Source organism: Henckelia pumila, chromosome 2, assembly GCF_033568475.1.
Source record: "Henckelia pumila isolate YLH828 chromosome 2, ASM3356847v2, whole genome shotgun sequence".
NCBI classification, from domain to species: domain Eukaryota; kingdom Viridiplantae; phylum Streptophyta; class Magnoliopsida; order Lamiales; family Gesneriaceae; genus Henckelia; species Henckelia pumila.
Window position 1 is genome coordinate 90,162,553 of NC_133121.1, and position 72,089 is coordinate 90,234,641.

General features: G+C 37.2%; 4 protein-coding genes and 1 pseudogene across 6 annotated transcripts; all 5 read left to right on the forward strand.

Moving 5' to 3' along the window:
* The first annotated feature begins 10,623 nt into the window (after positions 1 to 10,623).
* LOC140880947 (uncharacterized) lies at positions 10,624 to 15,140 on the forward strand. Of its 3 annotated transcripts, none has more exons than XM_073285850.1 (5): positions 10,624 to 10,875; positions 11,790 to 12,233; positions 12,328 to 13,588; positions 13,704 to 13,850; positions 14,252 to 15,140. In XM_073285850.1, the coding sequence occupies exons 2-5, from the start codon at positions 12,183 to 12,185 to the stop codon at positions 14,872 to 14,874; spliced, it is 2,082 nt and encodes a 693-aa protein (XP_073141951.1). In that variant the 5' UTR covers positions 10,624 to 10,875; positions 11,790 to 12,182; the 3' UTR covers positions 14,875 to 15,140. The 3 variants fall into 3 exon arrangements, with proteins under 3 accessions (XP_073141951.1, XP_073141953.1, XP_073141952.1); XM_073285852.1 differs by having other exon boundaries at positions 10,625 to 10,875; positions 12,331 to 13,588; XM_073285851.1 differs by lacking the exon at positions 10,624 to 10,875 and adding an exon at positions 10,967 to 11,231.
* A 1,766-nt stretch (positions 15,141 to 16,906) lies between these two features.
* Positions 16,907 to 19,604, forward strand: LOC140884302 (uncharacterized). Its single transcript, XM_073291019.1, has 4 exons — positions 16,907 to 17,308; positions 17,539 to 17,747; positions 17,966 to 18,073; positions 18,731 to 19,604. Exons 1-4 carry the CDS (start codon positions 17,017 to 17,019, stop codon positions 19,451 to 19,453), a joined length of 1,332 nt encoding a protein of 443 aa, XP_073147120.1. The 5' UTR covers positions 16,907 to 17,016; the 3' UTR covers positions 19,454 to 19,604.
* An 8,195-nt stretch (positions 19,605 to 27,799) lies between these two features.
* Positions 27,800 to 30,650, forward strand: LOC140881663 (G-type lectin S-receptor-like serine/threonine-protein kinase At2g19130). Its single transcript, XM_073287142.1, has one exon. The coding sequence runs from the start codon at positions 27,885 to 27,887 to the stop codon at positions 30,390 to 30,392; it is 2,508 nt and encodes an 835-aa protein (XP_073143243.1). The 5' UTR covers positions 27,800 to 27,884; the 3' UTR covers positions 30,393 to 30,650.
* An 11,127-nt stretch (positions 30,651 to 41,777) lies between these two features.
* LOC140877891 (uncharacterized) lies at positions 41,778 to 42,440 on the forward strand. The gene has a single exon (XM_073281491.1). It carries the CDS (start codon positions 41,778 to 41,780, stop codon positions 42,438 to 42,440), a length of 663 nt encoding a protein of 220 aa, XP_073137592.1.
* An 8,283-nt stretch (positions 42,441 to 50,723) lies between these two features.
* On the forward strand, positions 50,724 to 53,205 carry LOC140884145 (BTB/POZ and TAZ domain-containing protein 1-like; annotated as a pseudogene).
* Positions 53,206 to 72,089: the final 18,884 nt, after the last annotated feature.

Here is a 72,089-nt window from a genome sequence, read left to right on the forward strand (position 1 = left end):
GGTAATGATGGATGAGTTTGATACAAAACATTTACATAAATCTAATTGTTTTCAAATGTTTTATTTTATTTTTAAAAGATAAGCGGTTTTAAAATTTGAAAAAATGTTTTTTTATTCAAAATTACAGTTAGAAAAAAAGGTTTTTTTCAAGTGTTTTTACGAAACAAATATAAACGATTTTGAATTTAGATAAATGTTGAAAAATACTTTTGTTTTTTTAAAAATAAAAATAGAATCAGAAATCAAAAGCAGTAGATGCTAGAAAAAATGCTTTTTAAGTGTCTTCTTGTAACAATTTTTGTAACTATTGTCTGTACATGCCATGACTCAATTGGATTAATGTTCGAAAAAGTGCTTTTTACATAAATTTATAAAAGAGTTTATAATGAAAAAAAATATATAAAATATTTTAAAAATTGTTTTAAAAGCAAATATGCGTTTAAAAAATTATTGTATAATAAAGTTTTTATAACTAAAAATAATTAAGAAAGTATTTTTGATAACTATTTTTTAAAAATATTTTAATATAATTTTTCTCATTTTATATTTTTTATTTATTACAAGTTTGACATGCGTTATTTTATTTTTAAAACATTGAAAAATACACCTCAGTTATAATTTTAAAAATTTTATTGGGGACCTTTTTAAATAAAAAAACCTTTTTATAAACCTTGAACAATCATATATTTAAGTTTTTTCACACATGTCGAAAATATGTTAGGACCGAGAGAAGTGTTTAGAAGGGTAATTGAATCTACACTCAAATTCAACTGGATTAGCAACTGGAATTCAGTCTCGTTCAGTTGGCTCACAATTAATTGTGCGGAATGAAGTATGACTGACAGATAGAACAAATAAGTAGGCTAACTTAATAAGGAAAAAGGAGGCTTACCAAAATATAAAGAACACAAAAATTTATTTTTAAATGTTCAAAGACTTGAAAACTCCTACGTACACTTTGGAAAGATTTCAACTAGAAGCCTTTGAAAGTTACAAATACTTTGCAAAATTTCACTTCAGTCAAGGGCTTAACCCTGCCAAAATAAAACTCATAGTACACTCTTTACAAATGAACAATATGAAAACTGTTACAAAACTAATGAATTTACAAGCTAAACTCTTAGCACAAATGATCCTCAATTATCAGATTAAATTTATATAAAAAGTGTACTTAACTGATTTCAGTTTAGCTCGTGAGTGCTTTGAATGCTTTAACTTTTTGCTTCGAAATTTCAGAGATGCGAGAGAGCTTCTAAACTGATCTTCTTTCTATTTACAGAGTACACATGTAGTGCGTTTGGATTTCTGCTCGTCAGTTAGGTACAGGAACTTTATCCAAAACCAGCTGTCATTCTGAGGTAAAATGATGTCCTTTTAGAGAATGTCGGTTGAACTCGGACTAATGACTTGGTAAATACATGGTTTAAGATTTTGGTCGAGTTCACTATTCAGTTTAGTTGACTTGTCCAGTTAGGTCATCCGGTTTAGCTTATGGAACCGGCTTATGGAGTTAGTCATTCAATTCGGTTGACTTGGTTCAAGTCAAGTGTAACGACCCATCTCGGATAGCATACTAATCATAAACTTAAGCATTCAATTAACTTAAAGTAAAGCACAATCAGAGTAAATTGTAGAAACTTAAACCAATACTAACCCATCAGAATAAAACTGAAAACAATGATGACTGGTAAAGGGTCATCTGAAAAGTCATGCTCAGTACCGGTGCCACATGAATGCTGCCACCGCACGGATCAACCTCTGGGTGCAACCACACTCGTCTAATACACCAGAGTAGTCAGACATACATGTCTCCGCCGTCGCGGTACTCTCAGTGACAGACTATCGAGTATAGAGCTGAGCGACTCTATAATCAGGTATAACAAGGTATAGGCTCAACGTGTATATGCACATGACATATGAGTATAGAAAGCGGTAAATCATATATCATGCCATATAATAATACCAAATAAATGCAACATATAAACATTTATATTCGCTGGCAATCTCAGTCAATGTGTATGTACCTCTAGGCTAGTTCAAGTATAGTAGATCCTAGGTTCCAAGCCTATATTCAAAAGTTCACCGTATTACTACACAAGTTCTATAAGCCTTAACTAAGCTAATAAGTACTCCCAAAACTTAAATAGATTCCCGGACCATACCTTCGTCTGTAGATAGACCTTTGGAGTCGCTAGTCCCGGATGACTATAACCGCACCTTGGTTATTCCAGAACCTCTATTATAACCGATAGGACCCTCAAGTGTATAACTCACTCTATATAACTGATCGAAGAAGGAAACTCGGAATTCGTATTTGAAAATGAACTCCGGAGACCCCTATTTATAGCCAAAATTTCCGGACACGAACGTTGCGTCCGTTCAGGTTCGTTGCGTCCGTTCCTGCATGTTTGACACTTGTCAAAACTCGTAGCTTAATCATCAAGCCACCTCATGCCTGCCTGTATCTCAAGGAACGTTGCGTTCGTTGAGAAACGTTGCGTCCGTTCTGCCCCTCTATCGTTGCGTCAGGTGGCCAACAGAAGCTCCGTTCGTCAAATCATATTTAAGCGCCGAAATTAGTTAATTACTAACCCTTAATCATATTTAACATATTATTACCTTAAAATGGGTTCTGGGTTACTACATTCTCCCCACCTTTAGATATTTCATCCGCGAAATAAAATCTAAAGACAAATCAAGATAACAATATAAAACATCAGACCATGTTTTATTACAACAACTGTAATTACATCTTTACATGGTAATCAAAAGTATAAGGCAAACAACTCAGGATATTCTGCTCGCATATGGCTCTCGGTTTCCCAAGTTGCTTCCTCAACGCCTCGGCGCTGCCACTGTACCATCACAAGTGGTATAGTCTTGTTCCGAAGAACTTTCTCCTTCCTGTCTAGGATACGGAGTGGTTGTTCAACATACGATAGATCTGGCTTTACCTGAACATCAGTAGACTGAATCACATGTGATTCATCAGCTATGTACTGTCGAAGTAACGACACATGAAAAACATTATGTATACTGGAAAGAGATGGCGGTAACGCCAAATGATAAGCAACATCTTCAATATTCTCCAGTATCTGGAAAGGCCCAATGAAACGAGGTGATAACTTGCCTTTCACACCGAATCTCATCACCTTCCTGAAAGGTGATACTCGCAAGAACACATATTCACCAGGCTCAAACTGCAATGGACTGCGATGAATATTAGCATAACTGGCTTGTCTATCTTGAGCAGTTTTGATCCTCCGCTTTATCAAATCTACCTTGTCTACAATCTGCTGCACCAACTCAGGACCCTCAACTTGTCGTTCCCCGACTTCATCCCAAAATAACGGAGTACGACACCGTCGACCGTACAATGCCTCAAAAGGTGTCATATCAATACTACGATGATAACTGTTATTGTAGGCAAATTCGATCAAAGGTAACTGATTCTGCCAAGATAACCCAAAGTTCATGACAGAAGAACGTAGCATATCTTCCAATGTATGAATCGTCCGCTCTGACTGCCCGTCAGTCTCTGGATGATATGCAGTGCTCAAACTCAAAGTGGTACCCAACGCCTGCTGAAAACTACCCCAAAAACGTGAGGTAAATCGCGGGTCTCTATCACTAACTATGCTCACTGGAATCCCATGCAATCGCACTATCTCCTGGATGTATAAGTGTGTCATGCGATCATAAGAATACTCCCGGTTGTAAGGAATGAAATGTACTGATTTTGTCAAACGGTCAACAATTACCCAGATAGCATCACACTGACGTGAAGTCATAGGCAAGTGGGTGACAAAATCCATAGTCACGTGATCCCACTTCCATTCGGGAATCTCAAGATTCTGTAGTAATCCACCTGGTCGTCGGTGTTTAGCCTTGACCTGTTGACAAACCAAACATCTCGAAACAAATTGATAAACACTCCGCTTCATCCCTTTCCACCAGAATCTGGTTCGCAAGTCCTTATACATTTTCATACTTCCAGGATGAACAGACAATCGACTCCTGTGAGCTTGAGAAAGAATATCATTCCTGAGCTCCGCAACATCAGGTACAACCACCCGATTCGATAAGCACAATAAACCATCTGTCTGATAATGGAATCCAGATGTATTAACTCAATTGGCTAGACGTGCCAAACGTTGAGTCTTAACATCAGATATCTGAGCATCTCTGATTCGAGAATACAATGCTGGCTCAGATAGAATAGTATACAATCAAATCCCATTTCTTCCTTTCCTGTGCTTGAGCGTAAAACTCAATGAACATCACTCTTGAATCATATGAGATACTTCACTAGTCTGAAGTGCAGAAAGTCTCACCTGCCCACTCAAGGCATCAGCAGTAAGATTAACAGAACCTGGATGATATTTGATTTCACAATCAAAATCCTTCAAGAGATCCATCCAGCGTCTCTGTCGCATATTCAACTCCGCCTGAGTGAATAAATATTTCAGACTCTTGTGGTCCGTGAATATCTCAAATTTCTCTCCATAAAGATAATGCATCCACATCTTGAGCGCAAATACAATGGCGGCTAACTCGAGATCATGTACTGGATAATTATTCTCATGCGTCTTCAACTGTCGAGAAGCATAGACAATAACATGTCCATGCTGTGTAAGAACACATCCTAACCCCTGACCAGAGGCATCAGTATAGACAACATAACCTCCTGATCCAGAAGGTAGAGCTAGCACAGGTGCAGTAGTAAGACGTCTACGCAGCTCGTGAAATGACTCCTCGCAATCCGAGGACCATATGAAGGAAACATCTTTCCGAGTAAGCTGTGTCAAAGGCCTGGTCAACTGTGAAAAATTCTCTATGAACCGACGGTAATAACCAGCTAGACCCAAGAAACTACGAATCTCAGCAACCGTCGTCGGACGAGACCAGTTCAACACTGCCTCTATCTTACTAGGATCAACAGATATCCCTTCACTAGAAATCACATGACCGAGAAACACTACCCGATCAAGCCAGAATTCACACTTGCTCAATTTCGCATACAACTGCTTATCTCATAACGTCTGTAAAACAATCCTTAGATGCTGTGCATGCTCATTCTTGTCATGAGAATAGACAAGAATATCATCAATGAAGACGATGAAAAATCTATCCAGATATTCTCGAAATACCTGATTCATCAGATTCATAAAAACTGCAGGTGCATTCGTCAAACCGAATGGCATCACCAGAAATTCATAATGCCTGTATCTGGTCCTAAAAGCAGTCGTAGAAATATCTGAGTCTCGTACCCGCATCTGATGGTATCCAGATCTCAAATCTATCTTAGAGTAGACAGAAGTACCCTGTAATTGATCGAACAAATCATCAATTCACGGCAAAGGATACTTATTCTTGATGGTGACATGATTCAGCTGCCTGTAATCAATACATAATCGCATCGATCCATCCTTCTTCTTGACGAACAAAACAGGTGCTCCCCACGGAGAAACACTCGGAAGAATATATCCCTTATCAAGTAGATCCTGCAACTGCTGTTTCAATTTTCTCATCTCTGACGATGCCAGACGATAAGGTGCTCGGGATATAAGTGTAGTTCCTGGTACTAGATCAATACCAAATTCAACCTCTCGAACCGGAGGAAAACCAGGAATCTCATCAGGGAATACATCAGGAAACTCGCTGACAACCGATAGCTGATCAATACCCGGACTACTCGTGGACATATCAACTGCATAAATGAGGTAGCCCTCCCCTCCTGACTCCAAGACATCACATGCCTTCTGAGCCGAAACAAGTGGCATCGGAGGTCGTGCACCCTCACCATAAAAGTACCAGCTATCACTCTCATCCGGATGAAACTGTACCAGACGCTGATAACAATCCACAGTATAGTGATACAAAGTCAGCATATCTATTCCCAAAATACAATCAAAATCTGTCATCGCTAATATCATCAAATTAGCCGATAACACATGACCCTCAAACTCTAGAAGGCAACCCATCACTAGACGCTTAGTTACTACCTCCTGCTCCAGCGGAGTAGATACAACTAAATCCATATCTAATGATACATAAGGTAATCTATGTCTCTTAACAAAACGACTAGAAATAAAGGAATGCGATGCTCCAATATCAATTAAAACAAGTGAAGGAATACCACATAAAAAAAGGTACCTGCCAACATGCGATCGCTTCCTTCAGTAGCCTGATCCTGAGACAGAGCAAACACCTGCCCTTGTGACTGTGGTCGGTAACCAGAAGAACTCTGTGGTGCTGGCTGCTGACGTGGAAAAATAGAAGCCTGAGATCCAACCTGTGATCCCGATCCACTAGCAGAACCCATACGCTGAGGACAATCTCTCCGCAGATGTACCTGCTCACCACAAATATAACAAGCACCAGTAGCCTTCCGACATGAAGCTGCAGGATGCTTCCCACCACAGTGACTGCAAAACTCCTCCTTCTTCTTCTTTTTTCCAAAACGGAATGTACCTCGTGAACCACGAGAACCAGATGAAGTAATAGTGGTAGAAGAAGACATAGGTCCAGATTGCACAACAGATTGAGCCCTAGGCTCAAAAGATCCACTAGGTTGTCCTGGCATCATCAACAGTGCCTGCTTATTGCTGTTCTCCACTTGACGGAAACGGTTCACCAAAATCTCATAAGATGTCGGATCATCACAAACGACAACTTGTGAGTAGATATCTTGATTCAAGCCTTGCAGAAAGATATCATACTTAGACGCATCACTGTCATTAATATGAGGACTGAAAGGTAGCAGATCAATAAATCGTTGCTGATATTGATCAATAGTCATTGATCCTTGCCTCAGAGTCAGCAACTCCATAGATCGTGCTTGACGAACAGCTGGAGGAAAATACAGTTTCTGAAACTGCTGACAGAAATCCCCCCAAGTCACTTGTCCTCTCTCAGTACGTGCCTGAATAGCTTTGGCATCTCACCATAAGCGTGCTCGATCCTCGAGAACGAATTCTAGAACTTCCAAATTTTGCTTTTTAGTATACTCGAAAGCTCGAAACGCACTCTCGAGTTTAGACATCCAGCCTCTTGCCTGTTCCAGATTCTCGCCTCCTACCAAGGGTTTCGGTCCTACTTGCATGAATTTATTTATAGTGTAGCGACGTCTACCCTCATAAAGACGATACTGATCATCACAATGGCGATGATGACGATGATGACCACCTCCCTGGCCAACACTACTGTGACTCTCGTCAGCCATATCCTGAAAATAATTGCACATTAAAATCCCAAATGCGCAATAATTACTCAAAACTAATTCTAAATCCCAAGTACTAATTCCAAAAATCTATGCATTCTCTGATACCAAAAATGTAGTGACCCTGCATGGAATCACCTAATAACTGGCAACTAATAGCATGCATTAAACTTAATACATCAAAATACTTAACAGAGTAAAACGTGCGGAAACATAATCCATAAATTACATATCTGCTTAGTAAAATATATCCAGGCTTAATACTGTAGTGATACAACCATATCGAAAAATTTAAAAGTAAACATTATACAGCTATATCGAATCCTGTTGTATAATTAACTCCTCAAGGATCCTGCTCCCTAATCCTGCCTTGAACTACCAGCTTCATCCATCCTGCGACCTGCCCCGTAAAATAGGGTGTCCAAGATAACAACTAGGACGTGAGCGCTAACGCCCAGTACATAAACATGAGTAAACATATGTATATAGTGCATGCAACATGATGACTAGTAAAGGGTCATCTGAAAAGTCATGCTCAGTACCGGCGCCACATGAATGCTGCCACCGCACGGATCAACCTTTGGGTGCAACCACACTCGTCTAGTACACCAGAGTAGTCAGACATACATGTCTCCGCCGTCGCGGTACTCTCAGTGACAGACTATCGAGTATAGAGCTGAGCGACTCTATAATCAGGTATAACAAGGTATAGGCTCAACGTGTATATGCACATGACATATGAGTATAGAAAGCGGTAAATCATATATCATGCCATATAATAATACCAAATAAATGCAACATATAAATATTTATACTCGCTGATAATCTCAGTCAATGTGTATGTACCTCTAGGCTAGTTCAAGTATAGTAGATCCTAGGTTCCAAGCCTATATTCAAAATTTCACCGTATTACTACACAAGTTCTATAAGCCTTAACTAAGCTAATAAGTACTCCCAAAACTTAAATAGATTCCCGGACCATACCTTCGTCTGTAGATAGACCTTTGGAGTCGCTAGTCCCGAATGACTATAACCGCACCTTGGTTATTCCAGAATCTCTATTATAACCGATAGGACCCTCAAGTGTATAACTCACTCTATATAACTGATCGAAGAAGGAAACTCGGAATTTGTATTTGAAAATGAACTCCGGAGACCCCTATTTATAGCCAAAATTTCCGGACACGAACGTTGCGTCCGTTCGGGTTCGTTGCGTCCGTTCCTGCATGTTTGACACTTGTCAAAACTCGTAGCTTAGTCATCAAGCCACCTCATGCCTGCCTGTATCTCAAGGAACGTTGCGTCCGTTGAGGAACGTTGCGTCCGTTCTGCCCCTCCATCGCTGCGTCCGATGGCCAACGGAAGCTCCGTTCGTCAAATCATCTTTAAGCGCCGAAATTGGTTAATTACTAACTCTTAATCATGTTTAACATATTATTACTTTAAAATGGGTTTTGGGTTACTACAAAATCAATATGCAACACAATCGAAATAATAAAATATCATAAACAACTTAAACTAAAAACTATTGGCCACCCCCTGCTCCCAAGCTCTGTTACCGACCGAACACTAATCCAACTCCTGGTGAACCTGCAATCCCGTCGAATGAGGTGTCCGAGATAAAAGTAGGGATGTGAGTGCTAATGTCCAGTACATAAATATGAGTACACATGCTTATATGTTGCATGCAATATGAAACATGAATGCTCTGAAAATCTAGGATCAAATTCTGGAACATTATGCTCAGAACGTAGGCGCCACCAGTATGCTCACAGAACTCTGCCCTTGAAGGATCCAATCGATACCACACATACTGACTCCGATCTTGGCCTATCACTGTCCTATGTAAACTGCACACTCTTCCCCGTCGATCCATTTGATGTCACACGATATCAAATCGTACAAAGAAACACTAGGGTTGAGCAACCCTAGAACAACAGGTTATCTCAAAAGGATAACATACTCAACATTGTATGCTAATGCCAATTGCCACATACATAATCATGAATAGTAATATCACGCATCACATGACAAGTAATAATGCATAGATAATAATGCAACATATAAACATGCATACTCAACTGCATGGCTATCTCAGTCTGTACAAGACAATACCACACAACTATAACTTATCTAAAAGTCTCGCTGATGTCGAAGGTCCAAGCCTGACACAGCTCCGCTACAAGTCCCGCAGCACCTCGATATCGCCCAACCCTTTAGTATAAGACTAAAAACACTAAAAATATACATTGAACCAACCCAAAACACCTAAAACAAATACTAAAAGTGAGAAACTCGAGGTGTTGAGATCAAACGCTTACCGTTAGGTCAAAAGTTATAGCTGTTAGTCAAGACACAACTTTATTTTCTTATACTTAATGCAACGCTGATATATTGGGTTGTTAAGCCCACGAGTGCAAGGAGAAGCATGTCTCACTGCTGGTGCTATCTCATATCCCTTCGAGATCAATCTTACCTTTCTTTACCACAAACCCTGTCCTCAACACAGACAATATTATCCGTTAAGATCTGGTGTCCCTATTTTACGACCCACCTAACCAACCAGATAAAGCGATTGAATTGATTTGATCAAGGAATAATAAATAAAAGTCTTATTTTTATTTGATTAAAGTTGGTTGAGTTAATTTGGTAAATTTTATTTAAAATTAAAATTAAAATTTCTTAAAAATCTTATATATATTGTTAAAATTTTAGATTGGACATTCAATAAAGAAAATTAATTTGAAAATAACAAAATTATCACGTTTAGATAAATATCTAATTTCGAGAAACACACCATGCTTGCAACTAGGGGTACAAACGAATCGAGCCAGTTTGTGAGCTTTACGAGTCCGCTCGATAAATATTTGATTCGTATTCGAACTTATCGAACTTGAGCCGAATTCGAACATGTTCGAATTTTTTTTCGATCCGAGCTCGAGCCAAAATTATTCTGTTCGATAGTTCGCGAATAGTTCGTGAGTCTTAATATTTAATTAATATAATATAATTATATAATAAATATATATACATTTCGAAATTTTCGAACATTTCGAGCATTCGAACCATAATATTCGAGCAATAGTTCATGAATAGGTTCGAATGTTTCGAGCCGAGCTCGAGCCAAAATATTTGAAATTATCGAGTTTCGAATCGAGCTCGAACTTGAATATACTCTTATCGAACCAAATTCGAGCCTTAAATTTTACTATTATTCGGCTCGATTCGATTCGTTTGCACCTCTACTTGCAACCGTTAATATGAAAAAATAATTTTATATTTAAACCTTATTTTATATAAAAAGTCAATCATTAATTTTCGACTACCAATTCAATTTACACTTATTCCTCGTCCACTTCAATAAACAAAAAGAAGAAAAAAATGATTCCTCGTAGAATATAGATTTATGTTTTTTTTTTGTTTAGCGGCCAAATGAATGCTGCCCTCTGCCTTTCGTCCAGAATAAATTCATCGATATCTTTTCATCCCTTTAATATAAAAATTTCTCTGATTTTCTAGATCTCGAAGGATTTCGCTACACTATAAATCACCGCCGACCCTAGCAAATTTTCATCCCACCAATCCGCAAGTTTTTGTTGTTTTTCTTAATCAGAAGCTCAGATCTCCTCTCCCGGCAATCTGGCAAATAAGAGGTCAGATTCCTGTTTTATATGTATTTTTTTGTGTGTGTTTTTTTTAATGGAATCAGTGTGGTGTGAGTCGGGATTTCGTTTTGTAAATTAGCTTTATGTTATAGTTTCGTATATAATACTTTTTTGCCAATCAAATTACATAGAGAATGAATGGTCGATGGGTATGTGCGGTTTCTTCGTTTCACGCGTTTTTGAATGTATACATGCACGTTCATGCACTTTTGATTACTTTTGGATATTATTTGATCATTATTGTTATTATACGTTGGTGAATGTTGTCTATCAATAAAGTATGAATGATTATCTGTGAAAGAGCTAATTGGGGTTCTTGTGCTGATGTCCATGACCCGTGACAGGTTATTGATTTTTCTGGATGTTTCTTGTCTGATTCTCTTTTGTTTCTATGTACAGGTGTGCTTGTATGCTAATTCTGTTACTTTCTCTTATGAGCTTGATTGATTGCCTTCTCAAATAACTTCCTTCGAATTAAAAATGAAAAATATAGGAAAACTATCAAGAATTCTTGTGCAGAAAGCAGTCGTATACAATTCAAAACTATAAAATTGTGTAAACCCATAATTTACTGCTTCAACTTATTTCTCTTATGTTGCATGAACATGACAAACTAGTGGTTTTCACATGCTTTGGGGTTTATATTGGACATTGAAAGTGATCCCGTGAAATCTTGCTTGATAAGGTTCTCTATATTTATTGAGAATGAACGAGTTTTTAAATGAATAACCTTGAGATAATCGAATATCTGTTGGGATAATTGAGCTATTGAAAGGACTTCTGTAAATACTGAAAGATGAATCTTCCTTTCTTGCGTATTAACTTTTCATGGCGTAGGTGACTTGATTTGTATTGGCTGCTGAGCATGTCGTTCCTGATATTCTTTATGTTGTTTTTTCCAGGCTTTTGTCTCTTACATGCGAAGTCATTTTTGGGCTCTCAGAGTCGCTAAAAAATTTCTTTCAGTCTGGCAGCTACAACAACATCAAAGGTATCTCGCACCTTTGAGAAGGTGCGGGGCAATAACGAGGGGGTGATACTATTATGTGCTTTGAGGAGATCTAGATCATCTCATATTTGGAGATTGTGCCGTGTTTCAGAAGGTTTATCACTTGACTATGGCTAATGTATGCCACGGTTGAGTCTCAACAAAGTGTGGTGGTGGTGGCATGTAACTTCATTTTATTAGCTGCTTTGCAAAACCTAAGAATAATAGCTGTATTTGACTTCCAATAGCCTTCAGAATAGTGTCACAGTTAAAGGACTGATGTGAACTTTTAACCAATTTTAGAGCTATGGTTAGATTTTCATGCTTTCAATCTCGCGTCCATTCTCCCAAACAAAAGGTTGGTGGATCATCTCTTTATTTGGTATCTGCTTATTATTTAGTTATTTTTATTTCCTCATTCTGTACCTGTTGATAACTCAGTTTATCTTTAGCAGAAAAGAACTCAGGTGACTGCCGAGGCAATGCAGGGAAGACTGGAAGATACTTCTCAAAGTTGGGTACAGCAGAAGAATTCGTATTGTCCTGCAGAAAGCAAGCCGTTTTTTAAGGACGAGGTAGAAACACTCCACAATGGAGCCAATCATGCGAACATTTCCTCTCCAAAGGATCGTGACTGCAGATCAGAAGAAATGGAGAGCAAATATAGTGTCGAGTATGATATTGAGGCTTACAAGAACGTGCAAATAAAAAAGAGCCAGTCTTTGGGAAGTGGATTGAACTTGAAAGAGTGGGACTCTGGTGGTGATGTTTCAGAAGGTGAGATGGAGCAGAGGTTTTCTTATAATGGATCTGCTGATAGTGGTAGGATAGTTGTTTCGGATGGCATTAATGATCATGTGCATGACATGTCTGAACAATGTCAAGAACCTATGGCTTCCGATTCTGTAATGAACTCCGGCTTCATCAAAAAAGGATCCATATTTTCGATTGAAGATTCGCTACAATCCGAGAGGGAAGACGCTTATAAAGATAATTTACATTCATCAGTTGTTGGTGACATTGATGACCATATGCCTCAGACTCCACGAACTATTGTAAAATCTCGTTCTTTGCCCGGTATGGTTTCCCCTACTAGGGGATCCACATCCTTGTTGCCTTGTTCTAGATCTGCTGATGACCTGAATGCTTTAGACTCTGGAATGAACAGTGTTTTAGCGTACGGTGCTGGAAAACAAGTACAAAATCGACAACAGGGTTATTCTATCTTTGACAATGACAAGGAAGATGGTGAAAATCCTGCTGATGAGGACACCTGTGAGAATTATAACTATGTTGGTTCGGCAAAAGACTGGATAATACCTGTGTCTGAAGGAGCATACATGGAGAAAAGTAGAAAAGAGGAAAGTTCTCTGCACAGGTGGGATGAAGTACCAAGCGAGGATTTAAAGTTGAAACGAATTGAAGAATGGGTTATTGACCTTCAGCACTGTAGCCCATTGAAAGAAGAATCGAACGAATTTTCTATATTCCATGACACTGAGTTACCAAAAAGTGATGCACTAGCGGAGAACCCCACTGCTGCGAAGTTGGAAGTCAAGGTGAACCTTGGAAATGAAGTTGCAAAGAGATACATATCTTCTCTGAATGCCTCAGCTGCAGCAGCTAGGCTGACTAACCTTGGTTTGGTCGTGATCCCATTTCTAAGTCCTTTTATCAGCCTCAAAACACTCGATTTATCTGGGAATTCGATAGGTATGTTTCTCTAGCATCTATTCCCCTGGCACTTGCATAAGCTGCCAGTGCCACAAATCCATTTTCATTGTTTTATTTATACTGACATTTTAATGACTACCTCTGTAATTCTCAGTGAAGATAGCTTCTGGTGCTCTTCCTCGAGGACTCCAGTTTTTGAATCTCTCAAAAAACAGCATCTCTGCTATTGAAGGGTTGCGGGACCTCACTAGACTTCGTGTCCTTGACCTGAGTTATAATAGATTATTACGAATTGGACATGGTAAAACCTCTTCTCATGCTAAAGTTTGAATCTGTTTGTGTGATGGGCTCAAATGTTGGAATCATGTCATTGTTGTCGCAGTTTTGGCGAGAAAATAAGGCGCATATCTATCTAAGTTGAAAATTTTAAGAATTCCAATGATCATTCAAATTTGGCAGATTTAAAAATTCATGCATGAAATCAAATTTAATGCAATTGAAATTTTTAAGAATCCGAAAGAGTAAGTCAGTTGATTTGGAATTAATTCAAATGGTTTTGGAACTAACGAGGGTGGAAAATAGAGAACTTTAATTTTATGTTGTTATCATTAAATAGGGGTAAATCTGAAAACTTATTTGTATATTTGATATGTCGTGTCTCCAGCTTGCGCCATAATACACTTGTTCTGATGTCTTTGACAGGCTTGGCGTCGTGTTCCTCTATGAAGGAATTATACTTGGCTGGTAACAAAATCAGTGAGGTGGAAGGTCTCCATCGTCTTCTAAAATTGAATGTCCTCGATTTGCGATTCAACAAAATTTCTACAACCAAATGTCTCGGACAACTAGCTGCTAATCACAACTGTTTGCAAGCTCTCAGCTTGGAAGGAAACCCTGCTCAGAAGAACGTAGGGGACGAACAATTAAAGAAATATGTGCAGAGTCTTCTTCCCAACCTGACTTACTATAACAGGCAATCAATCAAAACTGTAGCAATGAAGGACATTAAGGCCGATCGATCAGCTCGTCTGGGGATTAGTGGTCATCAGATTGATCGCGGGGTTCGGTCGGAGGCAAAGATGGTGAGAAAAGGAACTCATGGCACTGTTTCTCAGAAAGCACCGTCCACAGTTCACGGTCGGAAAAATCACCTGGTATCATCGGCAAAACCATCAAGGGCTAGGCATGGACGTCTGCCTCCAACTGGAATCAGGGCAACTCAAGGGCCACCATTTGCGGAACATAGCAGCAAACATCTGGGCTTCATCAAGAATGATTCTCTCATTCGCAGAAGCCTGAGCGAGGGAAATCTGGGCGCTCCCTGATCGAGTTTCTAAAGTCCATTTATATTTATTCTATAATGCATGTTCATATGCACAAGTCTGTTAAGATTTCTCGTACCATTTCGTCTGTGTCATGACATAATGTCATGGAGTGTGAAGAATGACTTTGGTTTTCTTTTACTCGTTAGTACTGAAAGACTTTGGCTTCACTGGAAGTTTGGAACAGTTATTTCTGCCGGAAGTTTCCAGTTTTCAGTATTCGGTCTCTTCATCAGAAGTTAGTATATTGGAATTTGATTACAATTCAAGCGTTTTGTGTTTCGTCAATTCTTACACTAATTTTCGATCTCTCCCTTTTCTACTTTTCATGATATAAGCCCAAATTTTATAAATGGGTCTGTTGATTTTATATGAAACTGAGTCGGAAAGATACTCTAAACAAATGAACGGAGGAAGATTTAGGGAAATGGGTTTGGTCAAATTTTCGTTTAGACTTCTCAGTGTTATGTAATGAAATGCATTGACAGAAGTCAAAATTGGAAAGAAAATTTTTGTCCGGAACCCATTTAACAAAATGGCCCAACAATTTTTTTTTAAAATTATAATCTCGTCCACAAAAAACGCATTATGTATAACACGTTCACGAGGAGGTCTATATTTTTCTGAAAAATTCTGCACAAGTCTATTGACCCAAATACATGCAACCTCTATCCGAGCGCTGTCCATCGCTTTTTTTTTTTTTTTTTAAATTTATTTATTGGGACCAAATGGCTAAATTAGTGTTTTTGTTGTGTTTTTATTTTGAGAAATGTTAGCTATTAATTTGTGTTATTTATTTATTTATTTTTTTTTTGAGATAAAGTCAGTCTATTCATTAAATAAATCTGTCAAAGTTACATCCATTAACCAAGATGGATAAGAATCTTCATTCTTCAACCCAAGATAAAGGGGAAGGATGATTCAAAGCAAAAAATGCAAGCGCATGTCCACTTTGTTCGCCTTCCTACTGGCAAAAGAGACTTTCTTAAAACATTTAGAATTAAAATAGTTGTACAATATTCAAAATAATCACGCCATCATGATTGGAATGCTCCATCGAGGAAGACAAAGCTTGTACCGCTTGGAGGAGTCCGAATAAACCCACACATCAGTAAAGTTCCCTTGAAAAGCAAGCATCAAAACAAAATGAATAGCACTAAGTTCTACGGTGACCATCGAACCTAGATGTCGAATCGCCCGAACGGAAGTGGCCCGAATGTAACCAAGATGATCTCTGATCACCGCTCCCACACCGAATTTCCCACCTGCTCATGAAAAGCTGCATCAACATCCAACCTATAATTTCCCATTGAAGGTTTTTTCCATCTATCCTCTCGACTGAGATTGTTAATCAACATTGACGAGCCCCCAGCGTGTCGAGCTTTCCGAAATTCATGTAAATATGAATAGACCCAATCCCACTAAGGCGGTGTTTGGGAGAGTTTCTAGGAAGCACTTCTCAGCTTTTCATTAACAAATTTTTGAAATTTTGTAAAATTTTGTTAACGAAAAGTTGAGAAGTGCTTCCTAGAAGCTCTCCCAAACACTACCTAAACCTCTCGCTCACTTTATGTTTTGCTTTAAGAAAACATATTAAAAAATTTCTATTTTATACACACAAGTACATGTGTATTTTTCACTAGTATATATAAATTTTGGAAGAACGTAAACTCATCTTTGTATCTGTAGTCTGTACCCACTATAAAGAAGTTGAATTTTTCCTGAACCCGAATCCACACCGTTTAAGGCAACACTCACAAGATCTGGACTAGGTGGGTGAAACTGTCATTCCTAAATATTATACCGTTATTTTAAAACTAATGAATTTTCAATAATATTTTGATAAACAAAACTACCCATTAATGAAGATTGTAAATAGAGATAATTATTTTATCTTAATTATTTAATTGAAATTTATTATTAATTGATTAATTAAACTAACATACATTATTAATAAATTAAGGAAGCTCAATATTATAAATATATTTATAAATTTTGAACACAAACATTCATCACAAATAAAAATTATAAAAACTAGTGCAGACAAGCTCAAAATTTGAAATTATGAAATTAAACCAAAATTTAAAACCAAAAAAAAGGCCCGCCAACAATTCAGATTCTGATTCTGCACATGAATGATTGAAAATGGAAAGCGGAATGATATCAGTGGACAAATGGAGCTCCGGCAGCCAGGCCTACTTCTTGACTCACCTCCATGCCGATCACACCGCCGGTCTCTCCGCCGCCTGGAGACGGGGTCCCCTCTTCTGCTCCAGGCTCACTGCTAAGCTCTTCCCTTGCAAATTCCCCGAATTTGATCTCTCCCTTCTGCGTGTACTCGATATTGGATGCTGGGATACACTTTCTTTGACATCCCCTTCTTCCGGATCCCCTGCCACCGTCTACGTCAAAGCTATTGACGCTCGACATTGTCCCGGTGATTAAATTCATTTTTTCCCTTTTTTGTTTTTAAATTTCTTTTGTTTAAATTGGTGCTTCATTGATGCTTTCACGGTTTTCGTTCTTTAGGTGTTTGTTTTAATTCCTCAATTGAGTTTCGTCGGGATTTTTTTGGAAAAGTTTTATTATTTCTTCAAGATCTTATGTTAGGAATATATATCCTCATGAAAACCTCAACTTACACCCTTTTCCAAATCCTCAATACAGGTTCTGTTATGTTCTTGTTTCGTGGTGAATTTGGCTGTATGCTCTACACTGGTGATTTTCGCTGGGAAAAATCTGTTGATGGAACAAATATGGGAAGTACCATGTTACTTGATGCTCTCGAGGATCACAAACTCGATTCATTATGTTTGGATAATACTTACTGCAATCCAAAATATTCATTTCCTTCTCGAGAAGTTGCTGCCAGGCAGGTACGTGCCTAATGCTGTCGAAGTTCTTGTTTTCCGTTTTCTACCCGTCTCAGTCACGTAGCAAAGGTAGAGAATTACTGCACATGACATGAACAAGTTAACTTGAGCTCAAAGTTTTAAAGAGACAATGTGGCACTAACAAAGCCATCAAACGCCTTGTCATTTTTCTTTTAGAAGTAATGTAGCATTGGTCAATAATATGGGCAGACCTGTTGCAGGTTGTTGATATCATCACAGCTCATCCTGACCATGATATCATTATTGGAATTGATTCATTGGGAAAAGAAGATCTTCTGCTCTACATTTCGAGTGTGCTGAACATAAAGGTTTGTGCTGCTAGCGGGAGTGTGCATGTGTGTTTTTTGGAGGGACTAAGCATCTGCAGTTCTACTTGTTACTTATGCATGAGTATGTGATGTAGAGTATAAATATAAAGCATAATAGGCATAGCACAACACTATTCTGAATTATAGAGTGCCTTAAACAAAATAAAGCGCGCAACTAGTAAGGATCATAAAGCCCATACTTAGATCAGAAATTCAGAATCACAATGATGTATTACAAACTTAGAGATTGTTCCCACATGCATTTGGCACTAGTATGCAATGTTGCGTCTGTAAATATTAGAATGTAAAAATGAGAGTTCGATGTCCAATATTTAAGCTTCAGTTGGTCATTGGTGGATTGACTGCCTTGACTAAAATAAATCAAACCACTAATGAGAATCATAAGGCCACACTTGGATCAGAATCACAATGATGTACTAAAAACTTAGAGATCATTCCTGCATGCATTTGGACTAGTAGTCTAGTACGCGAAGTTGGATCTGTAAATTTTAGACTGTAAGAAGGAGAGTTCAATTTCCAATATTTCAGCTTCAGTTGCTGGACAGCCAAATAACATCGCTTTTTGTAATAGGTTTCTCTCGCTTGATAAAATATTTTTTTGTCGAAAGAGTGTTAGTTAAATTTGGCTCTCTACAGATTTGGGTGTGGCCAGAGCGATTGCAAATCATGCATCTTCTTGGATTTGTCGACAACTTCACCACTAAAACCACGCTTACCAGAGTTCGTGCTGTCCCTCGTTACAGCTTTGGCATTGATACTCTAGAAAGTTTGAATACATTCAAACCAACCATAGGAATACTGCCGTCTGGACTTCCATGGGCTATGAAATATGTAACAGGAAACAAACGTCTTTTCTGTTCTCCTTCTGCATCTCTCAATAACAAGACCAACTTTAGGCCAGAAATCTCCAACTGTTCCAAGATACAGGATTCAACCGGAGCTTCAGCGGACGATAAAAGATATTACAAACATATACATGTAGTTCCCTACTCTGATCACTCATGCTTCGTTGAGATACAGGAGTTTATTGAGCTTCTCCGCCCAATTAATATTAAAGGCATTGTTTCGTCATCCTCATCTTATATCGACCCACGTTATTATTTTGGCCACCTTTGTGGAACTAAGCAAGCATCCTGGAGGGTACATCAGAAGCTCGAGAATGAAAAAGGGGTTGATATGATTGGAGAAGGGGTTGATAAAGTTGAAGGTGCTCCTGTAAAATTGGAAACCCCCCCTATGTCAGGAATGAAAAGAAGGCTGGACCATGTCGATTTTTTTGGCATCCGTGTTAGTAGAGTTAGCTTATTGAGGAGATTGAGCCGTGGAGCAAGGATATCTGATCATGAAGAGCTTGTCTAAGTATAGTGTTTCTAAAATGTACGAGGCTGTCAATACCCCTTACAGACCAGAAATGTATATGAAAAACATAGAGAAAACTTCTAAGTTCATTAGATTTATAATAAGGATAATTATAATTTTTACCAACAGTCCAACACTCAATTGTTTGTATTTGAATAGGTCTTTACACATTTAACTAGAGGCTTTAAAGAACCATAAATTGTAGCTGTGAAAGCTTTTACCACGAGTAGTTTGCCATAAATTGAACACAAAAATGTCTTTTAATGCAATTAAATGCTTGATGTAGACCCAATATAGATGAACATTATGTAAACTTTGGAACCATTTAATTTCCTGTTTTTTGGGTGCAATGTTGAGTAGAGTTTTGTCTATGCTACCCCATTCGGACAGTGTCCGAATGAGAATCTAACGGCCCATGTTTTTTGGGATTTGATATGAGATCATATCAAATCCCAAAAAACATGGGCCCTTGGATGCAGCACATGGACACTGTCCATGTGCTAGCATAGACAAAGCCGTTGAGTAGTAGTGCTAACCAAAAGTCCAAAACTAAGTAAACATACAAGAACTAAACGAAAATTACTAATTGATGATATCTGAATATTTTTATTATTAATCAAGGCATGTTTTTTTGGGTCAACCTTTGGCCATATCGTTATTATTACAAAGTGTTCATTGTTCTATCATTTTATCGGGTAACCTAAAGTTCTAAACAAGAAGACCGAGTCAAATTATAATTTTATGCATTTCAGATTTTCAACGAGTTATCTGTCCTGAAATTTTTGCAGTAATTTTCAAATCATAATTTTCGACCAAAACTAAAAACATTTTGTTACAAAAACTATTTTAAAAATTTGGAGCTATAATTTCTGACTTTTTGATTTTTCTTTATAATTCAATTTAAAATTAAAAATAAAAATGATTTTCAATATGTAAACACCAAAACTTTTAAGAAAAATACTTTAAAAAATAGAATTTATTTAAGTGTTTTTAAACTATATCTTCAATATCCAAATTCAAAAAGTAAAGAATTAGAAGTGAGAGTTGTTGAAAATATGTTGTTTTTATTATTATTATTATTATTATTATTATTATTATTATTATTATTATTATTATTTAAAGTTGAATGTTGAATATTGAGTTGTAAAATATTGAAAATTAGTGTGTGATGATGTAGACGATGATATATTAATTTTTGGACTAATCTCAAATGTGGATCTATAAATAGGTCTTCATTTGTGATGAAAAACACAATTGAATTGAGAGAGAATAATTTGTGAAGTTTAGAGTTTGATATATTTTGAGTTTTGAAATTTTTATTTTTTACCATAAATTTTTACTTTTTCACAACACGTTATCGCACGATCGCTCGAAGGTTTTCTATAATATCCGACGCTCCAAAACACAAGAAGAAGACAAAAATATTCAACAAGTATGAATATTTATTTTATTGTTTATATATTTTTACTATGTATATATATTAATATATAATTTCATGTTATTATATAAAATGATGTCTATGACACCGATCTTATAATAACGTGATATGATATATATTTATTATATATATACTAACTATATTAATATATAATTTTATGTTATTATATAAAAGGATGTCTATGACACCAACCTTATAATAACGTGATATGATATATATTTATTATATATATATACTAACTATATTAATATATAATTTCATGTTATTATATAAAAGAATGTCTATGACACCGACCTAATTATAATAACGTGATATGATATATATTGTTGTGTATTTATATAATAACCATATTCGTATAATCTCATATTATTATATAAAAGGATGTCTATGACACCGACCTTATAATAATGTGATATGATATACATAATTATTTAATTATGATTATCATTATATGCATCACATGATTATCACAAATTTTTATTCAACACATAATCATTTTTTTCTTGCCCCCAACGGTCACAAACGGTAACAAAACGGCTAATTTTTGTCCTATAAATATGATCACTCAAATTCATTTTCAATCACACCAAATTCACTCTTTCTCTCAAAATAATTTCTCCTCGATTTTTTGAAGAAGAAGATGATGACATTTTTAAGGCTATTTTTTATAACTATTATGGTTATCATGCTTACGATTCTTGTATTTATCGGTGAATATCCGACTCACACTTTTTTATTTATTTTTAAACATGCTTGTACTCGTCGTTTTTTCATTATTTTGTATTGTCATATTAATAGAAATTAACTAATAAAATGCATTGTTATTTTTCTAGTACCACCATGTCAAATTTGACAAAGATTGAATTCGTTGCGCTAGATATCACTGGAAAGAATTATATGCCATGGACTCTCGATGTAAAAATGCATCATGAGTCATTGGGTCTAAGTAATACCATAAAAGAAAATAATATATCATCCTCACAAGAAAAAACAAAGTGTAACGACCCACGTCCTTCCACCGCATCCCTCCCCAGCCTATAGCATGGGCTCGGACCGCATGGTTCAACGGGCATCGCACTCATGACCTCCCCACTCATGACAGTGGGTTTTTGCCCTCCCCAGGAATCGAACCTTGTACCTAGCTCAATGGTACCAGGAATCATAAAACTTTGTACTTAAGTCTGGAGGTACAATTTTCGATTCCTGGGGAGGGCAAAAATCCACTGCCAGGAGTGGGGAGGTCATAAGTGCGATGCCCATCGAACCATGCGGTCCGAGCCCATGCTATAGGCTGGGGAGGGATGCGGTGGAAGGACGTGGGTCGTTACAAAAAAAGGGCGCCCTTTTATGTAACGACACATGTCCTTCCACCGCATCCCTCCCCAGCCTATAGCATGGGCTCGGACCGCATTGTTCGACGGGCATCGCACTCATGATCTCCCCACTCCTGGCAGTGGATTTTTTGCCCTCCCCAGGAATCGAACCTTGTACCTCCAAGCTTAAGTACAAAGTTTTATGATTCAGGAATCATAAAACTTTGTACTTAAGCTTGGAGGTACAAGGTTCGATTCCTGGAGCTAGCTAGCTCAATGGTACCAGGAATCATAAAACTTTGTACTTAAGCCTCGAGGTACAAGGTTCGATTCCTGGAGCTAGCTCAATGGTATCAAAAATCATAAAACTTTGTACTTAAGCCTGGAGGTACAAAGTTCGATTTCTGGGGAGGGCAAAAAACCCACTGCCAGGAGTGGGGAGGTCATGAGTGCGATGCCCATCAAACCATGCGATCCGAGCCCATGCTATAGGCTGGGGAGGGATGCGGTGGAAGGACGTGGGTCGTTACATAAAGTCTATGATTTTCTTACGCAGACATCTTGATGAAGGATTGAAATGTGAGTATCTCACAGAAAAAAACCCAATGATTTTATGGAAAGGGCTGAAAGAAAGATTTGAGCATATAAGGAAAGTTATACTTCCGACCGCTCGTGATGAATGGAATACGTTGAGATTCCAATATTTTAAAAAAGTCATTGATTACAATTCTGCGATGTATCGAATAGTCTCGCAATTGAAATTTTGTGGGCATGTTGTTACCAAAATGAAAATGCTTGAAAAAACATTTTCCACTTTCCACGCGTTGAATATAACTCTACAACAACAGTATAGAATGCGTGGATTTTCGAGATATTCTGAACTCATCGCATGTCATCTTGTGGCGAAAAAGAACAACGAATTGTTAGTGAGAAATCATCAATCCCGACCCACTGGATCAACGGCATTTTCAGAAGCAAATGTCGTAATTAAAAATGAAAACCAAAATCAAAGACATAAACAAGATTTTGGTCATGGACGAGGTCGAGGACATGGGCGTGGGCGTGGACGTGGACGTAAAAATGATCGCGGTCGTGGTCGCGGCCGTGGATATGAAAATAATCGAGATAGTTACTTCAATAACTTATCTCAAAAGAACGTCACGAACCACCCACCAAAAAGATAGCATGAAAACACGAGTAAAAATGAAAATCACTCAAAACGATCTGAGAGTGTTTTTTTTATAGATGTGGCACTCCAGGACATTGGTCACATATTTGTCGAACCCCTGAGCACCTATGTAAGCTCTATAAAAAATCGATAAAGGGAAAAGGAAAATAGACCAATTTTGTTGAAAACGGTAACCATTTAAGTGGTTCAACTCATTTCGATGCTTCTGATTTTTCAAATAATTTCGAGGACATTGATTAATATATTGGTGGGACTAGAATGCAACATACTATATTTTTCATGTATTCTTGTATTATGAAAATGTTATATTTTTCATATAATGAAAAACGGTATGAACAAAGCTAAACAAGAAAATAATTTCATGGAAGTTTGCATACTCGATAGTGGTACAACGCAAACTATTCTCCGAGATAAAAGATATTTCTTGGAATTAAAACCAACAAAAACAATGGTGAATACAATATCAGGTCCTGTAGACTTGATTAAAGGTTGTGGAAAAGCACATTTTTTGTTACTTAATGGTACAAAATTTTTGATAAATGATGCTTTGTATTCACCGCAATCAAAAAGAAATTTGTTGAGTTTTAATGACATATATTCTAATGGGTATGATACTGAGACGATAACTGATGGAAATCAGAAATATGTGTGTCTTACCACATATAAATCAGGAAAGAAATACATGGTTGAAAAATTATCAATGCTTCCTACTGGATTGCATTATACACATATAAGTCCAATCGAATCAAATATGGTGGTTAATAGTTCTTCAATATTAACCAATTGGCATGATCGATTGAGACATCCTGGTTCAATAATGATGCGAATAATTATTGAAAATACACATGGTCATCCATTGAAAGACCATAAGATCTTTCAGAATAATAAGTTTCAATGTAAAGAATGTTCTCTTGGAAAACTTATTATAAGACCATCACCAGCTAAAATCCAAACATAATCACTCATATTTCTTGAACGTATTCAGGGTGATATTTGTGGGCCAATTCATCCACCATGTGGACCATTTCGATACTTTATGGTATTGATCGATGCCTCTAGCAGATGTTCACATGTATGCTTATTGTCAACTCGGAATGTGGCATTTGCAAGATTAATGGCTCAAATAATAAAATTACGAAATCAATTTCCCGATTATACAATCAAGAAAATAAGACTTGATAATGCTGGAGAATTTACTTCCCAGACTTTCAATGACTATTGTATGTCAATGGAAATACTGTTGAACATCCTGTTGCTCATGTTCATACACAGAATAGATTAGCTGAATCATTGATTAAACGTCTACAACTGATTGCTAGACCAATGAGTATGAGAAAAAAAACTCCCTATTTCTATATGGGGACATGCAATTTTACATGCGGCGGCATTAATTCGCATCAGACCAAGTGCATATCATAAATTCTCCCAATTGAAGCTTGCATTTGATAAAGAACCAGATATTTCTTATCTGAGAATTTTTAGATGTATGGTATATGTGCCTATTGCACCACCTCAACGATAAAAAATGGGTCCTCAAAGAAAAATCGATATTTATATCGGTTATGATAGCCCATCAATCATTCGATATCTCGAGCCTCAGACAAGCGATGTGTTTACAACACGTTTTGCTGATTGTCATTTTAATGAAGAAATCTTCCCAATGTTAGGGGGAGAAAAGAAACACATCGAAAAAGAAATCATATGGTATGTACCATCATTGTTACATTTGGATCCAAGAACCAAACAATGTGAAAAAGATGTACAACAAATTGTGCATTTGCAAAGAATAGCAAATCAAATGCCAGATGCATTTGCAGACACAAAAGGGATAACAACATCATATATACCTGTTGTAAATGTCCCTGCTCGAATTGAAATGCCAAATAAACAAATTGAATACACTCATGATGTCATAAAACGCTTGAAGCATGGAAGGCCAGTCAGTTCCAAGGATAAAAATCCTCGGAAAAGAAAAGTCATAGAGAAACACGATGATCACAAAATATAAAATGGTATTCCAGAAGAAACACCTGATGATGAAAATGTTCTGTCAGAACCACAAACTGACGAAAATCGTGAAATCTCTATCAATTATATTAATACTGGAAAAATATGGAACCGAAAAGATATAGAAGATATTGATGAGATATTTCTTATAATGTGACATGTGATATCATAAATGAGAATGGGGATCATGAACCAAAATCTTTTGGTAAATGTAAAATTCGGCATGATTGGGAAAAATGAAAAGATGTCATCTATGTTGAATTGGATTCGCTAAATAAACGTAATATTTTTGGACCTATAGTCCTCACACCTGAAGGTGTAAAATCTGTTGGATACAAATGGTTTTTTATTCGAAAACGAAATAAGAAAAATGAAATAGTAAGATATAAAGCTAGACTTATTGCACAAGGTTTTTCTCAAAGACTTGAAATTGATTATGAAAAAACATATTCTCCTATTATGGATGCAATTACATTACGATATTTGATTAGTTTGGTAGTGTCTGAAAATTTGAAAATGTGTCTTATGGATGTTGTTACAGCTTACTTATACGGATCACTTGATAGTGATATATACATGAAAATCCCCGAAGGATTTAAGATGCCTGAAGCAAAAAGTTCAAAACCCAGAGAATTTTATTCTGTGAAATTACAAAGATCATTATATGGGTTGAAGCAATCCGGCCAAATGTTGTATAATCGGCTAAGTGAGCACTTGATTAAAAAGGGATATATAAATGATCCAATATGCCCTTGTATTTTCATCAAGAAAACAACATCCGGATGTATAATTATTGTTGTATATGTTGATGATTTAAATATCATTAGAACGAATAAGGAAATTCAAGAAGTTATGATGTACTTGAAGGAAGAATTCGAAATGAAGGATCTTAAAAAAACCAAGTACTGTTTGAGTTTGCAAATCGAACAAAAAGAATGTGAAATTTTTGTTCACCAGGAAAATTATACAGAAAAGGTCCTTAAACGTTTTAATATGGATAAATCAAATCCATTAAGTACTTCAATGGTTGTTAGATCATTAAATATAGAAAAAGTTTCCATTCTGTCCATGCGAAGATGATGAAGTTATTCTTGGTCCAGAAGTATCATATCTAAGTGTCATTGGTGTCCTTATGTATCTTGCAAATTGAATTAGACCTGATATATCTTTTACTGTAAATTTATTGGCAAGATTCAACTCATATCCAAAAAAGAGGCACTGGAACAGAATTAAACATATATTCCGTTATCTACGAGGAACGACAGATTTGGGACTTTTGTACTCAAAAGACACCAATAAAAGTATCATTGGTTATGCTGATGCTGGATATTTATCTGATCCACATAAGACACGTTCCCGAACCGGATATATATTTACTCGTGGAGATACTGCAATTTCTTGGCGTTTACAGAAACAAACACTCATAACAACTTCATCAAATCACGCCGAGATTATTGCGCTACATGAAGCAAGTCGTGAATGTGTTTGGCTAAAATCAATGACACAAAATATCCAAACTTCTTGTGGATTATCAGTAGACAAGAAGTCTGTGATGCTGTATGAAGATAATGCTGCATGTATTGCTCAAATGAAAGAAGAATACATCAAAAGTGACAGAACCAAACATATCCCCCAAAGCTCTTTGCCTACACTCAAGAACTTGAGAAGAACAAAGATATTGATATCTGTTACATTCAATCAAGTGAGATCTCATCAGATCTCTTCACAAAGGCACTTCCTACGACAATATTCAGAAATCATATATATAACATTGTGATGTGCAACCTACGGAATATGTGAAGAATCACTCGTGTTAACATGAGGGGGAGTTTACGTGGCTGCACTCTTTTTTTTCTTGCTATGGTTTTTATCCCACTGGGTTTTTCCTAGTAAGATTTTTAACGAGACATTATAAAACAAGTAATAAAGACAGTTATCATATCACGATCATCATCACAAAGGGGAATGTTGAAAATATGTTGTTATTATTATTATTATTATTATTATTATTATTATTATTATTATTATTTAAAGTTGAATGTTGAATATTGAGTTGTAAAATGTTGAAAATTAGTGTGTGATGATGTAGATGATGGTATATTAATTTTTGGACTAATCTCAAATGTGGATTTATAAATATGTCTTCATTTGTGATGAAAAATACAATTGAATTGAGAGAAAATAATTTGTGAAATTTAAAGTTTGATATATTTTGAGTTTTGAAATTTTTAATTTTTACCATAAATTTTACTTTTTCGAGTTTGTTTATTACTCCATTAAAGAAGCTTCTTTTTCTTGTGGGAAGGGGTACCATAGTCAATACACATGCAGAAAACAGGCTGGGTTGACTAAATGGCAATTAATGATAGCTCCGCTTGTAATTGCACACCTATCTTAATCTTTGCTTACTTACCATTCGTGATGAAAAGAAGCTGATACTTTTTATTGATTATTTTTCTGTTTCTATCAGATTCTGCAGTCGAAATGGGAAGAATCAAGAACAATTATCAAACAATTCTTTATTTGTTTTTAGTTCCAAGATTATTCACCAATATTCTGTGTGTTGCTGCAGCTGACACCATTTTAGCGAACCAAACTCTGTATGGTAATCAGACCATAGTCTCTGCAGGTGGCAACTTCGAACTGGGGATCTTCAGTCCAGGTAACTCTTCCAAGTATTACCTAGGAATATGGTACTCCATTGCCATGGTCAGCCAACAAACCGTGGTTTGGGTTGCCAACAGAGAAACCCCACTTTCAGGAAAAGATTCTGCCCAATTCAAGATTTTGGATGGTAATTTGGTACTCTTTGATGGGCCATTGAACAAAATTTGGTCCACTGATCTAAACGCCACCGGTAATTCTGTGGTTGCAGTTCTTCTTGATGAAGGTAACTTGGTTTTGAGAGATGGGTTCTCTAACTCTACGATTTGGGAAAGTTTTGATAACCCTACTCACACATGGTTGCCTGGTGGCAAGCTTGCTTATAATAATAGAACAAAAAAGAGTCAACTTTTGATTTCTTGGAAAAATAACGACGATCCTGCTCCTGGGCTTTTTTCGCTTGAACTTGTTCCGAGTCGGAAGGAATACATAATTAGCTGGAATAGAACTGTACAATATTGGACTAGTGGGGCTTGGAATAATCATATTTTTAGCCAAGTACCTGAAATGAGGTCAAATTATATATATAATTTTACTTATGTCGAAAATGTGAATGAGAGTTATTTCACATATTCAGTTTATAATCCTTCTACTATATCAAGATTCGTGATGGATATATCTGGGCAAATTAAGCAATTTACATGGATTGATAATACGACCTGGAACTTGTTTTGGTCTCAACCAAGACAGCAGTGTGGGGTTTATGCTTTTTGTGGAGGATTTGGTAGCTGCAATGAGAACGCATTGCCCTTCTGTGATTGCTTGAGGGGATTTCAACATAAATCTGAAAGTGATTGGGCTTTGGATGATTATTCTGGTGGTTGTGTGAGGGAGATGAATTTGCAGTGTGAGAACAATACTGCTTCTAATGGGAAGAAAGATAGATTCTTGATGAATAATTATGTGATGCTACCGGTTAACCCTCAAGTTTTGACTGTTGGGAGCGAGGGCGAATGCGAATCTTCCTGCTCGAATAATTGCTCATGTTCGGCTTACAATTTTGGTGATAATGGATGTTCTATTTGGATCGGAGAGCTTCTGGAGCTGCAGCAACTGAATGATGGAGATAGCAGAGGAAGAACAATTTATATCAAACTTGCCGCCGATTCTTCGGTGTTTTCTGGCAAAAGTAACAAGGGACTTGTATTGGGCGCTATCGGGGGCTCTGTTGCTGCTGCACTAGTCATTTTGGTTATCATCTTGGCTATCGTGTGGAGACAAAGACGGCAAAAAGTTGGAACTTCAAAAGCAGTGGAGGGATCTTTGACGGCATTTGGATACAAAGATTTGCAAAATGCCACCAAAAACTTCTCGGATAAGTTGGGGGGAGGGGGATTTGGATCTGTTTTTAAAGGGACTTTGCCCGATTCATCTGTGATTGCTGTTAAGAAGCTCGAGAGTATCATCCAAGGAGAGAAGCAATTCCGGACAGAAGTGAGCACCATCGGGACAATTCAGCATGTGAATCTTGTAAGGCTTCGTGGCTTTTGCTCCGAAGCCGATAAGAAACTGTTGGTCTACGACTACATGGAAAATGGCTCCTTGGATACTCATCTTTTTAAATTAAAAGAAACGTCTAGGCTTTTGGATTGGACAACACGGTACCAAATCGCCCTAGGTATCGCTAGAGGGTTGTCATATCTCCATGAGAAATGCAGGGACTGCATCATTCACTGTGATATAAAACCCGAAAATATTCTTCTGGATGCGGAATTTTGTCCCAAGGTGGCGGATTTCGGTTTGGCGAAGCTCATGGGGCGTGATTTTAGCAGGGTTCTGACAACCTTTAGAGGGACAAGAGGCTATCTGGCACCGGAATGGATATCAGGAGTTGCCATAACAGCCAAAGCCGATGTTTACAGCTATGGAATGATGCTTTTTGAACTAGTATCCGGTAGGCGAAACTCTGAGCATTCCGAGGGTGAAAAGGCGGCCAAGTTTTTCCCTTCATTGGCTTCCACTCTAATTGTACAAGGAGGCGACACGCTGAGCCTATTAGACCCTGCACTCTCAAGAAACGCCGAACCCGAAGAGGTTCTAAAGATCTGCAAAATTGCTTGCTGGTGTATTCAAGAAGATGAAAATATTAGACCTTCTATAGGTCAGGTGGTTCAGATTCTTGAGGGAGTTATGGATGTTAACTTGCCCCCGATTCCTCGATCGCTTCAAATCTTCGTTGAAAGTGAAGAGAACATAGTATTCTTCACAGATTCTTCCTCCGGTCAGAGCTCGAACACGAGAAGTGGCACGGCTTCAAATGCTTCCATTATCTCCAAGGCTTCAGATGCTTCCAATCCCTCCAACAAAACACCACCACCCACAACTTAATCCTGTAAGATCAAAATTATATTGTTTTTCAGTTTCAGGAAATGTGCATTCTACATGTAAAGAAACATAGTTTGTTGTAAGTGTAGTCTGATAATGTTTGGAACTTAATAGTTTGGGACGTTGATGTAGTTTATACTTTATATACACGGTTAAGAATTTTGCAGGAGACACTTCCTGTGGTAGTATTGTATTTGGAATTGGAATTGAAGAAAGCCCGTCTTGTACTCAATACAGCTTGTTCATTAATTTAAGTTACCTATGACGATCATCTTTGTGAAGTAATGTGAAAATACATGCACTTAGCTCTATTTTATTTTACTAGAAGATATGCACTTGATTTGAAGAGAATAATTCTCCGTTCACTCTCGCTATCTCTTGTTTTTCAACCATTAATTCAATCCACGATGCTTCGATAAAACTCAGATTTTATTCTGCTTGATTTCATGATGAATGCTAATATAATTGAATTGTTTTAAGTTTGATATACATATAATCGCATATAATTACATAGTGTTGTAGTATTCTGTCTAAATAATCTATATATATATACCTATAAAAGTATGGATATTGAAGGGTGTTTTCCAATTGTGTATTAACCTATTTAGCCTTCTAACAAAACTTCTATATTTATATCATTACACCCACTAAATTATCCACTAATATAATTACTTATCATTAAAACATTAAAACTAAATTACCCACATTTTTCTCAACTAACTAACTAACTATTCCCACTAATATAATTATATTGTTTATAACTTTTCAGTTATTTGTAACATCAAATATCATTAATAATTAAATTAAACCATAAAAAATTAATATTGGTTAATGAATAATAAATTAATAATTATTTATAAAATTAAAAATTAAACATAAAATTCAATATAACTTGGAGGTAATATTTTGATCTATTTTTTAAAATCAGCACATTATGGTTTGCCATATGTACACTCTCGAATTAAACTCTTTATTTATTTTCATCTTAAAAAACAAGCCAAAATATTGTTTCCAAAAAATTTACATGTAATTTTAACAATCGGATTAATAAGTAATTATCAAATAGTACTTAATCATAAAAACAATCTCATTACAATTTATTAATTTCATACACATAAAATGATAATTATATCGACAAAAAGGCAATCAAACATTAACTAATAAACAAATACAATAAACAAATAATTTGAATAAAAATATAATATATTTGGGCTCATTCACCAATACTTAATCATAATAATATATCAATATAATTGTAATGACATACAATGAATGTTAAAAAGAAACAATGATCACCAAGTTTTAATTTTTTAGACATTTTTTGGTAACAAATTTTCTATTTATTAATAAAAAAATGAGTTGATATATGGCATATTAGTATCACACGTTTGTTTCAATTACTTTGTAGCCACGTGCATATGTTCAATTGTAATTTGAAATTATACCACTTTATTAATGGATAAATAATTAACTATAGATAAAATGGAAAAATTAATAAACAATTAAACTTAAAGTTAATGTGATATTTTCAATAGTTTATTTTATTTTTCACATTTTATAATTTATTATATCATATTAATTTGAGTGATATAATTGTCCTAACATAATTGTACCCAATAAAATACATAGTTAATTTAATTTAGAATTTATTAAATGGAGTACATAAAATGACATCATAATTGTAGTTAGCAGAATACCACCTAATTATATTATATATTCATTATTTGAAATTATACAATTTGGAAATTATGAAAAAAATCTAAAATCTTGGTCAATTTTTTTTTATTAATATTCTAATTTATTGGTAATAAACCAAGTATCATGATATATCAAAAATTAAATTAATAAAACCAGTAGTACAATATCCAATAGTTTCTAAGAACCAATAATTATGAATAATTAAAAATAAATTATTTGTCTCTTCCATATAAATGTACAAAAGAAATTAACAAGATAGAAGATAGTTTAACTTAATGTTATATGTTCAATTTTTTTGATAGACTCTTTTTATTGGTTATTAGTTATGAACATTATAGTTTGATACATATTAATATGATCATTAGTTATCGTTATATATCTATCTAAATTATTGATTTATTCTATTTTGTTACTCTTTTTTTATTGTATGATTTGTGGATGTATAAATATTTTTTATTCAATTCATATTGTTCTATATATATTATGCTTATTATATTATCATTTTCTTATAACACAAGCTTCAGGTATTCAATTTTTTAACTATCTATATGTTTTTAATTCATATATATTTAATTGATGTAAACGTGCATTGCACGTTTTTTTTGCTAGTAAATATAAAAGTATCTATTAATGTGATCTCTAACGAAAACTGTATTGTTACTGCGTTGTGGCAACCAATTTAATATCACAACCATATAATTGTTAAAATAAGTAAATAACATAGTTAGACTATGGTTAATATGATGAGATAAGTGAAAGATATTTAGTACGAGAGATAAAAAGATAGAAGATCAGGATAATTGATAGCGTGTGATTAAATTATATGTTGTTTGATATGATTTTAAAAAGATGGATTAAATTCCAACTTTTAGAAAACCTGCAGGGAATTACGAGTAAAAATTGATGGCTAAAATTTAACCATCAAAATTACTTCCTGGTTGAAATTATTTGAGATGTTTTTTAATTGATAAAACTGATTTTAGAGGAAAAAACAACATTTTTGGGTCACGATCGCATCAACATACATATATATTCACAAGATTCGATAAAGAAACCCGGAGGCTGGAGCATAGTGGATGAATTTTTTACTCCTCCAGCCCTTCAAGCCGAGTTGAATTTGGGAGAAGCTCAAATCTTTCTTTGTTAGCGAAATTACTTCCATGAAATTTGCTTCGAAATCAACACCACCACAAACAAGTTATTCAGAAACTGTTGAAGGAGCTGAGTTCTTTGGCTTTGGATGCATTCTGAGGAATTCTCAAGGAGTTGTGGTAGATGCTACCTATGGTATTTTGAGAGGGTACTTTTCTCCATCCATTGCTGAAGCTATTGGTATTATAGAGACCCTTAGCTGGATGAAGACAAGAAGCTTTTCGGATGTAATTGTTGAATCAGATGCAAAAATGGTGATTGATGCTAACCCTTTCTAAGGATTTTCATTATTGTAGTTTTGTTTTTGCGCATAGATCAGCGAATCAAGTGGCCCATGCCTTGACCAGGGAAGCGATTTTTTTGACTGATCGAGAGATTTGGGTCACTCCATCTCCTTCTTTGATTTCCAATGTAATTATTTCGGACTTGATGTAATTTATATTAGTGTTTGTTGGGAAAAAAAAGTTATTCAGAAACTGAAAAAAAATTCAAAGAATTACTTTCACAACTTCTCTGGAACATTCTTTGCGTCACCCACCACCTAAAAAGTATCCATTTTTCACGAGGGCAAATATGTAAATTGGTAGAACTATCCCATCTACAACGATGTTATCACGCCTGGGACAGGGATGCGTTTTACATGCATTAGGTCATCCACAACGCTAGTTATTAATAACACCCAATAACACCCTCCACATCATCAAAAGAGTCATGGACTTACTATTAATGAAACATCCTAGAACTTCTACTGAATTTTTTTTTTTAAATCTCTAACTATAATTTAATGATATAAAAATATATATGCCCATACATATATATATCATACTTAAAAATAACTTTTCTTAATTTAATATACATAGACACAATAAGTACAATAGAAGTACACACATGCAATTTAATACTTAAAATTAATTACTAGATAATAATTTATAAAAAATTCCATAATAAAATTCCTAAATAATAATTATACACAAAATTCATGCAAACTTAGAAAATAATTAATTAAATCTAAAATCCAAGCATACTTTCAAAAATCTAAAATAATGAAACGTGTGCGGAAATACGTCTTTTAAATCTCAACATAAATATCATAATTGAGCGATGGTCACGGGTTCTAGCCGCCTGAAAACTCATATGACCTCGCCGCCAGTCGGGAACACATTATCCTCACTAACATTCTGCTCACCTGCACCATTTAAATCTAGTGAGCCTAGAGGCTCAGCACGTTCTATCCTTACATAACAAAATAAAATCACACACAAACACACAACATATAAAATACGTGAATATAACTATACATGCATGATCTTAAAATTATATGCATATAAACATGAAATAAATAATTATACTGCTTTATCATCATGCTAAACATATATCATCATACTTAATAAATCTCATAAAATAAATTATCATGATTTCTTAGTTTTTTTAACAGGTCGTATCCATGTCGGTGGCCTCATACTAAGCGATTGATCAATCTTAACCAACGTACGCGGCGGTGGGGTTTCCACCTCTGTGCTGCCACTTCACCAGCCCTCTCAGCATGATCCATAAGCTCATCATACATAAACATCATTAGGAAGGTCACCGGGCCCAGGTATCCCGGCCTCCAATCACATCACTTTCCATCTTCACTTCAACTTCCATAAAAAATTTATTTTTCTTAACATGAATTTAAAATTATCATAAAAATTTTTACCTGATGCATGAACTTGAAAATTCTCACTTATTTCTTTATTTTCATGAAAATTTGCCCGTAAATATATATTTAATTTATTTTCTTAAAAATCATACTTATATATCTAATAAAAATGCATGCATGAATTAAATATATATTTACGGATATTTATTTTTTCAAGGACTTGTTCGAGCTGCTGACCACTTGACTTAAACCAAAAAATTTCTAGACTGACCCAATAAGCTTTAAGCCCAACATGACCTGACCCATTAATTCTCATGGACCCCCAGGTCCATGGCAAACTAATGGGCTCATTTAAAATATTAGTTAAGTCCATTAAACTATTTAAATTAAAATTAATCCAATAAATTATTAACTAGTTCATTATCCTAGGGATTAGACCGTTAAAATTACTAAACCCGACACAACTTGCCCAATAATTCTCATGGATCACGCGGCCATGACAAATTATTGGGCTCACTTAATTAATTATTTAAGCTCATACTTAATATTAAATTACTCTAATTAATTAACTAAGTCAAGCCCAAACCCATTAATTATTAACTTAATCTCTTATTTAATTTAAAATAAAAATACCCGAGCTCAACTAATATAATCCGGACCCGGACCAAACTAACTTGGCCCATTATATTTTAGACCCGATCCGGACCCGAAAAGCCGAGCCCGGCCTGCCAAAACACCAGACACAACCCTAGCTTACCTCTCCCTAAGCCCAACTCGAGGCAACCCTGAGCGGCTTCAGAAAATCTGATCGTTCCGCCTGCTCAGGCCACCTTTGGCCATGAAGCCACCTCCATACTTAGCCAACACCAAGAAGGTTCTAACCCAACAAATTTGACCTTAAACCGAGCCCTGTCAAAGGAGAACGAACCAAAACAACAGAGCCCCTCTGCTGCTGTACGTGCAGAACGCGACTGCAGACTTCCGGCCATTTGGACGCCAATATCCGGCCACCACCGGCCAGAGCACCACCTGGAAAACCTTTCCAAAGGTCGTGGGGTTATAATTCAACTAGAACCAACCTAAAACTCGTCCTATGGACCAAGAACGAGCCCTCGCACGCAAACCGCTCAGTTTGCGTCTAAACCCGCGTCCAACATGAACCTAGCCCAAAACAATGAGTAAAGCCACTGAACCATCATCCAACCATGACCCTATATCAACCCTCAACCCATTGGTCAGCAAGCTAGAATAATCCATGATAGAAAAACATGAGAAAATTGATTCATAACTCTTAAAAACGTAGGTTCTATGCATGCTAATGAATGTTCTTCATTAAAACCACAAACCTCATGCAAGATCATAATTTTCATACTAAAATCAGAATAATATGACTTAAATGGTGTTCAAAAAGAGATTCAAACGTGCCTTGATGAATATTTGCAAGAAACGACGTCTAAATCGCGCGTACGACTTTCCGGGACGAACGGATCTTCAAACTAATTTAAAAACCTTGAAGAATCGGCTATGGAGGCTAGTGATTCTGCTTTAAAAAATGTGGGAGAGGAGAAGAAAGAAGGTGGAGGCGGCTAGGTAGAGAGAAACGTGAATAGGGTAGGGTTTTAGGAGATAATTTAGCATAATTTAACTAATAATTAATTAGGATAGATATATACTCTAAACATATAGAATTTTAAAAATCTTAAATACAATATAAATATGATATTTAACCTTAAATCCCAAAATTATAATTAATGGGATTTTTAAAGCTTATTAAAAGTCATTAAAATGACTTATTTTGGGTAAAAACGGACATATAAATATACATATATATAAATACCATAATTTTCTTCATTAAGACTCCTAAAAATCTCATAAAATATTTTGGGTGAAAACAAACATCTCGTCCGTCCACGGTCCCGCCTACGCGATCATAAAACAAACTTTCACAAATAAATTCATAAATCACATCATACATATTTAAATGCCGGAAAAAATATTTAAAACATACAAATAATTCACATAATTCACATAATAACTCATAAATCAATTTAACACATTTTCACTTTATATTAAAATCATTAAATCTCCTAGTTATGCATGCGGATTTAAATGGCGAATTTCTGGGCGTTACAATTAATAACACATCCCACTTTTCACCCACAATCCTATTAACATTAACACTCATTATTTATGAGTCTCATATTTCACTCAATAATATAAAATTATTTTATATTAAATAAATACATTTTCTTTACATTTTTTAAAATATTTACATTTATAATTATTTTTTAAAATTATAATATTATTTTTTAGTTTTAATTTAATTAATTTTAAAAATAAAAATAAAATTATTTTAATTTAATTATAATTTTTAAAAATTAAATTATAAATAAAAAATTATTTGACAGTTGGAAAAATCAATCCGTTGGACTCAATTTGGACAATTTATTCAAATATTACCGTTTAACAATATTTATATAATAAAAAACAAAAAAAAAAAGAATTCTGGCCCGCGTCTGCACCAGTTAATAAAAAAAAAATTTACATGGCGCCCGTTCAAGGAAGTGAACGCCCGCCTTGTCTCTCTCCTAGGTGGGTGTTAATAACACCCACCCACAACCCTATTAGAGCATGTTCAATGGTGAGATGATGTTGGTGAGATGAAGTTAGTAACTTCATTGCTTGATGATGTTTAACGATGAATACTTTATTGCTTGGTTCTACGAGGGTGAGATGATGTTATAGAAAGTATGTTGAAATATTAATTTTTTATTCTATTAAATATATTTTTATTGAAACACAAAATAATTTGCACAATTAAAAAAAATTAAAATTACACATAATTAAAATTTTAATATTACAAAAAATTTAAAAGTACTAATAATTTAAACAAATTACAAATAAAAAAATAAATTACTTTTTAATTTTTACAAGATCAAATTAATATTTTTATTATTATTTTTTTAAATTTTAATTTTTCAAATTAGTTTTAATAATTTAAAAAAAATAAAAAATTGCAGCTGGGTCATCGTGCAAAGACCCTCCGCGCAAACCCAGCCTGCATCATCGCACGAGGACTTTTCCTCGTGCTATATCCTCTCCCCTTGAAGGGGGAGGAGAGGAAGTGGGGCTAGGAAGCCCACTTCCTCGTGGGGCTTCCTCGCCCCTTGTGCATACCCTTAATACCACAATATTAACATCTAGTGTTTTATAACAGGTCTTGGGTTAACGGATATTTTGCAATACTTGTATCAAACAACAGATGATGGATGATTTAAAATACCAAAAACTCATAATCCTGTAAACCAAACGTTACAGCGATAAAACTATAAACAAATACATCAATTTTTAAATTTTTTTTTACAACAATCATAATTTCTAAATTTTTCATGATATTTTTTGAAGTTATAATGTTCTAAACATAAATCACTTCCTTTAAAAAGTAGCTAGAAATTCTATAACTAATGCGACCAAATGTAATACATTGTCCACAATGAAAATTTGACCGCCCATAAAAACATGAAGATAATTGTAATATTTTTTCAAAAAAATTTCTAGCAAAAAGATATTTTAAAAACATAATAAAATGTTTAAAATGTTATAAAGGATTTTAAGTGAATTAGATGCAAAGGTAGTTTGTTTCACATGTTTGAATTTATTTTGATTTTGGTTTCGCATTTTCTATTATTTTGATGCATATAAGAGTAATTATTTCACATAAAATCAATTCGAATTCATTTTGATTCTTTTGGGGTATTCTCGTGTGACACCCAACAATTCTTTTTGTGATTGTCCTACGTCGGTGCAACCCTCATGATGTTCATGTTTCATTTAAAGTGTTTGAGAGAGTTTTTAAGAAACACTTCTCAACTTTTTTTTAACAAAATTTTCAAAATTCTCTCCCAAACAGTACCTTAGTATGAGGCTTTGCACGATCAATCACAAGAATAAGAGGTATTCCCCAAAGCCTTGTAATGAGATAAGCTGCATCAACGGGTACATACAGATAGTAAAAATGGTGAATATAAATTTTTTCAAAAAAATTTAAATACGAATTTATAGACAGAAGCTTAAAAGTTCAACTTCCCCATTGTATAAAAATTATTATTTATTTTAAGAAAACGCCTACAACATTATTTATAGACAAAAGCTATGAAACATTTATACTTGTACGTTTTGATTATTTTGGTATATGGATATTTATGTTTTGATTTTGTTGGACTATGATATTTGATCTTTTATTTTCATATTTTTAGATTTGATAAGGTTTATTTTGACTATCATAACTCATATCTTAATGAAAAGTTGATGAGTCTAATGAATAAATATTGAGAACATGTCTAGGTTCGTTGGACAAATGGTTTAGACTCCATATATGATAATGATATGTTGATAATTGATAAACTTGTTTAGATTTCGTGTTTGTGATATCTCAAGGGCTCGAGCACCTATATTATTATGAAAAAGACTGCAATAGAGGGCGGGACGAATTCTGGAGAAAAAAAAACACGCTGTGTTCTACTAATATCTCGACATCCAGTGAGACAAGTTGACAAAATTATCACGAAAATTCACTCTGAGTTCAAAGTACAAGCTTGATCATGGTAAGACTTATAAGTAAAGGTTGTGATACATTCCTCGGGAGAGGAAGGTGATTTTCTCGGGGGAGAACCATAAACAATTGTATAACTTGAAGCAGTAAGAAAACAATAAAGCAAACCGAGACTTGTAACTAGTACAATTTCTTAAAACTGACTCGTCCCCTCCGGTGTGTGCTGCGAGGATTAGAGGGACGTTAGTTTCTCAGGTTACAACGGATAAACCTTGTGGAAGCCTAGCACGAAGCCACTACACTGGAGAACCGAGAATGTACCTGAACTATATCACGACGAGGGCAGAATCACACGAACTGAGCATAAGCAAAAAACAAAGTACAGAAAGAGTGAGGACTTCGAAATTGGTGTGTTTTAAGGACTGTAGACTACCTCTATTTATAGGAACTCGGGTTCCACACGGACAGTCACAGGCTGCCATCTGAAAGGCTAAAATCCTGGCCAACAGAAGACTGTTCACATCAGATGGAGCACCAACAGTCAGGCAGGTAGAATGTCACATCCAGAGGGATCCATTCGAAAACAATAGAATTAAATAGCAAAAGGTGGCCAACACTAGGTAGGCGATTTTTGTCTTGATCGGTCCGAGTTTCGACGCACCCAGGCCACGCTCGTATGCTTGCACACAAGTCAAGCCTTTTACAGTGAAATCGAGCCCTTGATTTGCAACCCACCTGCGCGGGCACGTGTGAGAGAGAGCCTCTTGAACAATAATTCTTATATCTTCATAAAGTGTACCGCTACAAGAAATATGAGATTCAAAAACACGCAATAGACATCGGTTTTAGGAAAAACCGTTGTCTTTTTTCATTTAACAACGGTTTTTAATAAAACCGTTGTTGTTGGCTATTTTTTGCTTGAAAAATACAACGGTTTTTAAAAAACCGTTGTCTTATGTATGTCAAAGAAAACAGTTTTACGAAACCGTTGTCTTTGAATTTTTTTTAAAATAAAATTTTTATACTCAATATACATATACACATATGAGGTGATTTAAATGGACTCCTCTTCTTCTTCGAACCCTGAGGAAAAGATCGATCGATGGTAATACTCTGATACAACAAAAATCCTCTTCTTCGATCCTCAAAGACAACAGAAATACTCTAGCTTCTTCTTCTTTTGATTTTTTTTTTTTAAAAAAAGATTGATCGATGGAAAACCCCAAATCACATCCCGTACAAAACCTAGACCCAAATCGTAGATCTTTTGTTTAGATCAATCTGTTGATGAAACCAACATGGTTTCAACGACTTAGAAGCACGCTCCTCTTCATTGGCGGTGGGGGCGGCGGCCAGTGTGTGTATGGAACAACCTCAAATTTGGGTCCCACCTCCTCCGCCTTCTTCCGTATGGAGTCGGCCCAGAGGTCTTTAAGCCCGCAGCAGATGATCTCGTCCGAGAAATTGATTTTTGCCATCGGGCCGCGGAGGTAGTACACGACGATTCCATTTACGGTTGTGAAAGCTATTGCCAACAGTCCTCTCAAAGAGGCAAAAGATTCAAATCAACAATATTGACAACCTAACGGCGAGGCAAGTGACTTTTTCCAAGATCTAGAAGAAAAGGGCTTTTCAAGAAGGCTCAAGAACTCTCGGTTCCAGGTTTTCGATTTCTCCAGCTCCAGGTTCCCTTCTGTGTTACAATCTTTTTAATTGATCTTTCTCATCATGTGTTCTTTCTTTAAATACTGCTGAAACTTGAAACCCACATCAGACAAATTAAGGGTCCAGATCTACGAGTCTTTAGTTGGCAAGCTGATATATTTGGCACATTTTACTGTATTTTGTGTGCATACTGCATACATACGTATTTATATCATATATTATGTTTCCAGTTCAACATGCCCTCTTCACTTTTCTCTCTGTAAATTCTTGGTTTCATTAAATTTGGCTGAAATGCAAAGCCAATAAAATATTATAAGGGTTCTGATAAACAAAAATTGGGCCACTGTATGTATCATTAATTTAGGTGTACATAAGGCTAAATGAATACATATATTATCGTATGATTATTGTAGAATAAGATAATTAGATATTATTGATATTTGATATTATCTTATACTTTTCAGTTTTGTTTTGATAAAATAATTCAACCTTTGTAAATTAGATATGGTAATATTTGATTTCTGATTTTTTGGAGTCTGTTGTAAGCCTTGTAGTATATTTAAAAGGTGTCTTGTACTCTCATAAATATATAAAAAATAAGTGTTTTCTCCAATTCTATATGGTATCAAAGCCAAACGGTGGTTCCTGAATTTTTTTTTCTTTCTCTCTTACGTTCAACATGTCAACTGAATCGCCCAAATCTCAGATCCCATCCGATGGATCCAAGATCAAAACATCCTCTGGGCCAACTGGGTCTATTACTCCTCTTTCAGGGGGTGACCTCAATTCATTCGAAATTACAGTCCATCGCCTCAATGGCCGCAACTATCTTCAGTGGGCACAATCGGTCAAGATTGTGGTTTGTGCCCGTGGAAAATTAGGGCATTTAACAGGAGATCTCCCTGCCCCAGCCTCCTCTGACCCATCTTATACAACTTGGTTGTCCAAAAACTCCATTGTTCTTGCTTGGCTCGTGAATTCCATGGAGCCTCAAATTAGCCATCGCTACTTGTGGTTCAACACGAATAAAGAGGTTTGGGATGCTGCTAAGAAAATGTACTCCGACCTCGGAAATACCTCTCAAGTATTTGAAATTCGGTCCAAGTTGAAGGAAATAAAACAGGGCTCTAACTCAGTCACACAGTACTTCTCTGATTTGCAGGATTTATGGAAAGAATTAGATCTTTTTCTTGAGGACACGAAGACGTGTACTAAATGCAGCCCGAAAATCAGGCTTAATCTGGAAAAGGAAAGGGTTTTTGAGTTCCTCGTGGGCCTCAACCACGATCTGGACGATGTCCAAGGGAGGCTGGTTGCACGTGACTCTTTTTCCATCACCTGATGCTGCTTTTGAAGAGGTCAGACGTGAAGAACTTCGCCGCAAGGTTATGATCCCCGATGTTGTGCCACAATCTGTCTCTGCTCCTGAATCTTCTGTCATCGTGTTGCTCAAAAATTATACTCCAGGTCAGCGTCTAACCAAGAGGCCGTTGTGTGACCACTGTCATTGATAAGTGTATTTTATACACTTAAATTAATTATGATTTTAATTGTTAATTGTTGGTTTCGAGCAAATTTATGTGTGGGTTTTGTTGTTTTTGTGGTTGTAGGAATTATTGAAGTGTTGTTGAAAAATGAGATTTAAGGAGAGAAAATGGAAAAAAGAATTAAAAGAATAAAAGAAAGAAAAAAGAGGATGTAGAGAAAGGAAAAAGAAAAGAAGAAAGAAGAAAAGAAAAGAATAGTGAAGAGAAATCGAAATGAGCTTTTCATATTGGGCTTAGTTGTTAGCGCTACTTTTTAGCGCTAAAGGAGAGGAAGAGAAGAGCAATCGCGCATATATTGTTGTGAAGTGAGAAATCAAGACAGAGTCTCATGCACGCCCGCATGAGAATCCTGGAGCGGCCGCGCGTGATGGAAATTCTCGGTGTTTTAATTATTGCGGGAAGGAAAGTTTTTATTTTCTTGGGCTTTTGAGTGGGCTTTTTCATGCGATATAAAAGGGATTCTTGAGCGTCAGATTAAGGAGAGCCGCCACAATACATACATCAGAGAATTGAGAGCTGATCGTGAAATATTTTCTGGAAGAAATCTGGGCAGAAACTTGAAGAACGAAGACGGAGTTCGATAGTCCGAACACGGCGTCGACGACGGATTTGTTTTTTTTTATCTTTTATTTAATTCTGAATATGTTTGGATTTATGATTTGTTTTATTCAGAATTTTATTATGAACTAATTTTTTAGAGTCTAGAGGTCGGATGGAACCTGGTGTAGACACTTTCATGAATTTTTGATTTGATTGAATTGAGTTTATTCTAGATTAATTATTTTTCTAGAATTGATTGTCTTTTCAATTACCTGATCAATAATTGAATCGTTATATTTATTTGAAATCTGGCACTCGGGAGAGGAGATTTTGAATAGGACCATTAGAAATACACTGTTAATTATTTATATAGCTCGGGAGAGTGTATAATTTTAACAGAGCTTTTAAAAAGAACATTGTTTTGTGATAGATCACTGCAAGTCGATTCTTAATAGGGATATTGGAATTGAATTGTAGTTGATAAAAATTATTTGTTGCTCGGGAGAGGGAAATAATAAACTTAAGTGTTCTTGGCTATTAATTCATTGAAATTCATGAAGATTAATTAATTAGGATTGATTGTTGTTGAAACCAGGTGAAATTTAAACCTCTAGACCATTTTTCGCTAATTGATTATTTCTAAAAGTTGTGTGCGTGCTGTAAAAAAACTCACTGATTATTTTATTTTGCAAAATTCTCAACTATTGATTTTCTAGATAAATTTTAGACTATTTTAATTACAAGCACTGAATATTTTCATTTTACTCTCTGTGGGAACGATACTTGATTTTTCACTATATTAAAACTTGACACTCGTACGCTTGCGAGTATTTTTCACAACAATCATCGTCCTGGCCATACAAAGGACAAATTCTGGGAAATTCACGAAAAACCCGCAAATTGTCAGCCGCGAAAAAAGTTTGATGGCCGTGGGTTGCATACCCAATCTGCCCCAGAACAGCCAGAAACTTCCAACATTTCAGTTCCGTTCACCAAAGAACAAATCAATCAAATTGAGGACTATTGTCGCCTCCTTCGTCAGACAACACTCAATCCTTCCTCAAGTTCACCAATTGGCTCATGCTCCGTTATATAGTCTGGTACAAACCATACCGCTCTTGGCTCTTGTCTCAACGAGTCTTGGATAGTTGATTCCAGTGCCTCTGATCACATGACTCGAGACTCTTGCATTTTTTGTTCATATACTTTATGTACGAAAAACACTACTGTACAAATTGCAAATGGATCTTTAACATGTGTTGCAGGCATTGGTGATGTTGTTCTGTCCTGAGATATCACACTCAAATCAGTTCTCCATGTTCCTGCCTTGACCTACAATTTACTATCTATCAGTAAACTTACTCGTGATAACAATTGTATTGCCAAAGTCTCAACTGCCTCTTGTGTATTTCAGGACCTACTTTCGGGGAAGACGATTGGGAGTGCTAAACTCCACTATGGACTTTATTACCTTGAGGATACTTCGCCAACATATCGATATTCTTTGGTATCTAGTGTTGCGTCTTCCTCTGTTTCAGATGTTAGAGAAATAATGTTATGGCATCATAGGTTAGGACATCCAAGTTTTTCATATTTGCAACGTTTGTTACCGTCTTTATCCATTAATAAAAATTTTGATTTGCTACGTTGTGAATTTTGTCAGTTAGCAAAACATACTCGTGTTTCTTTCTCACCCAAACCATATACACCCACTTCTCCATTCTCTCTCATTCACAGCGATATATGGGGCCCTTCACAAATTCCTACTATTCATAGTAAAAGATGGTTCTTAACTTTCATTGATGATCATACTCGTATTACACGAGTTTATCTTCTACACACCAAATCTGAAACTAACACGATTTTTCAACACTTTCACAAGATGATACAAATTCAATTTAATACTCAGATTCGCACCCTTCGCATTGATAATGGTAGAGAATATTTCAATACCATTCTCGGCATCTATCTGAAAGAAAATGGTATTATCCAACAAAGCTCTTGCGTCGATACCCCACAACAAAATGGGATATCCGAAAGAAAAATCGTCATCTTTTAGAAGTTGCTCGTGCCCTCATGTTTACCATGAATGTTCCAAAGTATCTTTGGGGGGATGCTGTCCTAACCGCTCCCTATCTCATTAATCAATTACCAAGTCGCCCTTTAAAATTTGAAACACCACTGTACATTCTTTCTCAATCCTTTCCTCATGTTTCTGCATCTCATAACCTTCCCATGAAAACTTTTGGGTGCACCACCTTCGTCCATGTTCATGATCACAACCGAAATAAACTATAACCTCGTGCTATCAAGACCATCTTTCTCGGTTATTCTCCTACACAAAAGGGTTACCGTTGCTATTGTCCCAATACTCGAAAAGTGTTTGTCTCATGTGATGTTACATTCTTTGAAGAAAAGCTTTTTTTCACTCCAGATTCTCAATGGGGGGGGGGGGGGGGGGTGGTGGGGAACTGATAAAGCTGGTTGGGATAATGCACCTCTTCTCAGAAATAATATGGAAACATTTTCTCCCTGTCCTGATCCTATCATCGTTAATCCTTCTCCACATGAACCCAACTCTCCAAAACATGTTCTCATGTCAAAAACAGGGGGAGACTCAACACATCAAAACGAGTTACTAGCCTATTCGAGACAAAGACGGAGGATTCCTTAGGCAAACACATATATTGTGGTTCCCATGCACAGTCCAGAAGCTGAACCGATAGCAGATCCTCAGCCAGGTAACACTTTTGATCTTGAAGTACCAATAGCCTTTAAGAAAGGAAAGAGATTGTGTACTCAACACCCTATATCTAAATTTGTCTCATATACCAACCTTTCCCCCTCATTTCGTGCTTTTACCTCGAGTTTGTCTAGTGTGATTTTTCCCAGGTCAATAAACGAAGCCCTTAATGTTCCAGAATGGAAAGCTGCAGTGCTAGAAGAGATGCATGCCTTGAAGCAAAATAATACATGGGACTTGGTCTAGCTATCTCAAGGGAAAAATACCGTGGGCTGTAAATGGGTTTTTACAGTCAAGTACCGGGCAGATGGCTCAATCGAAAGAAATAAAGCACGTCTGGTAGCCAAAGGGTTCACACAAACCTATGGCACTGGTTATTCTGAAACTTTTACCCCAGTTTCCAAACTAAATACAGTTCGCATTCTTCTATCTTTGGCTGCTAATCTTGATTGGGCTCTACATCAACTCGATATAAAAAATGCATTTCTAAATGGTGAATTAGCAGAGAAAGTTTATATGAGTCAGCCTCCAGGGTTTGAGGAAAAGTTGGGCAGTCAGACCGTTTGTAAGCTTAACAAGTCTCTCTATGGATTAAAACAGTCACCACGTGCCTGGTTTGATAGATTTTCAAAAGCTATTAATAAAATTGGATACAATCAGGGGGAAGCTGGTAATAAACTTTTTATCAAACACTATGTAAAAAGGAAGATCACAATTTTAATTGTGTATGTGGATGATATTATTATCACTGAAAATGACAATCAAGAAATGGAGAATGTGAAACAAATGATGGCTAGGGAATTCAAAGTCAAAAACCTTGGAGCACTGAAATATTTCTTAGGAATTGAGATTGCCAGAACTAAGAAAGGCATTTCAGTTTCCCAAAGGAAGTACACGCTAGACTTATTGGAAGAAACAGGTATGCTTGGTTACAAACCAAGTAAGACTCCTCTTGAATCAGGCAATAAACGACAAATGCTTGAGGGAAAAATGGTAGATGTTGGACAATATCAACGTCTGGTTGGGAAGCTTATCTACCTTTCACATACTCGCCCTGATATTGCATTTGCGGTTAGCCTGCTCAGTCAATACATGCACTCACCTCGATAAGGGCATTTGGATGCAGTATATAGAATTTTGAAGTATTTGAAACACACTACTGGGAGAGGCTTGTTCTTTGTAAAGAATGATGATCGACAAGTTAGTGCATTCACTGATGCTGATTGGGCGGGTTCCGTTGATGATCGGAAATCAACCTCAGAGTACTATACAAAAGTTTGGGGAAATATTGTTACCTGGTGCAGCAAGAAACAGTCAGTGGTGGCGAGAAGTAGTACTGAATCTGAGTTTCGAGCAATGGCACAAGGAGTATGCGAGCTTCTATGGATTAGGCGGGTGTTGAAGGAATTGAAGATGGATTGTATTGGTCCTATGTTTCTTTACTGTGACAACAAATCGACAATCAGCATAGCTCACAATCCGGTACATCATGACAGGATAAAACATATTGAAATAGATCGACACTTTATCAAGGAAAAAACCGATGGAAAGATATCTTAGTATTGAATATGTGCCTACATCTCATCAGCTTGCTGATTTGCATACAAAGGGACTGTCAGAATCCACTCATGATTTTCTTGTTGGCAAACTTGGACTCATCAATATCTACAGCCAAGCTTGAGGGGGAGTGTAGAATAATATAATTAGATATTATTTGAAACGCCTACTACTAATAAAATGCGAAAAAACTTTTTTTTTAAATAATACTATACATATACGCCCATACATATATGTATATAAAAATAACATACTTTTCTTAAATAACCTAAAAAATATTAAATAAATAAATCCTTAAAAATGTTTAATGCATCAATTTAAAATGATAAACAATGCTGCTGAAAAATCTCATATGCGGAATAATAATAAAATAAAACATGTTTCAAAATTCAATCATAATAAACTAAATAACTGCGACGGTCACGGGATCCATTGCTCCGTGAGCTCATACGTTCTCGCCACCGGTAGGAGCTAATAGACATCATCATACTCACCTGCACCATATAAGCGTAGTGAGCCTAAAGGCTCAACATGTCTAATCCTTGATAACGAGGTTTAAAATAATGCATCACATAATCATACTAATACGTATAACTTACGTGGACATGCATGCATGATCTTAAAATAAATGCATCATAAAAATTATTCATCATCAGTCGTACATACATCATAACTAATCATACATAACATAATTGAGCATGTCATAATCATAAAAACTGAGTATGGTCATATCCATGAATGTGACTAATAACTGTGCCGACTGATCAGTCTAAGAACCATCGTACGTGGCGTTGGATAAATCCACCTCTATGCTGGTAGTAAACTACCTCTGTGCTAGTGGTAAAACCACTTCTATGCCGGTAGTAAAACTACCTCTGTGCCGGTGGTAAACCACCTCTGTGCTGTCACACCACTTCAATTTCCATAAAAATATTTTTCATGCTCAATTCTTAATCATAAACACATCATAAAATATTTCATGTATGCATGCACTTAAAATATGTCCGTAATATATATTTAATTAATTTTAATAATAAATATACTTATACTTAAAATAAACTTCATGCATAAAAAAAGAATTAAATATATATTCCGGACTTAGTTAATTTTCATGGGTTGGTCCAGACTGCTGATCACTCACTATAAGCCCCTTAAACTTAAATAAAATCCAATAATCATATTTTAGCCCAAATAACTTAATTAAACTTAACTTGACCTAAATAAAATATTTAAGCCCAATTACTTAACTTAAGCCCAATAAAACTCTAGACTGGCCCAAAATCCACTGACTGGCCCAAAAATTCTCATGGACTCCCAAGCCCATAAAAATCACTGTGCTAACTTAAATAAATTATTTAAGGCCCAAATAAAATTATTTGGAAGTCCAAATAATTTTATTTCTAATTAATTGGCCCAAAAACCAATTAAAACATTAAACATTTAAAAATTAAAATACTCAAGCCCGGCCCACCTAACCCGGACCCGGACCGACTTAACCCGACCCATGACTACCTGACCCGACCCAGCACTCAACCCTGACCCATAACCCGACCCAGCAACCCCCCAAACCCCAAACCCGATCACCCCTCTCCTTCTCTTCTCGGCTGGGCGAGCAGCAGCCATTCCATGGCTGATTCCGCCCTGCTCCGGCCGCCCCTGGCCGGAGCACCACCGCCCATGGATAGCCCACATCCAGGGGTTCTAACACAACAATAATCAGACCAAACCATGGCCCGAGGAGTGAGAACGAAGCTCTGCACCAGACGCCTTCCTCCTCCTCGCGCGCAGACTGAGCAGTCGCCAAACTTTCGTTCGTGCGGCTTACTCCGACAACCAAAGACCTTGAAACCACTTCTCAATTTTAGCCAACATCTAAATATTTTAAACCCAACAAACCACGCACAAATCCATGGCCTGAGGAAGGAGAACGACCCCTCTCTTCCCAAAGCCCTAACCTGCGCGTCTGTGTGCATCAGAAGTGAATAGCTTCGTTTCCAGCCTATGACACCTTAAAACTCTGAACAAACTCGACCCTAAGGCACCCTGGGACCCCTCTGACTCGAGCCCTCAGCCCTGGACCGTACCATGCTTGGCAAAAACGTGAATCATGACCCAAACAAGCAAGAATATGCATCAATACAAAGCATACATGCATAAACTCTAAATTTCCATGAAAAGTCTGATATAAAACATGTCATGCATGATTAATAGCTTATATGGTGGCCAAATAAAAGTTTTAGACATGCCTTTTAAATTAAACACGAGGACTATTGCGTATTCGGGGCTCCGGGACAACGAACGAATGAAAAACCACCAAAAATCCTTGAAGAATCGGCTATGGAGGTTGAAGAAATTCTGAAAATCTGATGGTGAGGGTAGGAGAGGGTTGAAGGCGGCTAAGGGAGACAATGTAGGGTAGGGAGTGTTTTATTTTGGGTAGATATAGGTCAATAATTGGTATAAATTTATTAGGTAGATAATATAATCATAAAATATAACATTTTAAACTCCTAAAATACTTACCAATCTGATAATAAATTAAAATCCCGAAATACTAATTTATAGTATTTTTAAAAATTAATAAAAGTCATTAAAATGACTTATTTTGGCTAAAAATCAACTCTTAAATAAATATATAAATAATATACTAAAATTTTCTTGGCAAAATACCTTAAAATAAGATTTTAAGGCTCATAAACTCATAAAATATTTTTGGCTAAGAATTTTGGTATCTCGTCCGTCCACGGTCCCGTCTACGCGATCAAAATAATAAATATTCTCAAAAATCCAAAAATACCATAACTGCGGGTTAAATGATAAAATAAATTTAAATCATTCATATAATTCACATAATAACACATAAATGTTATTTAACCCAAATATAAATTTTTAAATAATTATTTTCCCTAATTATGCATGCGAATTTACGTATTAAAATTTTCGGGTGTTACATTATTGATATTATCTTAAACTGTTCAGTTTTGTTTTGATAAGATAATTCAACCTTTGTAAATTAGATAGAGTAATATTTGATTTCTGATTTTTTGGAGTCTGTTGTAAGCCTTGTAGTCTATTTAAAAGTGTCTTGTACTCTCATAAATATATAAAAAATAATTTTTTTCTCCAATTCTATAATTATATATGTGTGTGTGTGTGTGTGAGTGTTTATGATATTACGTTGTGTGTGCGTGGGGGAGTCGGGTCCATGGAATCGAGTTTTTGGGGCTCAATTCATTAAGATTCCTTTTACGGCTATAGATCTATATTGAGTATTGATGATTTCCTTGTAGCGAGCTTGGGCTTGCTAATTTTTAGTCTTGATTCAGCTTCTCTAAAGATTTATGTATACATGGTTCCACAACTGAAGCAGATATGCTCCAAGGGGTTATTACAAAGGTTGAATGTTGAGAATATAGTGGATATGATCCAACTTGCAAGATTGTGCGATACGCCTGATCTTTACCTCAAATGCATGAGATCGTTGTCTAATAAATTCAAAAATGTAGAGAAGACTGAGGGATGGAAGTTCTTGCAAAAGAATGATCCCTATCTTGAGCTCAAGATTCTATAGTTCTTCGATGAAACTTAATTGGTATGCCCAGTTTCCCGTTTTAGTTAAACTGATGATGCAAATTTAGAGTCTTTGTGAGAAGTGAAAGTTGGGATTCTTCATTGGTGATAACAGTTTTGGCCCTTTTTTGTTGTGCAGAGGAAAAAGAGAACAAGAAGGCGTAGATCAGAGCATAATTTGTATGTTCAACTAAGTAAAGCCATGGATTGCCTAAGCACATATACACTGAGGGATGCACCAATGTAGGTCCATAAAACATGGATCCGTGCAAGCACAAGAGTCCATGTACCAAGTATTCGATCTGCCACGGCCTTCAGCTTCTGATGAAGCATTTCGGCACTTGTGCAAAGAGGGCTAATGGAGGATGTTCCCATTGTAAGCGTACCTATGTGGAACTTTTCAGATTGCACTCCCCGATTTGCGACCAACCAGATGAATGCCGAGTTCGTCTTTGCAGGTAAAGAATTTTCAGCACGCCTATACTAGACCGGTGAGGGGCTCAGTCACTTTGAAAATCTACAGGTGTATATCATCAATTTTCCTCATATTTGATAAGCATATATCCTAATTTCATTTTTTTCACCACTTTTCTGCTGCTTGCTGAGGACTTGGGCCCATTACTTATGTGGGTGTTCAACAATGGTACTTTCCGTGCTACATTTAATTCTCCCTTGTAACATGCTCTATTTATTTTTGACTCTCCTTTTCTCTTATTGTCATGTCTGATGATTCAGGAATTAGTCACAACAACCATGTTGACCCTTCTGCCATCCTACCTTGCGCACATGTATGTATGGGTTTTCGATTTGCTTTAATATATATGTTACCTTTTATCAAATGTCATGCATCCATTATTACATTTTTACAAACTTTTGTATGGTGTCTAAATTTTAAAATGAAAATTGTAGATCATGATTATTTTCTTCTAAAACAATCGCCTTATTATCCCTTTACTTTATGGCTTATTTTCTTCAATTTATTTGTCATTTTGTTTTTGACAAAGATCCCTTGATACTCTGAATGCATGCTTTTTGCTTTTATTTGACCCCAATCTTTCTTCACAGTGCAATTTGCTGAAAAGGGCCAATGGATATCCAAAAAGCTTTTCCTCTCAACTAGACTTCTACCAAGAAAAGGTGAGAATTTTTACCGCCAAGTAGCTTCTTACCAAGTGATTTGATGTTGGTTTTTGGTTTTAAATTATTTTCAGAGTATGGATGAGTTGCGACATTCTCTCGTGCTGACAATGTAGCATGAAAAAACCAGGTTCAAGGCGCAGAAGAAACCACATGTTTGAGATCTTGCCTTTTCAGTTGATATACGGTATGCCTTAATTATATATTATTAAGTTAAGCACGCATTGCATGTCTCTGAATTTTAGCCATAATTTCTGGCGTTTTTACTCAGAACTAACTGGATCAGTTACCTTAGTTATGAGGGACTTGTTGGAGGAGAGCAAAAATATTCTTCCCCATATTTATACTTGATTGGAAATTGTAATAACCTAACATATGCTTTGATTTTAAAGAATTTCAATTAAACTGTGTTGTCTTTGATTTCTTGAGCTGAAAAAACTTATAGTTTTGGATGTGATTTGTATGATTTTCTTAATAAAGAGAGAAGTGAGGCGTCAAACCAAGTATTTATCCTTTACAAGTTTTATGCTACCCAACTAAAATTGAATTTGGGTATGTACCAAGTAACTTGTGCCTTTCAGGTTTATATGCTTAAATTACTGTAACTGGTTAAATTTGTTTAGTTAGTGCTGGACTTGGTGATTCGATTTCTAGATGCTAGTTTTGTTCTAGATAACAATATTTGACCTTTATGTACAAGAGAAAAATAGGCTTTACTCCGTCCTTAAAAATCTTGGTACTTAAATTTATTAGCTTTTGGAGTTGGTGGCACCTTGTTATTAAATTGGTCCTTAAAAATCTCTATAATTTTTTGATTCATTATTTGAATTGTGTTCATATTTTTTTTGTTGTTGAATATTTACAGTTGGATAGACAAATTAAGGAAGAAGATCGATGCAGCTTTTATGAAATATCTTGAGTCAAGGAAGTGTAGTTGTGAAATCAATACAAGCTCGAGTCGGTTGCTATTCTATGTTGATGGGAGGGTTTTAAGTTTATCAATATATTAACATAGTATACATAGAATTAAGATTCAAATTTAGAATATTGAGTAATTTATTATACTGAAAAATTGTATATTAAATTTATTTTCAAATTTCAAATTTTGAGCAATTTATAATATTGAAAATTTTATATTTTTAAATTTATATCTGAAAAAAGACAAGGGTGAAAAACCGTTGTTAAAAGGGTTTATAAAACTGATGTTAAAGGTCATGTTGTTAAAAGTGCGATAAAAAGACAATGGTTTTTAACCGTTGTCTTTGTGAACCAACGACAACTGTTTTATAGTGACCCTTGCCTGGATCACCTACTAAACAGAACTTAGGCATGCAATTAACTTAATTAAATAGATATCAGAATAAAACTGCGGAAACCATAAACATTATACAATCCCAAGGCAAGGAATCTGTAAATACCCAAATATTATACAACCATATTGAACAGCTGTATTAATCCAAATAACAACAGAATAAAATCTAGGCGAAGCTCCAGCTGACCAACAACTGCCTAGCCCCTCTTGGATTCACCCGCCTCATCCAATCGCAAACCTGCCCCATGGAATAGGGTGTCCAGAAACACAGAGTACGAGACGTGAGCATAAAACGCTCAGTACGAGAGTATGAGTATACATGCATGCAAAGTGAACTCCCTATAAACTCGAGGTCAAGGATCAGATAACAGAGACAGACCGGGCCCTGGTATGTAGCACGCTGTGCCGTCGCTTCAGGAGGTGACTCCCATACCATAATACCAGTGGATATGCCGGACCCAAATCGATGGAATTCCAACCACTAACAGGATAGGGAAAAACCCTACTAACAGACATCTCGAAGGAGATAACTCAGTATGCAAATGAATGCAGCATAAATCAATGACATATAAACCATGCAGTCACATAATACATGCATACTCAGTCAGGATATCTCGAACAGTACTTTCGTACCTCAAATCAGTGCAAGCTCTACCAACTCTAGGTCCACGCCTATAGTCTGCTCTACACTGTCAAATGATACTACTATCATTATAGTGCTCTAAAAGCCTTATATAAGCTATTGCATACTCCTAAATATTTATAGGAAGCAAAAGCTATACCTTCGTCCGTCGTTAGCCCTTTGATGTCGAGTGCCTCAAAACTAGGCCAAAGCTCCTCTACGACGCCTGGATCGCTATGCCACTTCCGGATTCCCCACGGGACGCCTAAAATTCCCTAGATCTGAGTTAGAAGGCTAAGGAATTGAGAGAGAAGAGAGGAATTGGTGCACTCAAATGTGAGCTCGGCACCCCCTATTTATAGACGACGATCGGAACCTCCGTTCCTCGATCGGAACGTCCGATCCCGACATCGGAGCTTTTGATCTCACTTATCTACCACGTGTCAAAATCTCACTGGTTGACTTCGGATAGAGGTGATCGGAACTTTCGATCCTGCCACACGTCATGCTTGACGTAATTCGATCGGAGCTTCCGAACTCACCTTCGGAGCTTTCGATCTCGTTCGGAGCTTCCGATCCTGCCTTCGGAGCTTCCGAACCCTTCCCAAGTAATTATGATTAATTCCTTAATCACTGATTTTGGTTATGGGCTACTACATTCTCCCCCACTTAAGATATTTCGTCCTCGAAATCAGATCATAAGTACTGAATGTAATACAGAAATCAGAAACATTCTTTATTCAAATCAAACGTTTACAGAGTTTGCAAGTGAATACAACTTAAGAATGAAATCAAAACAACTCAGGATGGTCTTCACGCATCCTGTCCTCAAGCTCCCAAGTATCTTCTTCAGTGCCTCGGCGCTGCCACTGAACTAAAACCAAAGGAATGACTTTGTTCCGCAAAACCTTATCCTTATAATCCAGGATACGAATAGGTTTCTCAACATAAGTCAAATCCTTGCTCACCTGAACCTCAGATCGCTGCAGAATATGAGACTCATCTGCCACATACCGTCGCAATAGAGATACGTGGAACATGTCGTGAATACTGGAAAGATGCGGTGGCAAAGCTAGTCGATAAGCCAAATCACCAATGCTCTCCAAGATCTCAAACGGACCGATAAACCTGGGAGACAACTTGACCTTAAGGCCAAATCTGAGAATTTTGCGGAAAGGTGACACTCTCAGAAACACTTTCTCCCCGACATCGAACTGCAAAGGCCTACGCTTGGTGTTAGTATAGCTGGCCTGACGATCCTGTGCAGTTTTAAGCCGTTTCTTGATCTGATCAACAATGTCTACCGCCTGCTGGATAAACTCCGGTCCATCAGCCTGTCTCTCCCCCACTTCTTCCCAGAAGAGTGGAGTACGACAACGTCATCCGTATCCCAATACTAGTATGATAGCTGTTGTTGTACGCGAACTCGATCAATGGCAAATGATCCTGCCAGGCTGAACCAAAATCCATGACGCACGCTCTAAGCATATCCTCCAAAGTACGGATAGTGCGCTCTGACTGACCATCAGTCTCCGGATGATAGGCAGTACTCAAATTGAGAGTAGTACCCATCGCACGCTGCCATCGCACGCTGAACACTCCCCCAGAATCTAGAAGTAAACCTGGGGTCCCGATCGTTGACAATGCTCACAGGCACTCCATGAAGTCGAAAGATCTCCTGAATGTACAATCGAGCCATACGATCCACATTGTACTCCTGGCTATAGACAATGAAATGCGCTGACTTGGTGAGGTGGTCCACCACAACCCAGATAACATCACAGTTCCTCGGGGATACCGGCAAATGGGTCACAAAGTCCATTGTGATAAACTCCCATTTCCATTCAGGAATAGGCAGACTGTGAAGCAATCCTCCAGGTCATAGGTGCTCTGCCTTGACCTGTTGACATACCAAACATCTCAAAACAAACTGATAAACACTGCGTTTCATTCCTTTCCACCAGAAACGAGTACGTAGATCCTTGTACATCTTGTTGCTCCCAGGATGAATACTCAACTTAGTGCGATGCGCCTGAAACAAAATCTCCTCTCGCAACTCTACATCCTGCGGAATCAAGAGCATACCAGACAAACACAGAAAACCATCTGACTGATAGTGAAATCCAGATGAGCTACCCTCGTTAGCTAGACAAACTAAACGCTGGGTCTTCGAATCAGACATCTGAGCATCTCGAATCCGCGAATACAACGCTGACTCAGATAATATTGCAAACATCTGGATACCCTGCATACCTTTCTTATGCTTGAAAGTATATCCTGAAGTACAACAGTCACTGATCGCACTAGACATCGAACAAGTCTGAAGTGCGGATAGTCGCACCTTGCGACTCAATGCATCAGCGGTGAGATTAGCAGCTCCCGGATGGTACTTAATTTCGCAATCATAGTCCTTAAGCAAGTCCATCCAACGTCTCTGTCTCATGTTCAACTCCGCCTGAGTTAACAAATACTTGAGACTCTTATGGTCGGTGAAGATCTCAAATTTCTCGCCATACAGATAATGACGCCAGATTTTCAAAGCGAACACAATGGCTGCTAACTCCAAATCATGGACTGGGTAGTTGTCCTCGTGAAGCTTCAGCTGTCTAGAAGAGTATGCAATAACATGCCCATTCTGAGTCAGGACACAACCTAACCCCTGAAGAGAAGCATCAGTGTACACCACATACCCTCCAGATCCTGACGGTAATGCCAACACCGGCGCAGAAGTCAACCACCGTCGAAGCTCACAGAAATTATCCTCACACTCGGAGGACCACTCAAAATCCACACCCTTGCGGGTAAGCTGCGTCAAAGGTCGAGCTAGTTGAGAGAAGTTCAGAATGAAGCGACGATAATATCCTGCTAGACCCAGAAAACTACGGATCTCAGCAACCGTCATCGGACGCGACCAATTAAGCACCGCCTCAATCTTGCTTGGATCAACAGAAATCCCCTCCCTGGATATGATATGGCCAAGAAAGACCACTCGATCCATCCAGAACTCACACTTGCTCAGCTTGGCGTATAACTGCTCATCCCAAAGAGTCTGTAGTACCAACCGCAAGTGAGAAACATGCTCTTCCGTATTACGCGAATACACCAAGATATCGTCAATGAAGACCACGACAAACTTGTCCAAATACTCCCTGAAGACACGATTCATCAGATCCATAAATAAAGCCGGCGCATTAGTCAAGCCAAATGGCATCACTAGAAACTCGTAATGCCCATAGCGAGTACGGAATGCAGTCTTGGCTACGTCCTGATCTCGGACTCTCAACTGATGATACCCAGATCTCAAGTCAATCTTGGAGTAAACTGAAGTGCCCTGCAGCTGATCAAACAAGTCATCAATACGAGACAAATGATACTTGTTCTTCACAGTGACTCAATTCAGCTGCCGATAGTCAATGCATAGCCGCATAGACCCATCCTTCTTCTTTACAAAAAGAACAGGAGCTCCCCAAGGAGATACACTAGGACGAATGTACCCCTTGTCCAAAAGGTCCTGTAGCTGATTCTTCAACTCATGCATCTCTGACGGAGCCAGACGATACGGTGCTCGAGAAATAGGAGAAGTACTCGGCATCAACTCTATGCCAAACTCGACTTCCCTAACAGGAGGAAAACCCGGAATCTCATCAGGAAATACATCTGAAAATTCATCCACAACAGGAATACTCTTTATCCCAACGCTCTCAGCGGACAAATCAACTGCATAGATAAGGTAGCCTTCCCCGCCAGACTCTAGAGCTCGACAGGCTCTCAAAGCTGATACCAAAGGCATCGGGGGTCGCGCTCCCTCTCCATAGAAAAACCAGCTATCACTCCCCTCCGGATGAAAGCGTACTAATCTCTGGTAGCAGTCCACTGAAGCTCGATAGGTAGTCAACATATCTATTCCCAGAATGCAATCAAAGTCGTCCATCGCAAGGACCATGAGATTCGCTAACAGAATATTTCCCTCGAACTCTAAAGGGCAACCCATCACTAGACGCTTAGCCAAAGCAGATTGGCCCGTCGGAGTAGAAACAGACATCACTACGTCTAGTGCAATGCATGGTAACTTATGCCTCTTAACAAAACGTGCAGAAATGAAGGAATGAGATGCACCAGTGTCAATAAGTACAAGAGCAGGTATACCATAAAGCGGAAATGTACCTACGATGACTTTCTCATTCTCCTCCACTGCCTGATCATGTCTCAGGGCAAACACCTGGCCAAAAGCTCGTGGCCTCAAATGAGAACTCCCAGCAGGCTGTCCCTGCGACCTCTGCTGAACGGTGGCCTGAGAACCAGATCCTGAACCAGAACCAAAATCGCCTCCCTCAGATAGTGGACAATCCCTCCGGATATGACCAGTCTCCCCACAACGGAAACAAGCTCCAGAAGCTCTACGGCACTTGTCGGATGGATGGTTCTTTCCACAGTGATCACACTTGTTCTTCTTTCCGAAATGGACAACACCAGCAGAGCCAGAGGAAGAAGAAGTAGATCCAGACTTCTTTAAAGATTGGGCACGGGGACCCAACGAACTAGCAAGTCTTGACTGAGAGAAATACCTGTTCCGTCGAATGCTGTCCTCTGCCTGGTGACAACGGCTCACCAAACCCTCGTAGGACATGTTGTCACCAACCGCCACACGGTCATGGATCTCAGGGTTAAGGCCCTGAAGGAACAGATTATACTTCATCTCGGAGCTGTCGAAAATCTCGGGGTAATAGGATAGCAGATTAAAGAACTTTTACTGATACTCATCAATAGACATGACTCCCTGTCGCAGACTCAGTAGCTCGCCCGCTTTCGACTGACGGAGTGCAGGAGGGAAATACAGCTTCTGAAAAGCTGTGCGGAACTCGGCCCAGGTGGCCACTCCTCTCGCCGCAACAAAAGGTGCAGAAGTAAACCTTCACCACCTGCGCGCACGTCCATCCAGAAGATAACCAAGGGTCTCCATCTTCTGCTCCTCGGTGCATTGGAATGTCTGAAAAGTCGTCTCCATGCGGTCTAACCAGTTCTCCGCATCCTCCGGATACTCAGCTCCAACCAAGGGCTTAGGTGCCATCTGCAAGAAATGATGTACACTGAAACGGTCCTCATCTCGATGAAGATGGCGGCGTTCCCGACGAGGCTCCCGGTCGGCATCACTCCAACGCCCACCAATACTGCCATGAGAACTCTGGTCGTCACGATCTGCCATCTACAAAATTAACCTAGCGGTTATCTTATGTAGATTCTAAATCCCAAGAATACTTTGCATGCTCTGATACCATAAATGTAGTGACCCTTGCCTGGATCACCTACTAAATAGAACTTAGGCATGCAATTAACTTAATTAAATGGATATCAGAATAAAACTGTGGAAACCATAAACATTATACAATCCCAAAGCAAGGAATCTGTAAATACCCAAATATTATACAACCATATCGAACAGCTGTATTAATCCAAATAACAACAGAATAAAACCTAGGCGAAGCTCCAGCTGACCAACAACTGCCTAGCCCCTCTTGGATCCACCCGCCTCATCCAATCGCAAACCTGCCCCATGGAATAGGGTGTCCAGAAACACAGAGTACGAGACGTGAGCATAAAACGCTCAGTACGAGAGTATGAGTATACATGCATGCAAAGTGAACTCCCTATAAACTCGAGGTCAAGGATCAGATAACAGAGACAGACCGGGCCCTGGTATGTAGCACGCTGTGCCGTCGCTTCAGGAGGTGACTCTCATACCATAATACCAGTGGATATGCCGGACCCAAATCGATGGAAGTCCAACCACTAACAGGATAGGGAAAAACCCTACTAACAGACATCTCGAAGGAGATAGCTCAGTATGCAAATGAATGCAGCATAAATCAATGACATATAAACCATGCAGTCACATAATACATGCATACTCAGTCAGGATATCTCGAACAGTACTTTCGTACCTCAAATCAGTGCAAGCTCTATCAACTCTAGGTCCACGCCTATAGTCTGTTCTACACTGCCAAATGATACTACTATCATTATAGTGCTCTAAAAGCCTTAACTAAGCTATTGCATACTTCTAAATATTTATAGGAAGCAAAAGCTATACCTTTGTCCGTCGTTAGCCTTTTGATGTCGAGTGCCTCAAAACTAGGCCAAAGCTCTGCTACGACGCCTGGATCACTATGCCACTTCCGGATTCCCCACGGGACGCCTAGAATTCCCTAGATCTGAGTTAGAAGGCTAAGAAATTGAGAGAGAAGAGAGGAATTGGTGCACTCAAATGTGAGCTCGGCACCCCCTATTTATATTCCTCGATCGGAACCTCCGTTCCTCGATCGAAACATCCGATCACGATCGAAACGTCCGATCCCGACATCGGAGCTTCCGATCTCACTTATCTGCCACGTGTCAAAATCTCACTGGTTGACTTCGGATAGAGGTGATCGGAGCTTCCGATCCTGCCACACGTCATGCCTGAAGTAATTCGATCGGAGCTTTCGATCCTGTTCGGAGCTTCCGATCTCGTTCGAAGCTTCCGATCCTGCCTTCGGAGCTTCCGAACCCTTCCCAAGTAATTATGATTAATTCCTTAATCACTGATTTTGGTTACGGGCTACTACAGTTTTTCACCGTTGTAAAACCGTTGTCGTTGGCTAAAAAAGACAACGGTTTTTTAACCGTTGTCTTTGATCGCACTTTTAACAACATGGCTTTTAACATCGATTTCAGACCTCGTTTTAACAACATTTTTCACCCTTGTCTATTAGCTTTTTTGTTGTAGCATGTAACGCAATATAAGCTCACCCATTTTCTCTTTTCTATTCAATATGGAACTGAAACGACTTGATCTAATAAAATGCTAGAATTTTTTTTATATATATAATAATGATATTAATAATACATATATGCTCATACATATATGTATAAATACTTAAAATAACATTTAATTAAAAACTTGACAATTAACATAACTGAGTATCAAATAAAATAAAATCTTGTAACATGCAATACTCCAAATAAAATCCCAAAACATCATTTAACTCGCTAGCATACATAATAAAAATAATATTTTGAAACCATACCGTCACAATGTAATTGCGGAAAACTTGTTTAAAAGAACTTATAAAAATCTCAGACATAAAAGCAATGATAGCATCGGTCACGGGTGCCATCTGCGTGTGAAATCATAGGCCCTCGCCGTCGGTCGGAGCTATCGTGTCATCATCATATTCACTTGCACCATATAAGCGTAGTGAGCCTAGAGGCACAACATGTTTTATCTCATAATAACAAGGTTTAAAATCATGCAAACACATAATCATACTAATACATATAACTTACGTGAACATGCATGCATGATGTTAGAATAATGCATAATAAAAATTATTCATCATCAGTCATATATACATCATAACTAATTATACATTGCATAATTGAGCATGTCATCATCATAAAAATAGAGTATGGTCATATCCATGAATGTGACTAATATCAGTGCCGACTGATCAGTCTAAAAGAACCAACGTACGTGACGGTGAATAATCACCTCTATGCCGGTAGTAGAACTACCTCTGTGCCGGTGGTAAAGCACCTCTGTGCCGCCACATCACTTCAATTTCCATAAAAATATTTCTCATGCTCAATTCTCAATCATAAAACACATCATAAAAATATTTCATGTATGCATGCACTTAAAATATGTCCGTAATATATATTTAATTAAATTTTCATAATATATATATATATATATATATATACTTATACTTAAAATAAACTTCATGCATAAAAATAAATTAAATATATATTCCGAACTTAGTTATTTTTCATGGAATTGTCCAGACTGTTGATCCCCTAGACTTAAGCCCATAAATTCTAAGACTGGTCCATTAACTTAATTAAGTCCAAATATCATAGTTTGACCCCAATAAAATACTTAAACATAATTGAGCCAAAATAATATATTTAAACTCAATAACTTAATTAAGCCCAATAATAATCACCGACAGACCCAAAAATTCACAGACTGACACAACAATTCCCATGGGCTCCCAAGCCCATGAAAATTATTGGGTTTACTTATTAACTATTTTGAAGGCCTAATTAAAATATTTAAAAGCCCAAATAATTATTTTTTTTAAGCATTTAATTTAATCCAAAAATATTACTTAATCTAATAATCACTTAAAAATAAAAATACTCGAGCCCGACTAACATAACCCGGATCCGGCTAACTTAACCCATGACCCGACCGACCCAACCCGGACCCCCAAGACCCAGCCCAGCCCGGCCCAGCCCTCAAACCTGTACCCCTTCCCTCTCCTAACCTACGGCCGTGCACCAGCAAGCTTTTATGGCTTGCTGCCGGACGGATCCGGCCACCAACCGGCCGGATCTCCACCGTCCAGACGTAGCCCACGTCTGGGTTGTTCCAACGAGTCATGCCATGCTTTGAACCGATTCCTACACAATTCTAGCGAACCACGTTTCGGAAATCCCAAAATTTGCCGACTTGATAGCCCCTAAAACAAAAGAGCTTCGGCCTCCTGCTTTTCTCACCAAAAAGGACCATCTAATTCAACCAAGAGGACCCTAACATGACTCCCTAACATCAGCCAGCAAGTCTTAGACCGATCCATGTCAGAAACGTAGGTTGGATGCCATGAATGGGGAAGGAAACCATGGGCAGCTCATGTATATATGCATACTCTTCATGCAAACAATTCATGGAATGTTAAACAAACAATTTCATGATGAAATCTGAATATGTAGCTTATTTGGTGGCCAAAAAGAGAATTTAAACATGCTTTTCACCGAAATTTAAATGAAAACGAGACTCTTGATGCGTGTACAATGCTCCGGGACGAACTATCACAAAACCAAGCCAAAAGCTTCAAGGTCTACGGTGAAGAAGAGGAGAGAAGGGAGAGGTTGGAGAGGAGGATGATTGGGTGGACAAGGAAAATAAATTTCCGATAGCCCTCCACGTTGATTGTCCCTCAATAATAAACAAAACAATGGCCTACTCAACCCACTAACAATAAAATACTTTAAAAAAAATACTACTAACTTGATATAAAAACGAAAACCCCGGAATAATAATTTTAGAGATTTTTAAAAGTCCTAAAAAGTCATTAAAATGGTTTATTTTGGAGAAAAAATGGATTAATACATACCTAAAAATATTAATACTATTATTTTCATAAAATAATACCTTAAAAATAATATTTTAAGGACCATAAAATCTTATTAAATATTTTGTGATGAAAATTCAACATCTCGTTCGTCCACTGTCCCGTCTACGCGATTAAATAAATCATTTACTCGAAAATCTAAAAAATTTCATAATTACGGGTTAAATGTTAAAATAAACTTTAAACCATGCATATAATTCACATAATATCACATAAAATCATTTAACCCAAATTCTTATATATATATATATATATATTTATATATATATATATATATTTGTTTTTAATTATTTTCTTAATTATGCATGCGTATTTTTCATAAGAAAAATTCCGGGCGTTACAGGAACACTCCCACATTCCTTCTATATGACAAGTCCAATTTTCATTCATTATGAAAAAAAGCCAATAGTAATCTCAAAGTCAACAAAAAGTGCATAACAACTACATATGTTAATGATTAAATTTGATGATCATAAAATTTTCAGTATTGTATGCATAACTATGATTATAAATTTTTTTCACGAAATGTGTTGTTCATGCACAACTCAATTTCACATCAAAAGTTGTAATTAATATATGAAAATCCTGTATTTTCACTTTTTTTGTCGAAAGAAACATCAACCATGCACTTAATTGTTATTATTGATAAAATGTTCGGGAAACAAATTACATTCAAAATTTGAGTTAACAAATAAATTTTGTTAAATATATGAAGAGCAAATTGCATCTCGTATTTTGCAATTTTTTTACAATTAAATAATCATTAAAATTAAATCATCAAATTATTAATAATTTTTTAAAAATATATATAAAAAATGTTATTTCGTAATACTATTATTCGATCATTTCAATAATAAATAATCATGTGACATTAAGTTCACAATTAATTTTTCGTTTGGGCTGAAGTTCAATAAACCTGTAGCCCAATATGTTAAAAAAATTAATAAAATTTATTAAAAATATTATTTCGGGTCGTGTCGAAAATCCCGTCGGAAAGAGGATTAATTCCCGATCCCTCTCTCAATATTAATCAGGGCGAAAAGAATTTCGAAAATTCGAGTCGTAAAAATGTCAGGTCATGATTTTTTGAGATGAGAATAAGAGGAGATTCATAAAAAAATGGGAACTTTCAGAAATTTTTCTAGCCCTAAGAACATCACCTCGTGCTGTTCACACAAAACTCCATCGTTTTGCATGGTGTCATTTTTTTTTTTTGAAATAAAAAAATTTTTGTTTTTGTTTTGTTTCATTTTTTTTTTGGACAGATTTTGTTTTTGTTTTTGGTTATTGAGCAGGTTGAAAGTACTTTTCATTTGGCAAAAACGTTATTTTCTTCTTTTGTTTTTTTTAGGTTCGTTTCCTTTTTTAAAAAATAGCTTCAATTTTTTTTTAAAAAAAAGTATTCCCAAAACATTAACAAAGTAAAATTTTTTTTGATATATGAATTATTGATAATTGATAAATTCATACATAAACTATTTAAATGATTTAGTTGGTACATTATCGAGCTAAAAAATATATTTTATTCTTTAATAAAATTTCATTCCAATTATTTTTAATAAATTCAACTAACCATTTTATTTTTCAAAATTGTTTTATTTTATTAATAAAAAATGAAGAAAATAAATTTATTTAAATTTTATATTATAATATATAATTGTCCTTTTTTGTAAATTTATAAATATATAATAAAATTATGCTTTTTTACTCTATTTATATTAAAGTATTATAATTATATAATAATAAAATCACACTCATATATAATCATATATACATTAAAAATATATATTGACAAACATATAAAAATATAATAAAATAAATATTTATTTACCATTTTTAGCCTCATAAGTATTTTTTTTTATAAGTAGTCTCTACTGATAAGGTTTATTTATTTCCTGAGCAATTATATTTTAAAAATAGTCTTCCGTGATACGGTTTTACGGATCTACGAGTTGATCATATGTATATGTATAATGAAAACTAATACTTTTGACATGAAAAATACTATTTTTCATTAGTCGGATTGGGTCGGAGATCCGTCTCATAGAATTGACTAGTGAAAATGTCGCACAGAAGTTTTTGTGATTTTTTAGTATGTCTCACAGTCAACCCGACTCATATCTACAATAAAAAGTACTGTTTTTGAAATTTTTTCATACTCGGGTCGAATAGAAGATCCATCTCAAAAAATTGACACGTGAGACTGTTCAATATGACCTTTTTGTGTATTGATAAACAAGGTCACGAGTGTACTGATTCATATTGAAAGATGTCCGTCTTCTTTCTATGGGTGGAAAATATATCAAAATATTCAGTAAACGGAGGCTATTGCAACTGAAAATCATGATTTACTGAAGTTACGGTTGTAGTGACCCTGCATGGAATCACCTACTAACTGGCAACTAATAGCATGCATACAGCATAATACTTAACAGAGTAAAAACGTGCGGAAACATAATCCATAATTTACATATCAGCTTAGTAATATAATCCAGGCTTAAATCTGTAGTGATACAACCATATCGAAATTCTTAAAAGTAAACATTATACAACTAATAAATCGTCCTGTATAAAAACTTTCAAAGCTCCTGCTCCCTAGTCCTGCCTTGAACTACCAGCTCCGTCCATCCTGCGACCTGCCCCATGGAATAGGGTGTCCAAGATAACAACTAGGACGTGAGCGCTACGCCCAGTACATAGACATGAGTAGACATATGTATATAATGCATGCAACATGATGACTGGTACAGGGTCATCTGAAAAGTCATGCTCAGAACCGGCGCCACATGAGTGCTGCCACCGCACGGATCAACCTCTGGGTGCAACCACACTCGTCTAGTACACCAGAGTAGACAGACATAAATGCCCCCGCCGTCGCGGTACTCTCAGTGACAGACTATCGAGTATAGAGCTGAGCGGCTCTATAGTCAGGTATAACAAGGTATAGGCTCAACGTGTATATGCACATGACATATGAATATAGAAAACGGTAAATCATATCTCATGCCATATAATAATGCCAAATAAATGCAACATATAAACATGTATACTCGCTGGCAATCTCAGTCAATGTGTACGTACCTCTAGGCTAGTTCAAGTATAAAAGGATCCTAGGTTCCAAGCCTATATTCAAAAGTTCACCGTATCACTACATAAATTCTATAAGCCTTAACTAAGCTAATAAGTACTCCCAAAACTTAAATAGATTCCCGGACCATACCTTCGTCCGTAGTTAGCCCTTTGGAGTCGCTAGTCCCGGATGACTATAACCACACCTTGGTTATTCCAGAACCTCTATTATAACCGATAGGGCCCTCAAGTGTATATCTCACTCTATATAACTGAAGAAGGAAACGCGGGAATTCGTATTTCAAAACTGAAGCAAATGAGCCCTATTTATAGCCAAAATCTCGGCAACGATCGGAACCACCGATCTCGGGATCGGAGCTTCCGATTCCAGCTCATTCTGTGCATGTCCGACACGTCGGGATCGGAACCACCGTTCCGGGATCGGAACTTCCGATCGAACCCCCGATCAACACTTGTCAAAACTCACGGCTGAGTCATCGAGCATTGCTGGCTGGCTGAGATCGGAACCTCCGTTCCTGATCGGAACGTCCGATCCCCGTGCATCCGATCTGCTTCCGAAGTGGTCAGGATCGGAGCTTTCGAACTGGGATCGGAGCTTCCGATCTGGCCCAAAGTCAAAAGCCCAAATTCCTCTTCCGAAGTCAAATAACACTCCGAAAATAGATCAATTACCAACCCTTAATTATGTTTAACATATTATTATCTTAAAATGGGTTCCGGGTTACTACATTCTCCCCACCTTTAGATATTTCGTCCGCGAAATAACATCTAAAGATAAATCAAGATAACAATATGAAACAACAAACCATGTCTTATTACAACAACGGTAATTACATCTTATATGGTAATCAAAAATACAAAGCAAACAACTCAGGATATTCTGCTCGCATACGACTCTCAGTTTTCCAAGTTGCTTCTTCAACGCCTCGGCGCTGCCGCTGTACCATCACAAGTGGTATAGTCTTGTTCTGAAGAACTTTCTCCTTCCTGTCTAGGATACAGATTGGTCGTTCAACAAAAGACAGATCTGGCTCTAGCTGAATATCAGTAGATTGAATCACATGAGATTTATCAGCTATGTACTGTCGAAGCAACGACACATGAAAAACATTGTGTATACTGGAAAGAGATGGCGGTAAAGCCAAACGATAAGCAACATCTCCGATCTTCTCCAGTATCTAGAAAGGCCCAATGTAACGAGGAGACAACTTGCCTTTCACACCAAATCTCATCACCTTCCTGAAAGGTGATACTCGCAGAAAAACATATTCACCAGGCTCAAACTGAAGTGGCCTGCGGCGAATATTCGCATAACTGGCTTGTCTATCTTGAGCAACTTTGATCCTATGCTTGATCAAATCTACCTTGTCTACAATCTGCTGCACCAATTCAGGACCCTCAACTTGCCGTTCCCCGACTTCATCCCAGAATAACGGAGTACGACACCGTCGACCATACAATGCCTCGAAAGGTGCCATATCAATACTACGATGATAACTGTTATTGTAGGCAAATTCAATCAAAGGTAACTGATCCTGCCAAGATAAGCCAAAATCCATGACAGAAGAACGTAGCATATCCTCCAGCGTACGAATAGTGCGCTCTGACTGCCCGTCAGTCTCCGGATGATATGCCGTGCTCAAACTCAGAGTGGTACCCAACGCCTGCTGAAAACTACCCCAAAAACGTGAAGTAAATCGCGGATCTCTATCACTGACAATACTCACTGGAATCCCATGTAATCGCACAATCTCCTGGATATATAAGCGTACCATGCGATCATAAGAATACTCCCGGTTATAAGGAATGAAATGTGCTGATTTCGTCAAACGGTCAACAACGACCCAGATAGCATCACACTGACGTGACGTCATAGGTAAGTGGGTGACAAAATCCATAGTTACGTGCTCCCACTTCCATTCGGGAATCTCAAGATTCTGCAGTAATCCACCTGGTCGTCGATGTTCAGCCTTGACCTGTTGACAAACCAAACATCTCGAAACAAATTGATACACACTTCGCTTCATCCCCTTCCACCAGAATCTAGTTCGCAAGTCCTTATACATTTTCATACTTCCAGGATGAACTGATAATCGACTCCTGTGAGCTTGAGATAAAATATCATTCCTGAGCTCCGCAACATTAGGTACAACCACTCTATTGGATAGGCACAATAAACCATCTGCCTGAAAATGGAATCCAGATGTATTAACTCCATTGGCTAGACGTGCCAATTGCTGAGTCTTAACATCAGATATCTGAGCATCTCTGATCTTAGAATACAATGCTGGCTCAGATAGAATAGTATACAAACGAATCCCATTCCTCCCTTTCTTGTGCTTGAGCGTAAAACTCAATGAACAGCACTCTTGAATCATATGAGATATTTCATTAGTCTGAAGTGCAGACAATCTCACCTGCCGACTCAAGGCATCAGCAGTAAGATTAGCAGAACCTGGATGATATTTGATTTCACAATCATAATCCTTCAGGAGATCCATCCAGCGTCTCTGTCGCATATTCAACTCTGCCTGAGTGAATAAATACTTCAAACTCTTGTGATCCGTAAATATCTCAAATTTCTCGCCATAAAGATAATGTCTCCAAATCTTGAGCGCAAATACAATGGCGGCTAACTCGAGATCATGCACTGGATAATTACTCTCATGCAACTTCAACTGTCGAGAAGCATAGGCAATAACATGTCCATGCTGTGTCAAAACACATCCTAACCCCTGACCAGAGGCATCAGTATAGACAACATAACCTCCTGATCCAGAAGGTAGAGCTAGCACAGGTGCAGTAGTAAGACGTCTACGCAGCTTGTGAAATGACTCCTCACAATCCGAGGACCAAATGAAGGCAACATCTTTCCGAGTAAGCTGAGTCAAAGGCCTGGCCAACTGTGAAAAATTCTCGATGAACCGACGGTAATATCCCGCTAGACCCAAGAAACTACGAATCTCAGCAACCGTCGTCGGTCGAGACCAGTTCAGCACTGCCTCTATCTTACTAGGATCAACAGATATCCCTTCATTAGAAATCACATGACCGAGAAATACTACCCGATCAAGCCAGAATTCACACTTGCTTAATTTCGCATATAGCTGCTTATCTCGTAACGTCTGTAGAACAATCCTCAAATGCTGTGCATGCTCATCCTTGTCATGAGAATAAACAAGAATATCATCTATAAAGACGATGACAAATCTATCCAGATAATCTCGAAATATCTGATTCATCAGATTCATAAAGACTGCCGGTGCATTCGTCAAACCGAATGGCATTACCAGAAACTCATAATGCCCGTATCTGGTCCTGAAAGCAATCGTAGATATATCTGAGTCTCGTACCCGCATCTGATGGTATCCAGATCTCAGATCTATCTTCGAATAAACAGAAGTACCCTGTAGTTGATCGAACAGATCATCAGTCCGCGGCAAAGGATACTTATTCTTGATGGTGACACGATTCAACTGCCTGTAATCAATACATAATCGCATCGATCCATCCTTCTTTTTGACAAACAAAACAGGTGCTCCCCACGGAGAAACACTCGGACGAATATATCCCTTATCAAGTAGATCTTGCAACTGCTGTTTCAATTCCCTCATCTCTGACGGTGCCAGACGATAAGGTGCTTGGGATATAGGCGTAGTTCCTGGTACTAGATCAATACCAAATTCAACCTCTCGAACCGGAGGAAAACCAGGAATCTCATCAGGAAATACGTCAGGAAACTCGCTGACAACCGGTAGCTGATCAATACCCGTACTACTCATGGACATATCAACTGCATAGATGAGGTAGCCCTCCCCACCTGACTCCAAGACATGACATGCCTTCAGAGCCGAAACAAGTGGCATCGGAGGTCGCGCACCCTCACCATAAAAGTACCAACTATCACCCTCAACAGGATGAAACTGTACCAGACGCTGATAACAATCCACAGTAGCGTGATACAAAGTCAGCATATCTATTCCCAAGATACAGTCAAAATCCGTCATCGCTAATATCATCAAATTAGCCGATAACACATTACCCTCAAACTCCAGAAGGCAACCCATCACTAGACGCTTAGTTACTATCTCTTTCTCCAACGGAGTAGATACAACTAAATCCATATCTAATGATACATAAGGTAATCTATGTCTCTTATTGAAGCGACTAGAAATAAAGGAATGCGATGCTCCCGTATCAATTAATACAAGTGCAGGAATACCACATAACAAGAAGTTACCTGCCAACATGCGATCGCTTCCCTCCGTAGCCTGCTCCTGAGACAGAGCAAACACCTGCCCTTGAGTCTGGGGACGATAACCAGAAGAACTCTGTGGTGCTGGCTGCTGACGTGGAAAAATAGAAGCTTGAGATCCAACTTGTGATCCCGATCCACTAGCAGAACCCATACGCTGAGGACAATCTCTCCGCAGATGTCCCTGCTGACCACAAATATAACACGCCCCAGTAGCTCTCCGACATGAAGCTGCAGGATGCTTCCCACCACAGTGGCTACAAAACTCCTCCTTCTTCTTCTTCTTCCCAAAGTGGAACGTACCTCGTGAACCACGAGAACCAGACGAAGTAGTAGGAGTAAAAGAAGACGTAGGTACAGATGGCACAACAGATTGAGCTCGAGGCTCAATAAATCCACTAGGCTGTGCTGGCATCATCAACTGTGCACGCCTGTTGCTAGTCTCCACAAGACGGCAACGGTTCACCAAAGTCTCATAAGATACCGGGTCATCACAGACGACAACCTGAGAGTAGATATCTTGGTTCAGGCCTTGCAGAAAGATATCATATTTCGACGCATCACTCTCATTGATATGAGGACTGAAAGGTAGCAGATCAAGAAATCGCTGTTGATACTGATCAATAGTCATTGATCCTTGCTTCAAAGTAAGCAACTCCATAGATCGTGCTTGGCGAACAGCCGGAGGAAAATATAATTTCTGAAACTCCCGACAGAAATCCCCCCAAGTCACCTGTCCTCTCTCAGTACGTGCCTGAGCAACCTTGGCATCCCACCAAAAACGTGCTCTATCCTCTAGAACGAATTCTAGAACTTCCAGTTTCTGCTCCTCAGTACACTCGAAAGCTCGGAACGTGCTCTCAAGTTTAGACATCTAGCTTCTAGCTTGTTCAGGATTCTCGCCTCCCACTAAGGGTTTCGGTCCTACCTGCATAAACTTATTAATAGTATAGCGACGTCGACCCTCATGAGGACGATGTTGATCATCCTGATGATGATGGCGACGATGATGATGACCACCTCCCTGGCCAACACTACCGTGACTCTCGTCAGCCATATCCTGAAAAGAATTGCACATTAAAATCCCAAATGCGCAAGAATTACTCAAGACTAAACTAAATCCCAAGTACTAATCCCAAAATCTATGCATGCTCTGATACCAAAAATGTAGTGACCCTGCATGGAATCACCTACTAACTGGCAACTAATAGCATGCATACAGCATAATACTTAACAGAGTAAAAACGTGCGGAAACATAATCCATAATTTACATATCAGCTTAGTAATATAATCCAGGCTTAAATCTGTAGTGATACAACCATATCGAAATTCTTAAAAGTAAACATTATACAGCTAATAAATCGTGCTGTATAAAAACTTTCAAAGCTCCTGCTCCCTAGTCCTGCCTTGAACTACCAGCTCCGTCCATCCTGCGACCTGCCCC

What these genes read in the sequence shown, in the direction of transcription:
- LOC140880947 (XM_073285850.1), top strand. Translation starts at nt 12,183, where the DNA reads ATGGTTAGATTTTCATGCTTTCAATCTCGCGTCCATTCTCCCAAACAA. An exon ending in TTTATCTGGGAATTCGATAG is followed by an intron (nt 13,589 to 13,703) that starts GTATGTTTCTCT and finishes TGTAATTCTCAG; the next exon opens with TGAAGATAGCTTCTGGTGCT. An exon ending in ATTATTACGAATTGGACATG is followed by an intron (nt 13,851 to 14,251) that starts GTAAAACCTCTT and finishes TGTCTTTGACAG; the next exon opens with GCTTGGCGTCGTGTTCCTCT.
- LOC140884302 (XM_073291019.1), top strand. Translation starts at nt 17,017, where the DNA reads ATGGAAAGCGGAATGATATCAGTGGACAAATGGAGCTCCGGCAGCCAG. An exon ending in GAGAAGTTGCTGCCAGGCAG is followed by an intron (nt 17,748 to 17,965) that starts GTACGTGCCTAA and finishes GACCTGTTGCAG; the next exon opens with GTTGTTGATATCATCACAGC. An exon ending in CGAGTGTGCTGAACATAAAG is followed by an intron (nt 18,074 to 18,730) that starts GTTTGTGCTGCT and finishes GGCTCTCTACAG; the next exon opens with ATTTGGGTGTGGCCAGAGCG.
- LOC140881663 (XM_073287142.1), top strand. Translation starts at nt 27,885, where the DNA reads ATGGGAAGAATCAAGAACAATTATCAAACAATTCTTTATTTGTTTTTA.
- LOC140877891 (XM_073281491.1), top strand. Translation starts at nt 41,778, where the DNA reads ATGTCAACTGAATCGCCCAAATCTCAGATCCCATCCGATGGATCCAAG.